Below are 72089 nucleotides of genomic sequence, written 5' to 3'. Positions count from 1 at the left end.
GAGGCTGATGAGTGCAGGGAAAACATCCCTGGGCCAGGAGTATAAATTCAAGTCCTAGTTCTTCTGTAAGTGAAGCCGCAATAGAATCAGAGCTCATTAGACTTGGGAGAAAGCTTGGAGATCATCCAATACAAACCTCTCACCAAAGACAAGGGATTTGAGCCCACAGACAAAGGAACCTCCAATGCCACACATCAGGAAGTAGCAGAGAAAGAGATGGGGGCATCTGACACGATTTCTTTCAAACCTAGCTACCTCCTAGGCTTATCGGGAAAAAGAAATGAGATGCTATTTGTGAACAAATCTCTAAACATGCAATTTCAATGGAAGGATTGTTAAAAGGAGCGGCAGCTGCTGATAATCCTCATTTACAAAGCAACACCGATCAAATTAGAAATAGCTGTCATCATCAAAACAAAGAATTTGATCTACTCCACTCCTCAATAGCTTAGAGAGGACCTAAAAGAGAGCCAGTTAACTGAGGAGCCAGTAGGAGAATACAAATCCAGGAGGAGTAGCTAAGGACACTTATTTTCTCCAGTGGATATTTATAAATCACTTATTAAGGCACTGAGGTAAGTGCTGGGGATACAAAAATGACAGACACAGTCCCACTTGATGAAACTTACAGCCTAGGGGCCGGGGTAAGAAGAAACAAACATGTAACAAATACATTCACTAACACAACAGAATTAGGACAGAAATAACAGAATTATGTTCTGGGTCCAACGGGGGCACTAAGGAAGAAAGGGCAAAGTTTCCCATGAAAGATGAGCTCATGGAAAGTCATCATTAAATCACAAACATGTGCTGCCAAGGAGAGGCTCTCAGTCGTAGACCTGGTGATGCTTAAAATGAGGAGAGAGAATGAGCTTCTGTGGGAGCATCAAAAGAGGTAGATAATAATTAGGAAAAATATCTTTACAATGAGAGTTAATCCCAAAATTATTTGCTATAAATGGTGTGACATCTTTTTTCTTAGAGAAAGGATAGATTAGCAACTGATTGGGTGGTTTAAATAAGTTCACTAAAGTTCTCAAGACTCATTCAGCTCCTAAAATGTTATTTTTACAAAAACAGGATAGCTTTAAAAATAGACTGTAAGCATGACTACTTAAGCACTCTAAACGAAGACAATTACTGCTTATAAAACAGTGACTCATACCCCACGGTGTCTACTGAGACCTCACCATTCTCCAAAGCTTTCTAGTTTATTTATGGAAACTCTCATACTTACAAACTTATAACTTACAAGCTGTCACGGGAGCAAAGCTATTTCCCAGAGCAAAAACGTATCAGCCCTAGCTGCTACCAAGAGATGGCAGCAACAGTTAGTTATGCACCAGTGTCTACTGTTTTGCTTGTGGTGTAGCCATTAGTCTAGTGTGTATTTGCTATGTTTACACTTACTCTTGAGGCACTTTGTGATCATCATTTACTCAAAAATGCAAAAATAATAAAGCTGTTAAAAGTGCTAGGTTGAAGAACCAGACAACTACCATGGAAACAAAAGTAGAAATATGGTCTTAGAAAAATTGTGAGAAAATGATATGCGCATAAGACATTTCTCATTGGCTTATAGGAATCATTCAGTATGACAAAGCAATGTATAACAGGAGTTGCTCTAATAAGTAATAATATTTAGCAAAAGTGAAGAACTACCAAAATGAAAAAAATATTAGGTGTGGCAAATTTAACTAAGAAGCATGGAAGACTATCCAAGGTAGCAAGGCATTATCACTTGATGACAAGCCACAGATGCCCATGCTTTTTCAGATCTGTGCAGTGCAAAATTCAGTGGTAACATGTCCCATACCGATGGAGCAGCTGCTAATCTCCGCTGGTAGACTCAGTCCCACCCGAGGTACAAGGCTCAGTGACTGGGCACAGTGGCTCATGCCTCCATGTGCCACCTCAGTTGCATGACCAATCTGCATGAACAAATTGGTTGCTAGAGCACTCCCCACAACACAGGTGGCACTCATCCTGGAGTAGGGATACCTATACCTGCCCAACAGATTCGCCTTATAGTTAAAACTGATCTGGCTTGGAAACAGATGCCAAATAGAACTTATATTATCAAAGAGGGAAAGATTCTACCTGATTTTAAATCTTAGAAGACCAATTCACTTTCCTACTGGATGAGAATGCATTGGGAGACCACCATCCTAAGCCTCTGTTAGCCATTAAAATTTATGTGAGGGAAAATGGCTTGTTAACTTTTGGGGATGTTGTTGGTCACATGGAAAGATAGTCACCAACAATTCGTTCCATCACTGCTTGCACGTGCTGCTTCTTCCATTAGGAAATGAGTCTATTTTCCCTCCCCTGGAATCTGACCTGACCTTGTAACTTGCTCTACTTGCTTTAATTTCTGCCCCTAATGGAATGTAACAGAAGTGACTGGAACTTCTGTGAAGAAGTGATGAAGCAGTGATGAAGACCCCTCCAGCTGGAACTGGTCTCAATCTGAGCCCTTTCACCTGGTTCTTGAGCCACGTAAGGAAACGTGTGCCTGCTTTATCCAATCAAGGCATAATGAGCTCTCAGCCTCTCTCCCCAGCTTCTTTACCGAGGAGGACACCCTCTGGGCAGCCACGAGACCAGCACTCTTTCCTTCTGCAATCAGCCTGTTCCTCTCTCATTCCTCCTCTTGCTTTAAAGTAACAAATAGAGCTGTTTTGTTATCTTTGTCATATTATCCTCCAAATTTCAGTTTAGGTTGAGTGAACCTTCCCAAAGGAGATAATTTCATTAATGTTAATTTCATTCAATCAAATTCATTAATTTAAATTCAATTTCATTCTGTAAATGCTTAGGCATTGAACATAAATCAATGGATTTACTTTGTAGTCTCTTGGGCTCAAAGTCTCTGAATAGTGGTTTTGTTTGATTAACCTCAGCAGATAAGATTAACTCCAAGCAGCAAATGATCATGCAGTACCTATTTTGTGGAAGGAAGGCACTGGCGTGGGTTTCATATGTTGTATCAGACTTGGTTTCAGCCTTTTACTGAAACAAGTATGGACACTAAATTGCTTTGGGGGTCACTCTAGCTGATGGCATTATTAGCTTCCTAAGCTATTTTTACCAAGGCTGGTCTATCTACATCAGCAGATGTAGTGCCTTGTGATACAAAATGGCTCTGTTGATGGAAATGTGTTTCTCTTCTTCCCTGGCTGCTTGCCAAGGCCAAGGTAGCTTAAGGAGCCATTGGGTGAACAGATGGAAGAAAATGGACCACAATAAATAAGAGAAAGATATTTAGAAAATCCTCAAGTATTTGGAAACTAAATAACACAATTAAAATACCCCAAAAGGATATTCTAAATATTTGAAAGAGAAAATTGGAAAGCAACAACTGATCAAAATTTGTGGGCTGCACTTAAAATAGTGTCAAGGGGAAATGTTATTGCACTACCCACCTATATTAGAAAAGGTCTCACTCCATGACTTCAGTTTTCACAGTAAGAAACAAGTAAAAGAAGAGCAAAGTAAACCCAAAGCAAGGAGAAGAAAACGAATAATAAGGAACATAAATTAATGAAATAGAAAACAGAAAGACAATGAAGACAAATCAATAAAATCAAAAGCTGTTTCACTGAGGAGAAAAATAAAATTGATATTCTATAGCCAGTCTTACCAGGAAAGTAAGAGAAAAGACACAAATTATCAATACCAGGAATAAAAGAAGTAACATCACTATAGAACCTATAAATCTTAAATGGATTCTATGAGAATATTATAAACTTCTTGGCAATAAATTCAACATCTTAGATGAAAGGTGCACATTTTTGGAAAGACATACATGACCAAAACTCACTCAAGAAGAAATAGATAATACAAATAGTCTTACATTATCTATTAAAGACATTGAATTTGTAATTAAAAACCATCCCCCAAAGAAAAGAAAACTCCAGGCCTAGATGGTTTCACTGGTCAATTCTATCAAAGTTTAAGAAGAAATGATACCAATTCTACACAAACTCTCCCAGAAAAGTGAAGAGGTGGGATTACTTCTTAATTCATCCACATTTTAAAGCTCTGCCCAGGTTTGAGGGGAAGGGATGTGTACTCCACTTCTTGATGGAAAGTCCAGGGATTCCTGGTTATGTTTTAGAACCATCAGAGACACTTTTTTCCAAAGACAGTGTGTGCATGTGCCCTTTCCCTCTTCCTTATCTTTTCTTCCATCCTGCTGCCTGGACTATGGCATTTATCAGGCTGGACCATGAGGCTGAGTCCAGGCCCTGCAGAGCAACAAGATGGAAGGGATCTGGGTCATTGTAGAACATCACAGCAGCCCCTTACCACCTACGTAAACTCTCACTTCTAACTTGGTTAAGAAAATGTTATTTTGAGGTTTCTGTCACTCAAAGCCAAACCTAATCCATACTGATTAACAAGATCACCAGCATCAGGACTTGCAAACCCTAAAAAGATGAGTCAGTAAGAGTAATCCTAGGAGCACACAGGGAAAACAATACTCCCCCAGCCTACCACTCTTGAAAAATGTCAAGTTATTTTTATGACTTTGCAGAAAGAAATCCTATATTTGATTTGCTACAGGTGCTCAAGGAGAGGTCTTCAAGCACTGGGGTACCTTTGCTGGATCCGAATTGTACTGTGTCTAACGGATGTGTGGGGTGCTGCGTGTCTCCAGTGAGGTGGAGCTGGCAGTCTGGTGTGTGTGCTCATCTGGCTTATCTCATCAGAGTCTTTGATCAAAAAGCACACAAATTCTCAATCAGAACATTTCCATCAAAGTCGAAATTCACCTCTTCACCCAAAGCTTGGTTTAGCACCATAAATGAGATTTGGGGGCAGATTCCAAGAACTGCTTAAGGCAGGAAATTAGTCAAGTAAGGAAATTATATGATGAGTGGTTATATAAAACACATATATGAGTGACACAAATTAGACCCACTCCCACCAGGATTAATATTTTGCTGTGTAAAATATTCATGCAGTTGCCTTTCTTTGAGAAAAACTTTACAAAGTGCCTGTGAAATTATTTCGTGAATTGTCTATCCTCTTACCATTGATTAATTGGGGTTTTCCTGTGTGTGCTATTCCTGTATGCTTCTCTCTAAATCAAGGATTCTATCAGAATTAATTCTGATGCATTTAATGTCATTCTTAGAAAATTATAAATGCTTCATGTTGGGTATTGCCAAATGTTAGGCATCGTGGTTCCGCATGAATAATCTTTTGCTGATAATTGCTAGTGAGACTTACAGTTTACTGACTTGCTAGGATTCAAGGAAATTTATTGACTTAGAGCTAATTAAATCGTTGCCTGCTGTTTTTGAGATTGTGCCATAGAACCGTGCCTGTCATTAGCACAGCCTTTGTGCAGAAGGCTTGAGTTGGATTGTGACATAGACATTTGTCCTAAGTGCTTTCCTGGGGTGAGGAAAGGGGTAGGACGGGGGGAGTGGAATGACTTCACCAAGGTTAAGGTTGTACATAGAAAAATTTCAATATGGGCACTTATTTTACGTTTGTTTTTTTTTTTTTCCTTCCTCAGCTTGTTTTGTTTTGATTTCTGATTTTCTTAGATTTTGGAACTGTATGCTTAAGCCCCTACATTTCCCTTCCAGGATTTCTCTCTGAATAAGAGCTCTAGTTGGCAGTCATTCTGATTTCTCTTAATATGTAACTTTTAGGAAAAATTTAAAAACCATATATTTTGCTGCAAGGTTGTGAATACATGAGTCATTTGGGATAATTATACAAAAAAATACATAGGTTTTTCAATTTAAGATATGACTGAAGAAGCTATCAGAGTAGAACTAATCATCATTCGTGGTCAAATCTAGTCTAGCATGTTCCTTTGCATTAGGTTTTTTTAGGATAGAGCTGAACAGGAAGCCATGCTGGGACTTAGAGTCAAACTGCCTCACTCTGCCACCCACCAGTGGTATGGTCTCTTTATCAGTGAGTGTCATTTCATCCCTTCTGCCTCAGTTTCCTCCTCTGGAAAATGATATTATCCTATAGGATTGTTGTACTGGGTAATTGTACTACTGTATGGGACCACTGTAAAGATTAAAATATCACATATGCACAGCTTTTAGAAAAATAGGTAAATGTTGTCTGGCATTGGCATAGTTAATTTTATTTTTTTATCATCATAATTAAATGCGTAATAAAACTCACATTTATGCTGATCTTTACAGTTTACAAAGTTTCACAGCTGTCATCTCATTGAACTTCAACCAAACGGAATTAAATTGTGGACTATTTTTACAGTTCTGTTTTAGAGATGAGGAAACTGAGGTTAGAAAAGTCAAGAATCTTTTTCAAACGACTCGTGAGTGATAAAAGCCAAAACTCATAATGAGCTCTGCTGAAGTCAATCTTAACTCTTTATTTAATGCTTCACTCTGTTTTCCCATCATTGAATTTAGAACTGAAGGAGATGTCAGAAAACATTTAATTTGAGCCCTTCATTATACTGATGGGAAAAATGAGATCCAGAAATAATGAAGACCTGCCCAAGATCACATATCTTGGAGAAGACCATAATTCTTGATTACCATCTAGAATCCTTTTTCCACGGCCATATATCAGATAATAAAAGTTCCAGTAAGGCATTGAGGAAGTGCTGATAACATTCCCACACAAAGAATAGTTTCCTTTTAGTAACTTGAGAAGTTTAATATCACTACTTTTCTGCAAGCCAACCATTGTGGAATTGCTACTAAAAGGCAAGTAACATCTTTTCATCAATGAGTTATTATCATACACAAAGGATCCTTTAAATTTCCCCTTTGTAGCAAAGACTTTGCTTTTGATTTTGGTATAATTTCTCTCTTTCTCTTGGAAAACAAAGAATGCCATGGGAGTTGCCCTGCTCTGCTGTGACTATTGTCACATTTGGCACTTCCAAGAGCTACGAGGCATGTTTAAAACACAACAAGGTCAGTTATCACATATGGCTTCTGAAAGCAAAAAGGAACAAGGACATGTGGTAACACACTTTATCTCTCAATATAATAAGTACATACGGTTTTGTGATAGGTTTTCCTCATGCACTTCAGGGCAGAACCCAAACAGCCTATTTGGTACACAGGATGGATGTCAAATTGTGTGTGAAGCCAACTCTTTCCAGCCTGGCCCTGTTATGGAAAACACAGGGAGGAAGTGATGTGTAAGCAAGTGTTTATGATTGCTACAGACAACGTTTTAAAGCAGTGGTCCCCAACTTTTTTGGCACCAGGGACCAGTTTCATGGAAGACTATTTTTCCACGGAGGGTAGAGGGGAGGCAGAGCTCAGGCGGTGATGAGAGCTATGGGGAGTGGCTGTAAATATACATGAAGCTTCGTTCCCTTGCCCCCATCACTCACTTCCTGCTGTGCCCCCTCTGGAAGACATTTTTTTCCCATGGATGGGGTTGCAGGGGGAATGGGGTAGAGCGGTGGAGCACTGAGGCCAGGTCCCTAAGAGGCCACAGACCAGTACCAGTCCACAGCGGGGTTGGGGACCGCAGTTTTAAAGGAAGGAAATATGCCTACCACCATGCGTGAAAGGGTGATCTAGTTGCTCAATGGAATGGAAAAATTTCTGGAAAGGGCTTCATCTCCCAACCCCTCACCAGACCACTTGCTCCCTCTGACTCAAGGGAATGGCATTTCTGAAAGGCTCCCGCTGGCTCTCAAACATCTCAAGACCTTGCCCACCTCAGAGCTTCCACCCATCCTACCTTTCCATCTGCAATGCTACTCCCACACCTGCATTTCATGCTCATCAAAAATGTTTTCCTTGACTATCCAGTCTAAGCTAGATCACCCAGCCCTGTTCTTTTTTTGTACCCACATCCTATTTGATTCTTTTATAGCATTTATCACAATTTGAAATTACTTACTGGGCTGGCATGGTGACTCATGCCTGTAAGTCCCAGCTCCTTGGGAGGCTAAAACAGGAGGATTGCTTGAGCCCAGGAGTTCAAGTCCATAGGGAGCTATGATTGTGCCACTGCACTTCAGCCTGGGCAATGGAGGCCGTGTTTCTAAAAAAGAAAAAAAAATTACTTATTGTTGTTGCAGTAGATATTTTATTTCTCCAGCTAGAGGTTAAAATCCATGAATGTAGACATTCAACATTCAACCTCAAATTCAGTGCCCAAAAGGTGCTTGGTAAACATGTGCTGAATGAATATATATGGTTTTGTCAATTAGATGGATGAGTGAGATAATTGCTAAGGAGTTCAATTTAAGACATTTAGGAAAAAAAATTCAACAAGATGAAATTCAGGTATGACAACAAAGTAACAGCTGTTGTTTTCATACCAGGAAATTTATTTATTTACATTTGTCCTAGAAGTATTAATATAATTCCAACGTCAGAAGTAACCTATCATTTGACATCAAAGTAAAACTGGTTTAAATCTACAGCACATGTGGAAATCATTCCAAATCTCTCCAATTCTCTTCAGGTTTAGGCAGCAGAGGCTGGTTTATAGTGATTTCTGGTCACCTCTGGATCCACCTTTTGTTTTTCTTGCATTGTTTAGCTTGTAGATATCTGTGTGTGACTGTCTCTGTGTGTCTAATATATCTAAGAGCATATATTTTATCCAAATGAGGGAAAAGGCTTTAAGAACACGGAGCTACCTGGATCTACCCAATTCCCTTCTGAAGCTGTGAATGGCAGGGCGGTTCATCTTGTAGGTATTGCAGCACCATCTGGTGGCCGTATGAAGACATAGCGCGAGGGAGTGATTTTTCTCCATTTAATAGCTGACTATTTTCAAGGCTGACAGATTAACTGGGCTTCCAAGGATAGACAGATTAATTGGGCTTCCGATTAAAAATTAAATGACCAAATATGTTTATCTCCTCTACCTCAAAACATTTCACTAAAATGGAGGTCATAAAAGAGAAATCCATAGAGACCAAGAGAACTGGAGATGAATCCATAGGAAACAAAAGACTTCAACAAATATTAATACTTAGAAGACAGAAAGAGGACGGAAGGTGGCGACTGACACAGCAGAGCACAGGAAGTTAGGGCTAGTGTCCCGCAGGAGGGAATGACCGATGGAAGTTGTCCTGTCTTGCTCTGAAGATGGCCTGCGGGGCTCAGAATTGAAGGCATCATAGTCTGTGAGCAGAGGGTTGAGGCAGCAGCTGGAAACAGACCACTGGAAACACACACACATACATATACACATATATTCTCCTATGCTTCTAGATTCAGATGTGGAACTTGTTCTGGTTCCATATCCTGATCCAGATATGGAGCCAAGTACACACAAACACACCAACTGCATTGCCTTCCTGACCTTTAGATTCCTGCTCTTTCCTTTTGCAGTGGTCCAGCTATCTCCTCCCAAGTTATACCTTAGGGATATTACCCTAGCCCCCAAGCTACTTTTCAAGCTATTTTACTCAGGCAAAAATAGTTCCATCCCTAAAAGAAATTCTGGTGCTATTAAAATAATTCCTTAGTTCACTTGGTTGCATTAGTTGAGGTTCATTCAGTTATAAATTAGAGAATCCAAACCAAGCTAAGGTAAGCAGGTTAAGAAATTTATTAGAAGGATACTATGGTTTCTTTTTCTTTCTCTTTTTTTCCACTTCAAGGATACTGGGGTTTCTAATGGAACCCAAGGAGGAAGTGAATTACCAGGCCTAGGGGCAGTGTCTCATAGTGAAAATGCCGATGTTAGAGGCATAGTGTTTGAGGAGCACAGGTAATTCCCACGGAAAGATAATCAGTCTCATTCCTCAAAGAGATCAAGTTCAGGTGAGTCACTGCCTGTAGAACGCTTCACAGAATTCAGAGAATGTTGATATATAACGATTTTCAAATTTTTTTAAAACCATAGTCATGGTTTCACTTAAACAAAAAAAAAAAAAGAAAGAAAGAAAAAGAAACTTTACCATGCAAGTGAGATATGGATGGGAGTGAGAAGAAATAATTAATTTTTAAACTAATGGTGCCAGAAATTATACTGACCTTTGAAGGGATCATCTTGAAAGTCTAATACTTGTTCTAACAATGCTGTCATTCTTAGCATTTTTTGTGCACCCACTCTGTGTTTCCATGAGATATGTAATAAATATTTAGCTCCTACAAAACACAAAATAAAGTTACTATTTTATCTTATCATAGACAAGAGAACTGAGGCTTGGAAAAGTAAAGTAACTCACCCAAGATTTCACATCTAGTAAATACCAATAAGAATATCCATTCACGGGCTCAGGCTCCAAAGCCATGATGAAAAACCGTTCTCCTTCTAACAGTAAGGAAAACAGTTTCTAAAAAACATGATGATCTAATATATCTAAGAGCATATATTTTATCCAAATGAGAGGAAAGTCTTTAAGAACACGGAGCTACCTGGATCTACCCAATTCCCTTCTGAAGCTGTGACTGGCGGGGCGGTTCATCTTGTAGGTATTGCAGCACCATCTGGTGGCCGTGTGAAGACATAGCGCGAGGGAGTGATTTTTCTCCATTTAATAGCAGACTCTATTTTCAAGGATGACAGATTAATTGGGCTTCCAAGGATAGACAGATTAATTGGGCTTCCGATTAAAAATTAAATGACCAAATATGTTTATCTCCTCTACCTCAAAACATTTCACTAAAATGGAGGTCATAAAAGAGAAATCCATAGAGACCAAGAGAACTGGAGATGAATCCATAGGAAACAAAAGACTTCAACAAATATTAATACTTAGAAGACAGAAAGAGGACGGAAGGTGGCGACTGACACAGCAGAGCACAGGAAGTTAGGGCTAGTGTCCCGCAGGAGGGAATGACCGATGGAAGTTGTCCTGTCTTGCTCTGAAGATGGCCTGCGGGGCTCAGAATTGAAGGCATCATAGTCTGTGAGCAGAGGGTTGAGGCAGCGGCTGGAAAGAGGGCTGGAGTCACAGTCTGTTGGCCCAGCTACCCCCATGGGAGTCAGGGGGTTCACTCTCTGGATGGTCTGAGGCACAGGGCTCTGATCCCAGGGCAGGCAATGGTTAGAAATTTATCCCTCATAATAGGCTCTATAGCAGACCCCACTGCAAAAGCTATGGTTGTACAACAGACTACTTTAAATTCTTTCTGCCAAGTTGTACTAGGTAATAGAATTGCTATAGATCACCTACTGGCTGAACAGGGAGGGATCTGTGCAGTTGCTGACACTTCCTCCTGTACATGGGTATTATAGAGACTCAGCGTATTAACAAACAGGCTGCTTGGATAAAACGGGAAGATTCTTCATCTGGTTCATTCTTTGATCTATTTGATTGTACTTGACTTGGTTCATGGGAACTGTGGCTAAGGAGCACACTACAAATTCTTAGTATTTTCCTCCTGATAATCATAATCATAGGATCCTGGTGTATTGTATTCTCTCAAAAGTTTTAAATGTTTGCATGCAGCCATCTGTAGAAGGTCAAATGGTCTCTCTTCTACTAGAATGACAAAAACTCAATGAAACGGGTGGTCATAAGGATACCATAATCTATGAACGTGTTGAGACCAGAAACCCAAAAGGATGGTAACTGAGAGTGGCACTAAAGCCTTTAGCTTTGGACACACTCTCACCTAAGTTAAAACCTGACCAAAAGGGGCGAATTGTTAAACAAAATTATGGGAAGCCATTGTTTTGGACTGATTTCATGCACTAGGTCCCAATAGACCAAATTAAAATGGAGTCACTCGTGCTAAATGCTATGTAATCAAACTAAACCCTAAACCCTAAAGAAGCAAAGAGATCCCAAAACAGACCACTTTTTTTTGTTTTTTGTTTTTTTTTCTCCTGGAAACAGGAGACTCCAGCATAATAAAGTCTCCTCTGCTCTAGCCCTTACAAAAAAGTAAGCTGATATAACCAGACTTTTTTTTATTGTTTGTTTTCTCATTCTCATCTTATGAAACCCACTGTCCTGTTATTTCCCACTGGGATTTGAGTCCAAATAAGGAGTGACATCAATGCCTAAAGTTTTGAAATTTAAAATTTCAAAATTGAGAGGTTAAGCAAAAAGGGGGAATTGTTAAATTAAGCTTATCCTAATGCTAGTTCCTTACATATTTTAAGTGCAGCCTAAAGTTTCTTGATATATAGTGAACTGTAACCTAACTGGATGTGTAAACAAACAGTAATCTACTCTTGTAACAAGTAGCCAAGTCTCAGCCAACCACAGGCAGCCAACTGTTCAAAGCATGTTCAAAAGAGGCAAATGCCGGCCGGGCACGGTGGCTCACGCCTGTAATCCTAGCACTCTGGGAGGCCGAGGTGGGCGGATCGTTTGAGCTCAGGAATTCGAGACAAGCCTGAGCAAGAGCGAGACCCCATCTCTACTAAAAATAGAAAGAAATTATATGGACAGCTAAAAATATATATAGAAAAAATTAGCCGGGCATGGTGGTGCATGCCTGTAGTCCCAGCTACTCGGGAGGCTGAGACAGGAGGATCGAGCTCAGGAGTTTGAGGTTGCTATGTGCTAGGCTGATGCCACGGCACTCACTCTAGCCTGGGCAACAGAGTGAGACTCTGTCTCAAAAAAAAAAAAAAAAAAAAAAAAAAAAAGAGGCAAATGCCAAGCCGTAACCAATCCAGCTGGTACCGTACCTCACTTCCATTTTCTGCACATCACTTTCCTTTTTCTGTCCATATATATCCAACCATGTGGCTGCTCAATTAAACTCTCTTAAAAAATTTTTTTTAAAGTTTATGGCAAGTAGGAGACAAAAGAAAATTAGAAGCAGAGAACAAATCTATGTGGGGAAAATCTCCTATCTAATAGGACACAGAAAGAGAGAAGAGAAAAGAAAACAGGTGTTGTGTGATTTCAAAATGACATACCTTGGTGAAGTCTTTCTCACTTATGATGATGGGTACTTGAGAGTCCTTTTAGTAAAGAGACTTGGGTTATTTCATTTTGGGAAATGTTCTTGGAGAGCTTTCCATGTATCAGAGACAGAGCCCATTCTTTTTAAATGCTTCATAGTACTCTATTGTCTAGAATTAAATAGCATATTTCACTACCCATTTCTCTACTGATGAGCATTTAGGTGTTTTGTGTTTTTTGGCATTATAAACAATATTGCAATAAATATCCTAGAATCCTTCTCCTTGCAGATGTTTGAGTATTTCTCTGAGAAATATACCTCAAAACAGGATTTCTGGATTATAGACATAAGCATTTTTAAAGTTCGATTCCTCATGACACCCCAATCTGCACTCCCAGTAGCAGAGTTTGAAGGCCCATTAACTGTAGCCTACACTAGATGTTAATGATTTTTTTAAATTGTTTTCCAACCTAATAGGTTAAAGAATGACATCTCATCCCAGTTACCTGATTTGATCTTCACACATGATATAAATGTATCAAAATATCACATGCACACCCAAAATATTACATGGGCTCCCAAATTATGTATCAATAAAAAGAGAAAAAAATACTACTTACTTTTATCTTCATTTGTATTTTCCTATTATTGAAAATGAACAAGTTTATTTATTAACCATTTGCAATTTTTGTTCTATGAATTGGCCATTCATATTCTTTGAACATTTTTATTAGATTTGTCTTTTTCTTACTGATTTATCAGAGCTATTTAAATATTGTAGATAGAGACTTTTTAAATCTTACATGTTACCAGTATTTTATTCTAATCAATTTTGTCTTTTAATTTTGTTATAGTAGCTGTGGTCGTACTGAAGTGTTTCATTGTTAAGTAGTCAGAATTACCTGGGGTTTGTGTCTTGCTTAAGTAGGGCTTTCTTATTCCCAAGTTTGCATAGCTGGACCTTTTCTCATTGAGGTTAAAATGATGATATGTAATAACGAATGGGGCGTGTGTGTGTGTGTGTGTGTGTGTGTGTAATGTGGTCCGTTTCACTGATGGAATTATCTACTGAAGTATGGCTAATACCATACTTTTTTTATTCATTATAGTTTTAGGATACATTTTGATATTTGATAGGAAATATCCTCTTTCACTTTTATTTTCTAAAGGTTTTATAAACGGGACAAATTTGTATTTTTTTCCCTTTCTCCTTTGGATGTTGGCAACAATTTCAGTCAGTTTGAACAGTCTCTATGGATTAAGCGACCACCTTTGGCTCTTACCTAATACCCTGGGTGTACGCCAATTGCTACCCTTGGCCCTGGTTTTTAACCACCTGTTTCTCTGTTCATCTTCCCCACTACGGTGAGAGCTCCCCCAGGGCCGGGACTCGGTGTTCTCCATGTTTGTTGCCGAGCAGCTGGCGGGACACATACTGGCTGTCCATCGCGTGACTGGATAGAGAAAGGACACTCACAGGATGCTCTGTAGCCAAAGCACTCAGACTGCATTTTGCAAATACCAGGGCAGAGGAAGAGGGTGGTGGGAAAGGAACGGCTTGAATTTAAGAAGTGACAGATACACAGGTAGAACACAGGGATGGCAATGACGTAAACTCACAGTTGTTAAGGGACATAAGTGGACAATAACATGGTTATGGATCACTGAGGAAGTACCCTCTGGTTATCCTCCTCACCCTAAAACCAGGATATAGTCAGCAGTACTAACAAGTAAAAGTAGGGAATTGTAAAGTTTGACTAGCTGACCGAGAAGCGTATGTCTTCAGGACCAGAGAGCTGTTAAAAGGTTTGACAATCAACTCACCTTGACTTTACATGCTTTAACACCAGTGGCAAGAAAGGCTCCACGAAATACGGGATAAACTGGGAAAAGACTGCAGTGAGGATGAAAAGGTGCCACATATATTATTTAAATGGCACAGTTTTAATACCCTGCATGAAATTTGATATTTAGTTATTTACCCACACATTGGTGTCAATTGTTACAAATTTAGGATCTTTGAAAGCCTGTGGTGGGTATTTTTGGATTTTTTAATTGAGACATTTCTACAAATGAGGAAATGTGGCAGATGGTGTTTCCTGCTGCATTTTTTACCCTATTTTCTACCAATGTGGTATGAAGAAACCTCCAGCAAGCTTCTTCTGTCTAAAATCATGTTCAAACAGTGAAGAGAGGTTTACCATTTACAACGCTGGATAATTGGAATGGTGGCAAGGAATAGTGAGAACACTTGACTTTATGCTTTTTATATGTCTGTATTATTTTTATTTTAAAAGTATGTATTATGTTTTTACTTATATTAAAACAAGCCAACAAAACAGCCATCTAAATCGGTGTGTCTAGGGGCCTGGTGAGGTCTGTGGCGAGAAGTCAGTCTAACCCTCAGCAGTAGCAATAGAACCTAACATTTTTAGGTTTGGAAAGTATTCTTCAGTGAATTTTAAAATCTTTCTGGTCACCAATGGAAGGCAAAAAGTCTTAGTCTAAATATTTACAAGCAAGTCTTCCTATTTTCTCCTTTTTTTGGTCCCTAGGACTGTGCAAGAAAATAGAAAGTTATTTCCAAAAGTTTGACATGTCAGCCTGCAGTTGATCCTCTTGGCCACCAGGTGACATTTGAGTAACTCTACAGGGGAAACCAGATTTGAGCAACATTAATCTAAAGAGAAAATTTTAGAAATTTGGGAAATCTGACAATCACCAAATTAATCTATGGAGAAACGAGGTATAGGTATTTCTTGATACATTTTTATGAGATCAGAAAAAGTTTATCTTGGTAAGAAATTCCATTTTCTCCTCCATTACGAAAAGGTGACATTCTGATTTCTGCCTGAACATCACCATAGCTAAACTCTAAACTCATATTTAAGATTATGGTTATTAGGTTCACTTAATCAAAATGTGCACAGTGTACACATATTCACCTCATTCCAAAGCCCCTGGATGACCCTATGTGGTGAAAAGAAACATCTCAGACTTGCCCTCCCACAGCAAACTGAAAAACATTTGTTTCCTTCCTATGAGTGACAATACATAGCAATCTTCCATTAATTTAATGAAAAATGGCACAAAACCCAGTCCCTTAACCAATTCCTGGGTTTTTCCAATAGTTGAGAGTGATGTCAACACACTGAGACTCAGGGTCTTTTTTCACCTCCCCAATGTGTATAATGTCCTCATAAAGACACGTACACAAGCGCGTTACTCATACTGGCAAAAACATAACAAAAGACCAAACTGGCAATAACCCAAATGTCTATCAACATTAGAAGAAATAAATAAGTTGTGATAGGTTCATAAAATAGAATACTACACATCAAATAAAATGAAAAAACTATATAGACTGCTCATTGACATAAGCCAGACACAAAAGGACACATATCATGTGATTCCATTTATATAAATTCAAAAACAGGCTGAATTAATCAATGGGTTTAGAAGTCAAGGTAATGGCTACATTTAGGGAGGCGATGAAATTTATGTTATGTGGAGTTAGTCAGAGAGACTCAGTCTCTTTAACTCAGTCTTTAACTCAGTCATTCTTATTTTAGTCAGGCCCCCAGTGGATTGGATGAGGTCCACCCACACTGGGGAAGGCAATCCACTTTACACATTCTACCAATCCGAATGTTAGTCTTATCCACAAACACCCTCACAGACCCCCAGAATAATTTTTAACCAAATATCTGGGCAGCCAGTGGCTCAGGCAAATTGATACAAAATTAAGCATCACAGTTATATACATAGTCAAAGCTCAATAACTAGTGGATTGGTTGAATGATTTCATCTACTAGTTAAAGCTATTTTGATATCAAACCATCCCTAAATTTTTTTTTTCTGGCAAAGGATATTTTTTATAAACATTTTAGTGTAGGAATAACATTGGTTAAGTCAAATGCAATGTGGCTTTTTGTGGTTGTCATATATGTAAAAAAATCAAAAATAAGAATGTATCCAATGGAATTAATATAGCAATTTCATTCTTACCAATATTCATTTAAAAAGAAACACAATGTTTTCCTTAATCCTTTTATCCTTTAGTGCTTTCTTTTTGTCTTTTAACTTGTATTTCTAGCCCACTTCCCCTCCAAGAATGTTATGATCATATATCTTACATTTGAAAGTCTTTTATTATTCATATTTCTTTGCAATAAAAGAACATACAAAGAAACTGAAATTTTATTTTCTACACAATAAATCACTAAGAGTGTTAATATTTTCTTCACTGTTGAGTTTTCATAATTATTGGTAACATATAGTTGATCAATATTCTATAAATAATTATACATTTTTAAAATTTACACATAAAAAATAAAAATTTATTGAGAATGTATCTGCTAATGAAATTGGAGTTTTTTTCAAATTATTTCATATATCCAAGGATAAATATTATGATGTATTTATTGGATGATACAGGATTCATTAGCAATTTAGCAATTATATTCTTATTTTTCATTTTTAAAGCATTAAGCACTAAGAACATTTATAAGTAGTTCAAGTATAAGTAGTGTAAGTATATGGAAATGGAAGAAGTTTTATATAACAATGTCACTTAATTCTTTGTACTTTTGAGTTATATGCCAAAAATCACAGTGTAACATCATTAAATATAATTTTAATAATCTATAAGCTGACAACTCAGGTCTGTTTCAATTCTGTGGAAAGCACAGAATTAGAAATAGCCTGACTTGCAAAGGATTTTTAAAATCCAGTTTTTAGAGTCATTCACTTTCTCAACACCAACATTAATATTTCCAGTTGTTCCTTTATGTGATGGCTTTAAAGTTTCATGAGATCATGAATGGATGGAATGAACAAACTTCCCTTGGAAAGTGAGAGAAAGCCCATTTTAAGAGGGAAGTGAGGTTGAGTACCTGTCCCTCCATCAGAAGTTCTCAAGCCGATCAGTTCCAGGAAAAATTACATATGGAAGTTAAAGATATGAAAATGGATTTCCTTAAAACCATCTATGCCTACTTACCCCTTGGAAAGCTTTGCATGCCTCCAGGGTATACCTGTCCGGGTTTCTAGACCATGGACCTACATTAAGACTAGGAAACACATGATGGAAAGAAAATGGCATTCAAGAGATTTAGGAAGAAAACTGACATGATGGTGAGGAAGTGAGAGAAAATGACAAAAACATAACTACAATGTTTCTAGGTGGATGGGGATACTATTATTAATAATCTAGTAAAGTAAACATGTTTTGAGTACATATGTTTTTTAGCTATGTTAGGTTTAAGAGATTTGTGAAACATTCAACTGGACTTATTCAGAAGATTCAGAAGTAAAATAAATATGTGGCTTTGGTCTTTAGGAGAAAGATCTGAGATGGAATTATAGATTTGAAAGTCCTTGTCATTTAGATTTTAATGGAAGACACAGATGTGGTTGAAATCTTCTGAATGAGAATATTAAAAGTGGGAGGAGTTTTACACACATTTTCTCCACCCCTACAATGTAAACAATTTGAGAATCTGGTTCAAATTAATTTCTACCTTTGATTTTCCCAGTGCCCCCAGCAAAGGGCTTGGGAAATGTGAATGAGTAAATGTCCCCTGTATAACCAGTCAAGCAGGGCGGGTGATTACAGCTAAGTCTTACATAAGCACCTGGAATCCACAGATTCCTTCTTTAGGACCCATACAGACCTGGATAAAATTCTTGATAGCTGACAGCAGCTGAAAGCTTCCAGAACAAAGGGAAAGCACAGAGGAACTTGATTTGATCAGGTTATCTGCTTTTATTTTTTAGGGCTAAAATGAACCAACTCCATTGTCCAATCACAATGGGAAGGTACACGATGAAAGTGTCCCAAGGACTTCTGAGGATTTATGCCTCAGCAGCTCTTTATTATCTTTTGAACTCCCCCAAGGAAAAAAAAAGACAAGCAATGAAAAGACTCCCAAGGAGCTTTCTCTGCTGACTCCCCCTACTAGAGGATTGCAAGTCACAGGATTTATCATACCAACTCCTAAAATACTTTTGACCTTGAAAAATCTCACATTCCAGTAAACTGTTACAATGATGAGTTCATCTTCTTTTGCAAACGAACATCATTTTCTTTTTTGTACTATGGTTAACGGTCACTTGGATTTGAAATCTCAGGCTCTTCTATGGAATCCTTATTTCCTTTTCCCTCTATATATCTCAGTAAATCAGGAAGTGCAGTGGATTCTACTTCAGAATCACCACCTTCCCATTTCCATTGCCACGTACTTGCCTGTTTTTCTTAGTTCCTAAACATACACTACAGAGGGTCTGAGTCTCAGTTTGCAAATTCACGTGTGCAAGAAATGTTGTATTTCTTCATTTTCTTTAAATCAAATTCTGATTCAGAACATAAATTCTAGTGGGATGTAAAAAATTCAGTCCCTGTCATTTTTAATAGTTTATCCTCCCCCACAACAGAGTTGTACAAAAGTCCTGGGTTTGTAAAAAAACTAGAGGTCTTTGATTATGGGTGGTTACTCATTATCCCAACATACAGGTGTCCTGCAGGTCTGGGGACTGTGCTGCTTCTATACCATTCTTTGGGCATGGGCAATCTGTGGCAACCTGGAATACTATTGCCCGGGGTCCCTAGTTGCACCAAAAGCCACCCCCCATAAGATCCTTTTGACTAATCAAGGAATGCCACTGAGCAGAAGGGCTCCCCACTTTCTCATAAGACTCACAGACCTCTATCTTAGAAATCTCTTTTCTATCACTAATTCTCAAGGCATTGTTTCTCTCTCACCTTTCTAGAACTCTGTATTAATATAAACTCTTCAATGGTTTAGTTTTTAACTGAAGACAGAAAGAGCATTGAACTTTAAGCTACTTCTGCTTTATGCAAGGCCAAAATCCCTTTAGGGCAGAAATAAAAAATGGAATCTTAATGGTTGAGGGCATATAAGGAGAATACAAACATTTCAATCAATTGTTCTGCCCTATATCCAAATTCTGTAGTGCACTTCTGCATATGACCAAAGTTCATCCTACACAAGATCCTCCACGTAGCAAAAAGCAGTAAATTCAGCTTTATGTTTTAACTCTGAGGAAGGCAAGAATGGCTACTTTACTTCCTGAATAGAGATTTCTAAGACAGCAAGAGTTGTTTCTGAGTCACATAAATGGAAAAGTAAACACGAATTCCAGCCTCACATTTCTCCACTCCTCTTAATTCAACTCATGGGCAAAGCTATTTCATCTGCAAGTCCTTTAATAATTGCTGCAGGCTAAAGAATTGCAGCTAATCCCTGAAAGCAGTGACAATCCCCACAGTTGTCTTATAAAGAAGAGTTGTTTCTGTACTGTGTAGTAACTATTGAATTTTCCATGGGTTTCTTGCTTTCTGTTCTTCTTTGAGGATAAATCAAAGATTTATTAAGTGAATGCCAAATTCAATGGTTGAAGAGAGTAGCGTGTCATTGGGCAACGTCAGGTCAGAATGCTTTTATTCATGCAGAGGTTTTTTTAAAATCCCAGGTTGTACAGCATAGAACTTTCTCCACTCTAGGCACTCAGAGCATCCCTATCCTTCCTGAGTACCCGTTTAATGATTCAACAGAAGTCCATCTTAAGAGTTTCATTGTTACAGACTTTGTCTTAGTAAGAATGGCCATTTCTCACTTGAGTATGTACTGTTCTGCTGCATATTTTATATACACCGTCTGTGATCTCCATTTTCAAGAAGAGGAAACTGAGGCTCAGATATATGAAAAGAGTTACCTAAACCCTAACAGCCATTAGTAAGGGAGCCAGGATTTAAACTTTGTTCTTTTACTACCCCTGCTGTTACTCAGTCACTAAAATACAGCTACGTGGAGTATTAATTTATGATGATAGTTTGGTTATAAAAATGTCAGCCTTATAAAGTCAGTTCATTTTATTTTCTACATTGCACCAATTAATGCAAAAAAATGTTAACCTACTTCAAGAATATTCTGATCCCTGTGGTTTACCATTCTTATCACTATAATAGGTTTTCACATTGACTTCTTTATGGTTCCTATTATTAAACAGTGAAAGGACAATACCAAATACTCTGTGGGTATTTTAAAAGGTATATACCTATTCAATCATTCTTTACTACTTTACGATTTCCAGTTTTAGGCCTTCCAGTTTTTATGTACCTTAAATATAACAGAATTTATCAATTAACCTCGCTGTTCATAAAGGCTGTTAAGTGGTCACAGTCTCGGATGCTAAAGACCGTGTAATGTGATTACAGACTGAGCAGATTACCCTCGATGGCTGGCTTTCCCCTACAGGAAAATACAGGATTTCTAAAGAAAAATACATTACTTGGCAATTTTACCGATTTCATTTTTGCATGGTATCTTACTAATCCTTAATTGTATACAGACGGCATGTAATCATGGTATAGCTACAATTTTGAATTGTGCATGTTCACACAGTCTAGTTATTTCTAATGACTGCACAGTACTCATTTGAGTTTTTTTCTATTTGTCACCTGTAGTAGGCATTAGTTTTTTTCTAAGGTTTTGCTATTCTAGAGACATTGAAAAGGCATGTGGATTTCATTTTTTTTGAATTATTTCCTTAAGGTAATTCCTCCAATATTGGAGTGGGTCAGAGTATGAACATTCGAATGATCCTTGATACATATATGGCGATATTACTTTCTAAAAAGATTAGCAACTTAGCACCACTACCAAAAATATAGGACTGAACGCAATTTGAGCACCTCACAATCTTGGTGGGGTACTTAAAAACAGGTGCTAATTCCACAGCTGTAAAATGCACCCCTCATATGTAAAGCCTGCAATGCAGGGGGCCATCAATCAGCCCGGACCTTTTACTCATCAACCTTCTTAGATGGTCTGTAACTTGACCTGGTAGCAAGGTGCAGCCGACTACCTAGGTCCAACTCAGTTCACCACGTATTAATTAGCTGTGTGATCCTCAACAAACTACTTAACTATTTTGTATTTCAGTTTCCTCACTTAAACGAGAATACCTACTTCGCAGGATTTTTCCAAGGGTTACATGTACTGCCTACTGCATTTTGAAATGAAGCATATATTCTTTTCAATATCCTAAATGGTGACCAAAAAAAAAAAAAAATCTTTAAGGATAGACTTAATTTTGGTGAACAGCCAAAAGCTCTCTGCAAGACAGCTCATTTATTAAAACTTGCGTCATACATATTGTACCTATAAAAAAGGTTAAACTTTTTTTAAATGTTGGCATTTAAACATTGGCTTAGGAAGAAAAGTTATACCCTTGAATTTGTATCAAGCCAGTCATCTCGTTGCTGATCAAGGTCAAACCACCGAGTCACTGCTATTTTATCTGTCCTCTCTCAGTCTACCTGCGGAAGTTTGCCTTATTTTTTCTTTTTAAGTGGATGAATATGATCCCAAAGAAAGCACATAGAATATTTTATTAGTCTTGAGCTCTGGGAAAATTAACTTGTATTATTTACTTCTCTTCTACTCTCCTTAAGAAAATTCTATTAGATGGATATTTAAAAAACAAAAAACTTCGAATCTGTCCTCCAGGTCTCAATTTTTCCCTCATACATTTACTCTTTTGATCTCTCTGCATTGTGTCCTGGGAAGGAACCCAACTTAATTCTCCACCTCATGAATTCGTTTTTTTTTATCTGCATTCATTTTTCTATTATGCTCATCTACCAAGTTCATTTCCATGATTCATTCATTGAATGCTTCTATGGTGACAGGGACTGTCTGAGGAACACTTTAGATCCCAGATCTTTTGGGGGACTGCAACATTCTCAAATCTAAGGATATTGAGTTTGTTGCCTTGTTTAGGGTGTTCATGTTGCTCAAATTTCTACAATTTGATTGACTACTCATTTTTGTCATTGGCGGCTGCGAGTTCAGTGAAAGGCAGCCTGCCTCCGTGGCCCCTGGAGAACACCGGAACATACTGCCACATGAGGGGAGCCAGTAGTCTGCTAAGCACGAGGGCCCCTCATCCTACTGGAGATCTGTAGCTACTGAAGATTTTGTGGGTATTCTCTGGCCCAAGATCTAGATTCAGTTCTTTCGTCTGAGAGCAACTGCTATTGCTGCCTACTGCCCAGCCTCAGTGTGGGAGAAGGCCAAATGATCCAACAGTTTCAACAAAAGCCTCATAAGAGAGATTTCCAAGATCCTCTTCTAGTTTGGGCTGTCCTGTAACTTACTCCCATTTGACCTACAGTTCTCATTTCTGCAAAGCCATGCTTTCCTCTGGTCTTATATATCGGATCCTGTTTCCGTATCTCAGAACTCCACAAAAGCAATGGTTAATTTATGGGATTTTGGTTTCATAATGCCATTAGATTTCATTGCTTAAATCTGTCTAAACTGCTAGACACCAGCCATAATATGCAGGAGAGGATTTATGTATTTCATTCAGTTATCTTTCTTAAGTGCCTAAGTGAAGCACAAGGAAACTGCTATGAAGTTCAGAGATTTTCTAGTCAAGTGAAGGCATCTGTGTGCAACCTTGAAGAACAGGAAGAACCAGACATGTACAGACAGGTGCATAGAAAGAGTAGCAACTAGCTACTTTGGCTTGAAACACTGATTCATGATAGAACTTAGACATTTAAAGTGATAAGGGAAAAATAACTGTCAGGTTTTTTTTTTTTTAACAAACCATATGGAAAGTACAGTAGGAAAAATAAATCCATAGATTTTTAAAAATCTACAAACAGAATAACTATCAAGAGATAATTTATCACAAAATTAGTGTAAAATGATAAATAAGGCCCATACATTTCCATTAGAATAGGTGTGCATGTGTGTTTGGGTATGTATGTAAACTCTTCATTTATACTATGTCACTTTTTAACAAGCATTTAATAGTTTTTAATATAAGAAAGTTTAACACTTTAAAAACTATTGATAGGGAACTTTGGGGAGAATGGCCCATTTAGATGTTTTCTGCAGAACTAACGCATAGACTGTCAATTGACATGATTGTGGTGGTGAGGTGTGTTCCTCTAGGGAGTCATTTCTGAATATATTTTTTATAAAACCATTCAGTATTAAAAGATGATTTATTATATTTGGAAAATCATAGCTGGGGAATTGGGGGCAGCAATGGTCAATTCTATGTAACCAAGAGGAGTCTCAAAAGGTGTAGCATGAATGTAAGAATATTATTTTTATCCTAAAAGGACATGGATTTTTAAAAGGTTGAAAAATAGTGCTTTAGAGATGCAGTTCCCAACCCCTGGGCCACAGACCAGGACCGGTCATTGGCCTGTTAGGGACTAGGCCACAGAGCTCTGCCACCCATCAGTGGAAAAATTGCCTTTCATGATACTTAGGGGGGGCAGGAGGGGACAGCACAGCAGTAGATGAGAGCAGCTCCATCTGTATTTAAAGCTGTTCCCCATTGCTTGCAACACCACCTGAGCTCCACCTGCCCACCCCCCCACCCCCGTCCGTGGAAAAATTGTCTTCCATGAAACCGGTCCCTGGTGCCAAAGGTTGGGGACCGCTGCTTTAGAGGATGGTTTTAGGGCCTCAAGCCTCCTTAAGACACCGCAATTTTTTGCTTATACAATGGACCAAAAGAAGTATTTTGGAAACCATAACTTGTGTTTAACACCAGAAAACAGTAAGCAAAACTCATCTGTTCTTTACCATAGGCAGTGTGGCTCCCCCACGGATCATTTTTTAACATTGACCTAAAATGTAAGAAAAAAGTATTATGAATTTAGCTTTTATTCAAAATTAAATAAGCAAAAGCAAAATTTTTAAGAAACTTTTACAAATTACTTACATAAAAGAAAGTTAATAGGGACAGTCACAAGTTTGCAACAAATAATTACAAAAGTATCTAGGGCAGCATGAGTACAAACCATGTCGCAGCATGGTGATCTAACTGTGATATGAATAAGGCATAACTAACATCTGCACCAAGACCAGAATTAAAAAACAAAACAAACTTTAAAAGCTTAGTTCTACATCTTCTCTTCCCCCAGATCCTTAATGGGCTTATACTATGTAATCTTTTTAAACAAACACATCATGTCAAACTATAAATTACATAGATGGGCAGTTAATGTGAAAAGCCCCCTAAACTGTACAGACTAACTGGTACTGAATTGAGTTCTCCACTTACCTTTATGTACAATTAAATGTAAACCATATTTTCACAGTTTTAAGTGTTTTATGAATAGATGCACAGTACCATGTCAGGTTTACAATTGTTCCTGAAAACTGGCTCTAGGTTCTGCATCCAACGCCTGTCGGCCACTGGGATGCAAGTATTTACATAAATAGGAAATTGTGTCATAGTCAATGGTCAAGACGGTTCAGCAAGAGCAGTATCTCCAACAAAGAATACTCAATACTATATTTTACATACTTGTGCAAATATAAGCATTAGGACAGATAAATCTGAGGCAAATTCAATTTGCAAAAACTTGTATCGCTACTGTTGTAAACTTGGGCAATAAATGACCCTCAGCAAGTTCTGCTCTCTATGGCTTTTTTTTTTCTTTTAAAATTTTAAAGCCAGAGAAAATGCACACATACCACCACCCACCACACACACGCGCACACACACACACTCCACAGACATACACAGAGTTTTCATTTCATTTTAGAATATGGTACATAGTGCAACTTCATCACAATGTAGAGGTTTAACACACATTCGGTGCATGTTTTTCTGTGCAAGTTCTTAGTGGTCTAAATCCTAGTTGAAGGTATTCATTTGCAGAACCATATGATTCAGGAGGTTGAAGGAAAAAAAAAAAAGTTTCATTACATTTCTAAAACCAGCACTGGATGTGCAAAGGCAGCGGACAATCTGGCCATCAACATAGCCAGATTAGGGTAACTTTCAAGGAAGATCCAAGCAGTCAGTTACTTAGATTGGTCTCTAGAAAAGTAGGTCAGTATGTGCTGTATCTTTGTCAATCTCTCTTTCAAAGACTTCATTGACAAAACTGACAGCTGGTATCGGGGATCTACAGGAAGAACTGCAAGAAGCCACCAACACCATGCAGGTCCATTAGGGGTTGCCTAAAAATAACCAATAGTTTATAGTATTAATAAAACAAGTATTTATGTAACAATAACATAACAAACCACCAAAAAGCTACCACTGATTGAGCACTTTACTATGTGCCAGGTCTTATCTCAAGTATCCTTAACAGCCGTGTAAGGTATAAAATGGGAACCTGAAGCTCAGAAATGTTACGCAAATTTTCCAAGATCTCTCAGCTCATATGTGGCAGAGCCAAGATTCAATCTAAACCTGACTCCACAGCCAGCACTCACACTTCCCTCTGCACTGCACAGCCTTAAAGCAGGGTTTCTTAACCTCAGGCTACTGGCATTTTGAGCCAGATAATTCTATCTTGTGTGCTGTAGCATGTTCAGCAGCATCTCTGACTTCTGTCCACTAGATGCCAACAGCACCTCCCCCATTGTGACAGCCAAAAATGTCTCCAGATAAGGCAAAATGTCCTTTGGGGGCAAGACTGCTCCAAACAGAGAACCACTTTCCTAAAATATATATTTAAAGCATTAACAAAAGTTAGTTGCTATTTAAAATTTCTTCAAAGTATTGTGTAATCCTAGGAAAAATATAAGAAGAAGGTCTTGGCTTCCAGGTTTCTTTGAAAAATAAAAAGTTCTCCAACAAAGAAGTCCCTCTGATGTTGTAAGGGCTGACTACTGGCATTAAAAAGACTGGGAATTTACATAAAAGTCTCTATAAACCACCTTTACTGCACATTGGATTGCTTCCTACTGGACGTGAAACATGAGGTTTCGGAATGACAAAAGGAGCTATGACATAAGTGCTGCTCTCAATAAGCTTCCTCCAGAAACAAATTAGATTTCTATACTTGTGCATTGTCTCTTCTCAACTCAGCATCACTACCACCTCTTCCCAATTCCAAAGACCTGAGAAACTACCTTTCCCAGGATCCCCTCCCCCATATGGTTCTGGGTTAGACTTGGCCAATGAGAGGTACTCTCATGAGATGTGCAAGTTGGAACAGAAGAGGCCATTATTCTCTGGAGAGGGTTGAAAACTGTGGGCAGCAGCTTTCCAGAGAATTCTTGAAAAGCATCTGCTCTACTGCTGCAGACTGAGATACTGGTGAAGACCCACTGGAATTCGAAGAATTACAGCAGCTTCCCCACAAGTTCTTGAAAAGCACCTTGTTTGCTGCTCTAGGTGAAGATCTGTGGTGTCAGATTTCCTGACCTCTGCTGGAGATGTCCCTGATCTACACTCCTACAGCTCTCCCAACCACTGCATAAACTCTACATCCTACATTAAACTCTTCCTGGAATATGTAAAGTGGCTGCTTTTGATTTCCTGACTGAATCCTAACTCACATAATATCACTTACAGAAAGCAGTGGTGGAGGAGGAGATAAAAGGTGAGAGTGGTGAAAGTGATAAGAAAGTAATGTTGAATTTTTCTATAAGCTTTTTTTCATACTCAATATTGCTCTTACTAAATCCTATTTCTGTCTTGTTTAATCAGATTCAGGCAGCCACGGTCAAACAAGCATACGGCAACTGATAATATGCTAAACAGAATGAGTACTCAATTTGAAGATGGCCTGATGTTGAAATTTCAAGTTCAGGTGAAGGATTCAATTGGGATTCAGACTTAGACCAACCTTTGAAAACTGGAATGAGAGGCAGTGTGCATCACAGTGGGACCTATTATCTCTCCATCTTCATATATTTATTTACAGCCATGCCTTTATGAAATCGATCACCTTCTGACCACAAACACTTTACTCAATTCAAAACTCTATGTCTAAAAGTTAGTGCTTTAACAAGTCTATAATCAGATTTTCCAGGATAAGGACCCTTCTTTTATCCTTCTTGCAGTGTCTACTACACAGATCTGCTTGCACAGAAAATGCCTGACATACATTAATAAGATTAAGCTTAAACGGAAACCCTAAGTACCTGAGCAAGACCATAACCATAATGCTTCATGAGGAGTAAAGTAGCAAACATGAAGAGACAAAAATGGATTGAAGTGGTGGCGTACGATGTTGGGGATAAAAGGAGAGGTGAGAAAAGATTTTTTAAATGTACAAAAAAATGACAAGTCTCTCCACAGTCAAAGAATAGGAGTACAGCTGATGGGCTTGAAGGCATGGTTGACTCATAGTCACAGTTTACTGCATGGTAACATCGCATTTTAATTCCTTATCCCTTCTAGGAAATCCTCAATGAAGGACTTGCTCTTTCTCTGGAGCACTCGCCTGTAGGCATCTCAGCTGACACCAATTTCAAGCCTCTACCTATTTAAAATGCAGTGAATAATAGGGCTCTAGAGAAGATGGTCAGGATTCTAAAGACAGGGGGTTCAAAAGAAATGTGCAAAAAGGAAAATGAAAAAGAAATTTTAAAATCTACTAATTTGAGTTTACAAAAAAGTGAGACTTTTGGAAGTAATATTAAAGCCACCATACCTGAAGGTTTTCCTCCCTCTCAGGCATCGATCCAAAGTGCTGAAGAATTTGGCTTCGAAATCTGTCTCTTAAGTTCTGAAACCAGCTGCAGGCTTGAGAGTATACCAAATCATGAAGTTCTCTGAGATTCTTAATCTCATCTTCATTCTCAACCTAGAAATACAACAGTCAGTAAGATTTCTATGAATAATCCCCCATCCATATCACCAACCCTACAGAAATCAAAAGAAGCATCAAAAAGCATCAGAAAAATAGGGGAATACCTATTTCAGTGATGAATTATCAGAGAGTGTGATGTAATTCTTATGCTATAATATATATTTCTGTCTTACATAGTGCTAATTGGCCAGACTAAAGACAGACAGCAGGGCCTGCCCTCCACCACCCTGCCGACTTAGCAGTGCAATACTGCAGAACCCTACTGACACCCACTGAGTGGGAGGAGTAAGATTCAGAGTAAGTTCTGGTTCACATGTCCACACAAATTTAGAACTGCTTTTGTCTTTATGGGTCAATGGCTTTTGAAAGCAGTGGAACAAAAGGGTGGAAGAAGACAGTTGCTACAATAAAAGAAAAGATAGTTGGTCAGGGTGCAGACAACTCAACAGAAAGTAGCAACAGGAGTCAAAGCATAATTACATCTTTTACTGGGGAAGTGGGTCAAAACAAAAAAACAAACAAAAAGCCACAACCAATAACTTAGTGTATAAATTCAGTACATCAAAGGATAGGGAATCAGTTCTACAATGATGAACGTCTGTTGTACCCTTTAGACTACTGGATCACCAAACTGCAAATGGAGAATTAAATGCATCCATCTTACAGCCTGAGAGCCAGAAGAATAGTCTCGTAGAACACAGGTGGGAAGATCTGAAGTTAACATACCCATCTTATGTAGATTTCTTTAACACACACCACACACATTTATATCCCACTCGCTGTGTGCAAGGTAGTGCTCTGTCTCATACACATTAACTCATCTGAACAAATACCAGGCCTGACTCAGCCTTTCATACTTCAAGGATGACTAATACAAAAACAACAAAGGGACTCTGAAAACATTCTGAAATATAAAAAAGGTAAGACTATAGTGCACATGAGACAAAAAAAAAAATCCTTTTTACGTTTGAAAGATTTGAAATGAAAATTAAAACTAAAGTTTAAAAACCATCTTCCTTTTGCACAACAATGTGAATGTACTTTAACACCACTGAACTGAACTGTACACTTAAAAATGGTTTAAATGGCAAATTTCATGTTATATACATTTTACTATTATAAAAATAAATTTTTTAAAGAGGTAGATGAGTTATACAGCTGAAGAATTCTGGTCTTGGAATGCCTATATAAGATTCAGTCCCTGAAAACATACATTGAACTTGATATGAGCAAGAAATAAATTTGTGACTTGTTAAATCATTTAAAAAGAAAAAAAGAGCATCTGCTTTGCACTGTAGCAAAATTCAAGGAAACAAACCATGGGCTCTAGAAAACAAGGAATGATAAGAATTGAAAGACTCTGAGATGGAAAAAGAAGTCAGCCAAAAAAGCAGGCAGAAATTTTAAAATCAAGATTTTAAAGTTAAAGAACTTTACTACAATAATATAATAGAACTTATTATTTTGTTAGAAGTCAAAGAAAACAGAATTATTGCAATAGGAAAGAAGACTTTGATATAAAAAACAAATCTGAAAAGCTTTTCCAGAATGGACAAGAAAAGCATTATACAGCTGAAGACACTAAGATGAGGAAAAATTACTAGCCATTCCTAAGACCACAAACACATATAGGACTCAATTTTCTAAACATCAAATCCCATAATACTTTCAATATGCTATTCTATTGTCTATATATTTGCATATATACATATGTATAAATATGTTTAGCCACATACTCAAGGGATTTTGTCATCAAACCCAATACATAAAGGTATAATTTGCATAAAGCTAAAATAGAGTTATTAGTTTTACAAAGAACAATGCCTTTAGCAAATGATTCTATTAACCAAGGATGCCTAAGGCACAGAGTGTATCAATCAGCTCAAAATTTCAACTCAACCAATTCTTTTGGCCTACTTCACAAAGCAAAGTACCCCACAGTGTTTTTATAATAAGAGAGGACAGGCAATATCATTCTAATCAAGTTTATCAGCAGAGGCAATAGAGTATAATAATAAGGGACAGGACCTAGAGTCAGAGTTGGCTTTAAATCATTTTTGTTACACTACCTATAGGATCTTAGGCAAATTAATTAACACTTCTGAATTGTACTTTTCTGATCTGCTATTTCATAGAGTTATGAATATTCAAGGACCTAATGTTTATGAAAATACCTAATGCCAACATTCAACAAACGCTGACTGAAATGAAGGGCCTGAATAGATCAATGAAAACATGATGGTGTAAGATCTATGTTTTTATAACGTCTTTCTACAAGACCTTCAATTTGATATTTATAACATCATAAGTCATTTTTTCTGGTTCCTAAACTCATTGCAATTGGTAAATAAGGTACTGCAAATATCAAAAGGGCCACATTAACCTTATTCAAGAAAGATATAACAGTAACCCTACCCAGGTAAGGTAACACCAATATGTATAATGACAGTGCTTTCTCTGTGATGCCCTAAAATTTTAATACAGCATCCAACTCTATCTATTTTATCATCAAGGTTATCTTAGGCAAAGGAATAATCTTAATATACAGAACAATTCTTTTAGGATTTTGTGTGTCTACCTTTACATCAAATTTTAATGTACTGATTACATTCACTCTGACAACGAATAAATTCAATAAAACAGGACAGTGATTAGCAACCTTTCAAAATCTGGATGGGTTGAAAGTTCAATTTAGTCAACCACAATTGTTAAACACCTACCCGTGTATATACACAGATACACATGTATACACATGCACATTTACATCCTAGACACTGTGTTGCTGGTTGTTAAGTCTATAGAAATGAAGAGGATCTAGGTTTTAGTCTCCCAAGTTCTCTCCCTTAAATCATCCACAATGATTTACGGGTAAAATAAAAAGGTAACTTGGAGCTAATTCTCATAAGTAGCAGTGATAAGGGTGTCTGATAGGAAGAACTAGCTCATGTGCCTAGGAGATATCGGCCTGCATGCCTGTACCAATCCCTAGAACAGAGTAGACCAAAGTATGCTGGAAAAGAACAGTTTTTAATACCTTAACATCCTCCAGATATTCAATGTCTGCAGTGCAATATCCATCTTTCATTCCTCTTTTTAAAACCCTAAACCGCTTTCCTCCAACTGTATCAACCACAGACCTTCCATCAGGTAAGAAATGTACATTTCTAATTTGCAACATACAACCATAATCTGCAAAACTAAAAGAAAGCTCTGATTAGTAATAAAGTTCAAGCACAAGCATGTAAGCTCTCAAACATATTGAAAGTAAGTTCTGATATAAATACAAATATTTAAGTTCACAAAAACCATACCTATTTTGTGTATCACTGACACACATCCCAAACTGTTTGGTTCCAGTTTGTATACTTCTTCGAATCATCAATCTATATCTTGGCTCAAATACATGAAGAGGGCAAGGCACAGTGGGGTAGGCCATAGTGCAAACAAATATTGGAACGCTCTTGGTCAAGCTGAAGGAGAAAAAGTTTTATTATTATAGATCAGAACATACAACCAAAAATGAGTGATGTTTATAATAATAAATTAATGTAAAAAATTAGTTCTAAATAAGGCGATTTTTATTTCTGGTAAGAATAAGAATCAGCACCCCCTTCATTAAGCTCACACTGATGCAATATTAACACTAAAAATCTGTTTGTGATCCTCTTATTTATAAGCGTAAGTTTGAATTTTGAGACACCAGGTTATCATATACACCCAAGTATCTTTATGAATCAAAAGAGAATTATAATATTTTATATTAAAAATGTTTTAAATATTTATAACATGACAGTTAATATCTTTCATCCATAAAATACTTAGTTACTCTTAGATACTAAGAAAAAAATGAGCTTTCACAAGAGATGAAAAGCAAATAATTAAAAATTCTTAGGCATTAAAATATTTTCAAACTCACAATCAAACACCAAACTCTGATAACCTTTTTTCCAGATAATTAAAATAGTATACCATTTTTCATTGCCAGCTTGGCAGAAAGTAAGAGAAGGATAAAGACAATGTGCAGTTGTGTCAAGGTTATGGAAGTAACTGGCAGCGTGGGGCAGTTTAAAACAGCACGGCCATGCTAAAGAAGAATTTGGCTATATACATCAGAAGCCTTATGTTTTTAACTGGAAATGTTCACATCTTTGGAACCAAGAAACTCACTTTTAGAAATAATTCTGTAAGTACCATACAAATGTTCACTGTAGCACTGTGAACAGTAGACAAAAATGAGAAGCACAGAGGAGCTTAGTAAGATCAACTAAGAGAAGAGGAGGCTACAGAATAATATGAATAACACGATCCCATCTTTGTTTAAAACATATTTATATATACTGCATTAAAGCCTGAAAGGATATATGCCAAAATGCCAACAGTGATTCCCTTTGGGTTGCAGATTATAGCTTTTTTTTTTTTTTGTGCTCATTTATATTTTTTAGTTTTTCTTCAAAATGGCTATAAATTACTTATGTAAATGTAATATTTAATAAAAACATGATTACAATATGTGTTAATAAATAAATAAATACATAAAGTGGCCCCATTAGTAAGCAGCTTCCAAGAAGCTTCTCTCCAACATGCTCAGCTCTCGCCATGTTTCTGCCTCATCTGTCATTTGCATATACTACTCTTAGTGGGCAGTCTGTTTGTACCACTGTTTAAGATTTCAAAAATGTAATTGCAGCTTGCTTAAATCCAGATGTTTTGGTATTGATGAAAAATATTCACAATCCTCACATCAGAATATTTTATAGCATAAAATAATACAATAAAATATCAATTCCATGGGAAGACAAGTCCATATTTATTTCTGCACAGAAAAGACTAGAAGTCTTTCTTCTACTGAAGGCCACTGGCCCACTGAATACATATCATGGGCACGTATTGAAAAAGAATAGTCTATAAGCACAATTTATTTTAGAAAGTGAGAAATATAAAATATTCCATTTATATTTCAAAACATAATGGAAACAAAAAGTTGGTTGCTAACTAAAGACAGCACATGAAAGTTCCACTTTTGTTCTTTAGTGTATTCAGTTAAAAGAAAAGGAAAGAAATAGTTAAGAAATTAAACACCTGTGAAAGACATTTAAAGAGACCCAAGTGACAGGTCAAAGAGGAAAAGACATGAAGCAAACAAAGGGAGTAAAGTGAAAGAAAGTTGTCCAGGGCCAGCAGGGCCAGGCCCATCCTACCGAGCTCCAATTAGCCACTATGATCTCTTAATAGTGGTACGTATTACTAAATCCCAAAGTTACCTCTGGGCTTTTCACCTGCCTGACGCTAACTCAATTCTGCTCCCAGTCAGTATCTTTATTAACTGAGGATTTAGCCCCTGAGACACCCCTTCCAATTCTAGTCTTAGGTCTCAAGGTTTGGAGAGCCCCCTTCCATACCTCTCCTTGACTAACACTCCCTGCTGATCTAGGTCCTTTATCCTCACCCTTCCTCCTGCCCTGCCATGACACATGAGAGCTGCTGTTACCATCAATGGCACTGTTACCATTCCCACTTCTCAGTTCCCCATTCCACTGTTGGACGTCACTGCAGGAGACTCCTCCCCTTCCTAAAATACTGCTTCGGCCCAAAGGGCTATGTCAGTAATTCCCTACAGAACATATGGATGCTACCAAATGAACTTTTATAATATTCTGTGTGTTGAGGAGAGGGGAAGCTGACCAATACTTGCTTAAAAATGCCTTTGAATAGACTGAGTTGAACTAAAGACAGGATCGAGCTTGCTTTGAGAAGGTTTCTCCTTATTATTTCAAAGGGTAGTAGTTCATAATTTAATTTTTATGAGAAGAAACTTACTGTGAGAGTTCAGCAGTTTCTTCATCATATATTTTTTTTCTCTCAGACAGTTCATCAGGCAGATACTTCACTATTAATTCTTCCAACAGCTGTGTGACACAGTACCTCCTATCTGCTAGATACTAAAAGACAATATTATTTTACATTCCAGTAGTTGTTTTCCTACATTATAAAACAGGCAAAAGAGTTTAACTGATATATTAAAGCCTTTATTATAAACTTACACAGTCAATTCTGAATTAATTTAATTAGTAAGGGGGAACCTTACAATGGATGATGCTCAACAAGGTAAACTTGCCTGAGGCTTTGCTCCAGAGCATTAAAGATGCATGGCTGCAACTTGAACCAAGCCCTGCAGAACACTTTCCTGCTATGATCACAGACCCTCTATGAGCCACCATCAGCCCAGCCCCTGCCATCTCCCACAACAAAGACCAATTTCCATCTGACAGCTCACGGATACTAAAACTATCATTTTAACTGAGAAACAAAAGGGAGATAAAGGAATAAAGAAAATAATGCATTTGCCTTATTTAAGAAAAGCAAAACTATTCCCTCTTTTGTTCTCAATTTTAAAGGCAAAGTGTATAGATAATTTTTCTTTCAGACTTTCCTTCCATTGTCACTATCACTCAGACCCTTATCAAGATATTGCTTTTCCTATATGATCCATCCACCCAACTCTATATAAAATAGTACATTTGCACTAATTCTAAAAGTACTCTGAGAGAGTACTATACTCACACATTTTTCTGTCATTCTCTATTCCAATTGATCTCACTCCTGCCTATGAAAAACCTATCTATCCTTCAAGGTCTAACTCCAATTTTACCTTTTTCATAAAGTGTTCCTTAATTATTTTTCTGTCTCCCTAGAAACCCCATAATTTGCTGCTTTTACCACCACCTGAAAGGCACTGTATAGTAGTATATGGATCCGGATACCTTATATCTCTGTAATTAAACTAAAAATTGCTTAGGGCCAGGGAACAGGTCAGAGTGTATGCACAGAACTTTGTATAAAGAAAATACCCGATACATATTTATTTAATAAAAGTAGTGAGGAAAAACTCTTGGGAGACAATAATAAGACAAAGAGAAGCCATCCTTTAATCTACAGAGTCAGCAAAAATAAGGGTTTTGTCATTATCCAATGACGATTCAATTAGGAAATGTGAGAGATTGGGAAATTGGTTCCAGTAGTGGTTTCCAAACTTTAGCATGACTCAGGGCTTGTTAAAATACAGATTGCTGAGCCCCAATCCAGACTTTCTGATCTGGTGAATCTGGAGTGGGGTCTGAGAATTTATATTTATAACATGTTCTCAGGTGATACCCTGGGCTATAGACTGGAGAAAGGTACCCTTGAGTAGATAATATGTACACAGATAAGAGTTTATCATAAAATTAATCAAACAACAGACATTATAAAAACAATCATATTATCATTTTCTATTAAATTAATAAAGACATTTGAAAATTTAATACCCATGTAATTGAACTTGGGGAAACATGGCCTCTTTTACATTACTGATAGGAATCTAAATCTGTGTAACATTTCCGAGGGGCTACGCAATCTAGCAAGTGGTTGTAAGAGCTTTATAAATATATGGCCTTAGATCCTGTAATTCACCTCCCAGGAATTTAACCTAAGGAAATGGTCAAAAATGCATATAATCATTAATTTTAAATGTTGACAAAAGCATAGTATATAAAAAGAGAGAAAGCAAAACAACTTATATACTCAGCAACATGGAAATGTTAAATCACTGGACTATTATGCTATAAAATCATGTTTTTAAAACATATTTAAATGGAAAAAATGAGCAAACTAAAAGCACAAGTTGGACAAATGTAAAACTGTAGAACATACCAATATTATTTTCTAAATTATATATTATATATTTAGATTTTACAAATTATATGACACAGTATGTCTTCAAAGCTATACACAAGAGAAACATCAACAGTATGCTAGTTACATTTTCAAATAATACGCTAATATATATTTTTCAAACTCCAGACATTTTTTAAGATGAAGTATTTCTAAATTATAGCAATAAATCAACAGTTAATCTGAAAAAAAGCATACTACACTAGAGAGTACCTAAAAAGCCTGGATAAACAGCATGTTTAGAGTACTTCACCTGAAAACATTAAGCATATTAGCTGAAAATGTAATTTAATAAACCCTTTAAGAATAAGTTTACTTTATGTTTCCTGACTTTGCTAACATTCTATATATGATTTTGTTTTACCTGTCAGTTTGTTATGTATGTAAGAGACATATCGAATATAATAATAAACATATGCTATTACGATATCTATATCTAGTTGTTCTTTCTATGTAGGACATAACTCTATGTATATTCAAAATGGTTGTATTAATTTTTTGTTCATATTTTGAAGACACTGTTTTCTCTTTTCTTTAAACAATCCTGTCAATCACCAGAGACAGCATCACTGTCACCGATCAATGCTACCCTGCAACTACCTCTCAGAATCATTAGCTTTGGCCTCACCTTGGTGTTTCCTCAGTTACTCAAGTATGATCAAGAGGGTGCTGTCTTCCGATCAGTTACAGAAGCTAATGAGATTTAGCTATTTCCTATCACACGTTATTAACACTGATCATTGACTCTAAAAGAAGCGGTGTGGGAAGCTATGCCTCCCTGTCTTCTTTCCAATCTACCACTTCTAGAGCTGCACTGTCCAATGCAGTAGCCACTAGTCACATGTACCTACTTAAATTTAAGTTAATTAAAATTTTAAAGTACAATTCCGCAATCACCCTAGCCACATTCAAGGGCCTAATAGCCAAGTGTGGCTATTGACCACCAATATCGAGCAGCAAAGATATAACATACAGCATTTCCATCAATGCAGAAAATGCTGTTGGACAGAATTGTTCTAGATGTTAAGGGAGCTGGAATAGGCCTCATATCTGGCCTACCATTGAGGCTAAGAGGCAGGGCAATGGGGTTTCCCCAATGCTGTCATCACTAAAATAGAACCTAGATCTGACCAGGTAACTGAACACACCTTCTGTTAAAAAAAAAAAAAAATTAAGTTCAAGGGGCTTGCTCTCCAGGATCTATCTTCTTTCCCTTACCCTCTCCAATCTCACTTTTCTCCAACATTAGCATATGGATGAAACATTATCCTTTTTAGTCACTCAGCATATACAATGTAATTCATTCTGAACATGATAATCACTGTTTCCATAGCTGAACAGAAATCAAACCATGTTGCCAAACTTAACACCAATAAATAGACACAAATGCAAACATTTACCTCTTTTAAGCTTTCTTTACAAAGAGGACAATATGGTGCGTGATCTAAACAACGCTCAAGACAATTCTTACAGAATGAATGTCCACAAGGGGTTGTTACTGGCTCAAAAAACAACCTGAAATCAACCAAAACACGTTAGTTTTATTAATAATGAAAACTTAACATTAATCTCTATTTAAAAAGGAAGGGGGGGCCCAGTGGGCAGGACAGGTGGGAAGGGGCAGTGGTAAGTGTAACTATACTTTCCTGCACCTTTTAAAAGTTTTCCATCAACAAAGGTACCCTGCCAAGGGCCTAGAGCTGTACTAACTAATACAACAGCCACTGGGCACCCGTGGCTATGAAGCACTTGACATGCAGCTAGTCCAAACTGAATACATGCAGTAAATGTGAAATATACCAGATTTCAAAGACTTAGTGCAAAATAAATACTGTGAAATATATCATTAATAATTATTAATTAGCTTTTGTATAGCCTTTATATTCCCATTTTATCATTAACCTAAAAATGGTTCTCTTAATATGTTTCTAAGTCTTACTATATAAAATTCATAAAAAATAATCTAAGGCCGGGCGCGGTGGCTCACGCCTGTAATCCTAGCACTCTGGGAGGCCGAGGCGGGTGGATCGCTCGAGGTCAGGAGTTCGAGACCAGCCTGAGCAAGAGTGAGACCCCGTCTCTACTAAAAATAGAAAGAAATTATATGGACAACTAAAATATATATATACAAAAAATTAGCCGGGCATGGTGGCACATGTCTGTAGTCCCAGCCACTCGGGAGGCTGAGGCAGTAGGATCACTTAAGCCCAGGAGTTTGAGGTTGCTGTGAGCTAGGCTGACGCCACGGCACTCACTCTAGCCCGGGCAACAGAGAGAGACTCTGTCTCAAAAAAAAAAAAAATAATAATCTAATAAATAGTACAATTGAATCCCAAAGAAATATTATCTTAGGCCCAATACTAGATGTAATACTCAAGCAATGCAGAAAAATTGATTTTACTTCATTTACAATTATTTCCTGACACATGATACTTCTGAATTTCCTAGAAATAGTGTTAAATTTAGAGGTACTTTAGAAATTGTCTAGTTTAACCCCTTCACCTCACAGATGAAAAAACCAAGGCTGTGAATTAAGAGACTTGCTCAAGAATCTGGTTGCTACAAGCCAAGCGTGACCAGCACACAGGTTTCCTGATTGTTCATGAATCCTTTGACTCTACCACAATTCATGTAAATGAGAAATGGTCTTTCAAAACATTCAGTCTTTTAGAATTATAAGCATGTTTCATTAATAAAATCTATAACTTTCATAGTACTTTACAATTTACATAGTACAATTGGCTTTCTGGAACTAATCCCCAGGGATACTGAGTGACAACTGTATTTATATAGCCCTAGACATCAAATAGCCTCCACACGAGGTACTAATAGTTGCCTCCATCCAATAGCTAACAGACGTCAAGCTGACTTACGATGAAGTTTAAAAGCAGTTATGCTATTATAGTTGTTCCTACCCTGAGAAAACTAAAATAAATATAAAGACCTATATATTCTAAGAAACTAAAAGTTTTCTGACATTCAGGTAACCTAAAATTGTAAGTCATTTGTTTCTCACAACACTGTGATACAGGTTATGCAAATATTAACCCGTTTCTAAATAAGAAAAACCAAGGTTCACAGATTCAGTTACTTGCCCAAGATATGAACAGTGAACCCAAGACTATAATTCATGTCTTCTGATTTTTAGTCCAGCATTTTGTACTTTACATTGCCTGTTATAACTTTTATCTACACAGCATTTTATTTACATTAATATAAAATATTCATCTTATATAAAATTTTATATACTTACCTCATGCAGAGAGAACACTCAAAATCTGAGACATCTATTAATTCTTCAGGAATATCGCCATAAGCTAATGAAAACATACAGACTTCATTGGGAGTTTCTATTAAAACAAACAGGGTTTTCTTCTTTAGGAAATGGCTTAAAGGCCTTTCCACATAAATAAATTTATTTTATATAAAAGTAGAGTGAAATTTTTACCTCCTTGTTTTTTAAGCTTATTTCTTCCATCTTCATTTACAATCACATCCTGTTCTAAAAGAGACAACTTTCTTTTCAGCAGAACACCTTTTTCTTGAATAGACAATAAAGGTTCTGAGGACACCCTTTTTAAACAATCCTCTCTGGCAGGCATTTCTGTTGAATTTATAGACTGTGCTGACTGAGCACGGTTTAAGCTTCCTTTGACAGGCTCTGAAGTGACCTCTGCTATTTCTTCACTCTACAAAAATACAATAAACAAAGGTAACTGTATTTCTTTATTATCCTTTATTCCTTTCACCAAGAACCAAAGTGAAATGAAATTTTAGTGCCTTATAATGCTCATTTTAATGTTCATTTAACAGCACAAACTTTTAATTCCAAAATCATGACAAATAAATGATTTTATAGAACCATCCTCATATAGTCACCTAATTTTTGACAAAGCAGGAAAGATTTTTTTTTTAGTACAGTCAGCCCTCTGCATCTACGGGTTCTGTATCTGTGAATTCAACCAACCAGGGATAAAAGATACATACATATAAAAAGTCTGAACATGTACAGATGTTTTTATTGTCATTACCCCCTAACCAATACAGTATAATAATTATTTATATAGCATTTACATTGTATTAGGTATTACAAGTAATACAGAGATGATTTAAAGTATATAAAGGATGTGCATAGGTTATATGCAAATTCTATGCCATTTTGTATCATGGACTTGAGCATGTGCAGATTTTAATATTGGCAGGAGGTCCTGGAACCAATCCCCATGAATACTGGGGGACAACTGTACTTATATAGCCCTAGACATCAAGCTGACTTATGATGAAGTTTAAAAGTAGTTATGCTATTATAGTTGTTCCTACCCTGAGAAAACTAAAATAAACATAAATATCTACATATTCTAAGAAACAAAAAGTTTTCTGACATTCAGGTAACCTAGAATTATGATTAATAAGCAAATATTTCACATAAAAGGTTTTAGTGTAAAATAAAAGGCTACAAAGTCCTATTCAGATAACTAAACAGGTTAAAAATATTTAAATAGGTTCTAGTACTTAAAACTAGAAAAGTGAAGATCTTTTTTTTTTTCTTTTTTAAGAAATGGTGTCTTGCTGTGTCACCTAGGCTAGAATACAGTGGTGTGATCATAGCTCACTGCAGCCTTGAACTTCTGGACTCAAGCAACCCTCTTGTCTCAGCCTCCTAAGTAGCTGGGACCACAGGCATATGCCACTACACTCAGCTAATTTTTTTTTTTTTTTTTTAATTTTTTGTAGAGATGGGGTCTTGTTATGCTCCCCAGACTGATCTAAAACTTCTGAGCTCAAGCCACCCTCCCACCTAGGCCTCCCAAAATGCTAGGATTATAGGCATGAGCCACCATGCCTGGCTGAAAGTGAAGATCTTTACTTGTAAAGAAATAGATATGCTAAACCCATGATAATCTCTTCTCATTCTTTACCTGCTTTGTGCTAAGCTCAATGGGAGAGTGAGACTCTTCCATTACTGAAGGAAAACCAAAAGGTTTATTCTTAACGCATGGTAATGAACTCCAGGAGGATTCCTTCAGGCCTTCTTTTAAGTTTTCAGGTGATAATAAATCACATAAAATCTGTAAGAGAAATATTAAAAGTAATAGAAAATATAACATATTTGGTTAAGGATAATTTAGTATAAATTTACCTAGTATTTAAGAATTTTTAGAAAGTTTGTAGTAGACATTATTTCTTAACAATCAGGAGAGGAACAAGTTGAGCAATACAGTAAATACAGTTAATTTAAAAAGTCTTGCAAAACCAAGGTGTGCTTCATGAGGTCAAATCACCTCAAAAAAAGAATTGAAAACTTTAAAAGGCAGGCATGGGAGTGGTTAGACTCAGGGTAAAGACTGACCTTTTAATATGAGGATTATAAAAAGATTTTAAAACAAGGATAAAAAAATTACCCCTGAATATTAATGAGCCCTATCCTGTCAAAACAGTTCATAGTTCACCCCAATGCATATTTTAAGGTTAGACTTAAAGTCTTTATGTGAACTACAGAATTTGGACCTCTAACTACAGAAATCGAAAACTCCCTGTGTTTACACTGAATTTAGCCTCTTATCGAACACCTAACCTTTGAGGGTAATCACCAATGCCCAGCACTTGGTTGGGAGCAGCAAATGGCAGTGTCCCTATAACAGCTAGGAGTTAAACTGGGAGACAACTGGAGGATAAAGTTTCTAGAGGCTATATTGGGAATACACCTAAAACTCTGAAACAAACAGGGTAGGTTAAGATAGGGGAAGAAGAATGTTCTTCTGGCTAAAAGAAAATTCCACTCCTAGGTGTTCGCCAAAAGGATGTAAAAACATGTCCACAAAATGACTTGCACAAAACTGTTCCTTAAAAAAAAAAAAAAAGGATGTTCATAGCAGCTTTATTCATAACAGTAAAAAAAAAAAAAAAAAATTGGAAACAATCCAAATGAAAATCACTAAGTGAACACTACAAATTGCTGTATGTTCATATGACAGAATACTTAGTCAACAATAAAAAAAGAAAAAATTACCAGATGTATCACAAAAATATTACATTGAACAACGACAAAAAAACAGACACAAAGGAGTACACACTGAGTCCATACGAAGTTCTAGAACAAGCAACACTACTCTATGGTGATAGAAATCTGAGCAGTAATTGTCTCTAGGAGCAGGGATGGAGGATTTACTGGAAAGGAGATGAAGGAACTTTCCAGGGTGATGGAAGTATATTCTGTTTTAATTGGCTTGCCATTATATGGGTATATACTTTTTTCAAAACTCACCGAACTGTAAAATCCATGCATTTTATTTTATGTAAATTATACTACAATTTACAAAGAGGATGTTGGGGAAAAATAAAATATTTTAAAGCATCATTTGTTTTGCATTTATCTGACCAAAGAATTACAGAAATATAAGACTGTACAGCAGTATGAAAAATGCAAAAACAGATGTACTTAAAAAGTTTACAGTCTCACCAGAGAGATAACACTAACAAAGAATAGTCAAAAAACAGACAACAGCAATTTTTTGTTACCAGTGGCTAGAATATATATGTAAATAAACCTCATAAAGGATATAACAATGTTAGCTGGATTGTTAAGGGAGTTGAGATCTATGAAAAATTTCACTGTTCTCTTACTTCAGGGCACACAAACATCTCCTGAGATGCTTGAAAAACTACTGCCTCAATTTCAGGGATTGTGATTCCAAAGGCCTACCATCGGTGGGGCCCAGAATCTTTATATTTAACATGTACCCCATGTGAAACACTACAGCAGTGATAAATAATGTGGCATGCTTTGAAGATGCAGAGAGCACCATGACTGGGACCCTAAATTTGTACTAGGGTAGATTTTTTCAAAGAACTTTTCAAAGACCCTATTCTTTCCAGATACTCTGTGAATAGGTTTGACAAGAACTGAATGCTATTGTTTTTTCATGCTGGCATATCAAATACTCTGAGAAGTTCTGAAGAAACCTGTTTAACTTGTTTTAACCCAATGTTTCCCAAAGTCATTTGATCAGAAAACTCCCTTCCTTTTTTTTTTTTTTTTTTTGTAATTAACACCTAACATACCATAGATACAACAAACTTTGGAAAGTGATACATGGAGTATCAAGAAAAATAAGGCAAAACAAGTTGACTGGGGCTACACTATTGGCAATCATGGGAAGTAAGTAAAATTTAGACCTGAAGTAAAAGGCAAAGGCAGTCAGTACTATCCCAGAGCAGGAACACCATGACTGCAATGTTTCATAAGGACCATCAGTCTGGCTTGGATTGAACAAACTATTAAGGAACTAAATTAACTGAGCAAAAATTTTGCACTGAAATATCTGTGAACGAAATGTTTTGATTTCACTAAGAACTCAATACATGAACCTGAAAACCATTTGTCAAATTGCTTTTAAGTTAGATTGATTCACTTCTTATGTTGTTATTCCAACTTTCTACTTCTCATTGTTTAAAAAACATGTGTCTTTGTCCTGCCTATAACCAAATAGTTGGTAAACTGATTACCTTTTCTACTTGTAGCTTTGCAGGTGCAAAATCTTCATCAAGGGCTAAGCACTGAAGAAAGAGTTGTAAGGCATCACCTAAAAATCCAGCATCATGGAGTACTTTTCCTTTCCTATAGTAGACCTTCAATAAAAAAAAGCACACATACAAAACCTTTATGGATAAAATTGTTTTTTTAAAAAAAATCATTATCAAGAAAAAAAAACCAGTCTACTCAGAAATGCCAATTTTGAAACTCTGAATGACTCTGAGGAAGCCAAGGCATTTTAAAGGCATATCCATACACTATCCTGGAGAAGCACTAAATGGGAAATTGAGGCCCAGACAACGACTTGACCAAAGCTCCACAGCAAGTCAGAGTGTGGCAAGACCAGAAATACCATGTTCCTTCACTTTTAAGAAATTATTGATTTAAATATTATTGATATAATAACAGCTATTTAAGGACAAAAGGAAATAATATATAAAATTATACTGACTTTAAGATGCATCAATATAAAGAAACATTAAAATGTGAAAAAAACATTCATCTTAGATTTAGGGCAATGTGGCAAATGTCTTTCAAGTTATTAAGAATGCATACTTGCCAATGCTATTTCTTAAGAAAGTACTTATAGATATGATACTTTTCATAAGTCTTTATTTTGCCTTTTATTTTTCTCCTTCATGATATGAGTTCAGCAAGCTCTATAACAATAATTGGAACCCTACTAATCATCATTGATAAACCAAAAATTCAATCTGTGGGTCAATCTACCAACACAGTGTCAAGAACATAGTATTAAATAACATCAGAGGAGCCTAAAGAATGTTCTAGTCAAACAGCTTTTTAGCTACCATTTCAATGGCTGAAGAAAACCACATTTCTCATTACATCACTTCAGTGAAGAGTTTGGAGGGTTCTTTCCTTTTTAAATTTTAAAGTTATTCATACTGACCACTGTCCGCTTATTTTTAATATATATTTGCTTTGTATTAACCGGTCATGTCATCACAGAATTTTGTATCATTTCCCTAATTAACTTATAATTTTTAGTGCATCCTTACCTACACTCTCCTCAAAGGCATGGTTTTGAATGGAGGGAAGAAAGTCACATAAAAGAGCAACTTCTATCTTAAAAAACATATGTAAGAGACAGACCAGTTTGCCTTGGCAATTTGATAAAAAGGAGAATTAGTAAACTGATTGTATGTTATACACATTCTTCAAGTCTTTCTTTTTTTTTTTAGAGACAAGGTCTTGCTCTGTCACCCAGGCTAGAGTGCAGTGGCATAATCATAACTCACTGCAACCTCCAACTCCCGGGCCCAAGTGATCCTTTTGCCTCAGCCTCCTGAGCAGCTGGGACTACAGGAACTTGACTCCACATCCAGCTAATTTTTCTCTTTTTTTGTAGAGACAGGGTCTTACTATGGTGCTCAGGCTGGCCTTACCTCAAGTCTTCTTTAAAACCATATGGGTAAGGCAACCTCCTGTGCCCCTATCTTCTGTGTTGAATCACTGCCTCATCACCTAGTTGCCATTATAATGCTTCAAACAATCTTCCAACCTCAAGGACCTATTTTGTTTCTATTAATAAACCTCCTTCAGTGAAGTCCGGTTTGAATCCACCTTCACAATAGATGGCAAGTTGTATTTCTTTGTAGAAACTTTATACAATGTTTTTTTTCTGTGCCATGAATTGTTTGTTCCTTATTTACAAAACAAAGGTTTCCTATAATTTAAAAACCTGTCAGATAATATTCATCCACCCAAAATATTGAACCTAGATTTCTAGGACACTATGTCTTTTATTTGGAGTCAATCATCCATTTTGTTAAAACTTGTAACCATAATTGAATGGAAGCTCCCTACAGTTGAAATTTTTAAATTTATGCAAATATAACACAGTAATTTTACCTCAGGCCAATCTGGAAGTTGAAAGAGAACTGCATTTAAATCTTCTATGGCTGCTTTAAACTCTTGGAGACCAGCATATGATTCTGCTCTGTAAATCTTCAGAATCAAGTCACTGGGCTCTGAAATAAATATTTTATAAGGATATGATTATTTTTAAAAGATTATTATATAATCCACAAAATATTATCACACTAGATTAAGAAATGACTTAGTGAGTCCAAAGTCAATAACCACCAAACTAAAGTATGAAGCAGGAACAGTATAGGTACAATTCATTTTACATGTTGAATCTTATCTAGAAGTTACATCAAATCATTCTAAGTAGATCATTCTAGTGGAGTAAATTATTGTTTTTAAGAATACGGGAAATATTTTTGTAATATGAATAATCATTCCTAAGAAAACTAACATTTTTTTAAAAAGGCAGTCTATAGAGATTTTAAAGATCTATATCTTAGATGTCTAGAGACTTTGCTCTTTATAGTAAATCTTATTTTTTGTGACCTAATTTCTAAATCTTCATTTATAAAAACGGCCATATGTGTAACTACTGCACATGGAATTCCCATAGTGACAAAAGACTGACCAAGGATCAATCTTACAAGAGTATACAGTGGTACTGATTCTGGAGGAAATGGGTTGATAAGAGTCAGATTTTAACAGGTCAAAATTGTAATTACTGCCACTAGCAAGAATGGTGTTTGCCCAATTCAAAATATATTTAATTTCAAATCCTCCTGATAAAAAAAGGCTTTGTGGTTAATTTCACTATCCTCTACATCTATACTTGAGAACCAAATTATTAACCTATGGTATTCAGAATTTCAGACACTTAGCTGGCTCACCTATATTAATGTAATCAATTACTACAGGTACACAGATTCTAAAACTAAAGTCTAAGCAAGCAATTAATTTTCAGTATATCAACAGATGACATTAACTTGACTTTTCTGTAAGTATTCATCTTTGAAGCCTTCAAAAACATAAAATAAGGCACTCATTGTGAGAAGGGTATAAAGACCTCAATGCCTCTAAATAAAATCTAATAAAATTCATCAATAGCTCCCTGGTTTACTCTAGCTTCTAAATGATTGCTTTTTTACAGATAACTTTCACTTGAACGATTAAATTAGGCCTCTTTTAGTTGCTGGTGCTTAAGAACTGGAATTATGTTGTTCCCACAATTTTATTTCAATGAAAATTTTTGAAGAAGAATGAAATCAGTATTTTATAAAAAATTTTTACTTCCCAAAAAAAGATACATCTAGAATATTTTGTCTTGTGTTTCTTGAAGGAATAAAATTGAAAATCATTATCTCTGAACAAAAACACATAGAAATTAAAAGCTCAATATGATTAATCAATCAAGAATTAAGAGTTCCTAGCACAAAGCTAGACCCTCTAAGTGTTCAAACACGTTTTACATTATTCCTGCCTTTGAGGAGCTTACAATTTAGTTAGAAAATTTTATTGTGCAACAGCATTGTGTAATACTGATTTGACAAGTATAGCTGGAGTTCAGAAAACGAGTAGTGCATGCCAAAATAGTCTGAGAATGAATAGTAAAGGCATCAGCATCAGAAACTTTGGGCGGTAAAGGACTGGGCCCAGGGAGTGCAGTTTTCCGCCCACAGCTGGGATGCTTCCAATAGCATGCTTGAGACAGACTCTGCTTTAACACCTCCAGCAAGGAGGAGTTCACTATTGCAGCAAGCAGCCCATTCCATTCTTGGATCCTTATGGGGCTTTCCCCCCCCCTTTTTTAACTTCAATTTTTTTATACCCCAAGTTCTCACTGCTTTACAACTGATGCAATGCACATGCAGAACTATCTACCCTTTTATCCCTGCCTTCCCTGCTCAATCACCTGTATACAGCTTCTTTTGGGCAGCACAGAAAGGAATGACCTAGAAGACTTATCTTTTAAAAAAATCCAGTCAATCTATAAAATTTCTCCACTCTGATCAAAGCAAGAAAAGGCTGTGTCCCTTCTCCTCTCCACACAGAAAGTCTCAGGCTACTGAGATCCCCCTCCAGGGGGTCCTAAAATGCTAATATATATTGGGGTAAGGAGAGAAGATGTACATCCTAAGAAGAGATGAAAAGAGAGCCAGATTTTAAGACTCTTATTCCCCAACTCCTCGTAGGTAATGTTCTTATCGAGAATTTCAGTTAATGGAAAAATTATTTTAAATGACTCTATTGGAAGAAAAGAAACAACTTCATCAGGCGAATTCAAACTTTCAATACTTTTTAAAAAAGATTAGGGCCGTTCCACTTACTTACTTCAAATCCTTCTTAATTCTGAAAAAGAGCCAAATGCACTAATTAAGGCCCTTTGAATTAATCAAAGCATACAGAATGTCTGCCCTCCATGTAAACTTTCCAGAAAGAGGACTGGAAAACAGCAGTCAGACCTGGCTGTGTCATTAACTTAAGTTTGAAAGAGTCAACAAATATTTACTGTATGTTCTCTACCTGACCTCGAGGACAGTGGAGTGAACAAGTCACCTCACTGCACACACCATCAGGAAGATCCTGCCTCTCACTCCATACACACTTTCTATTTGTTGAAAAGTGATGAAATACAAAGACCACATGGTGGTTTGGGTTAATTGTACTGAATATGATTACGGTACTTAACTCTGTGGTCTTATTCTAAATCACTTAATATCTCTAGTCTTGTTTCCACGTCTACCAGAATGAGGGACAGATCTGCTAGTTCTGAGTCATGATTTAACTCCCTGATCTTTATCTTCAATCCTGATTTTCACCTTAACCTCACATTCATCAAATTTCCAACTGCCTGCTATACTTTTCCTCAAACTCAGCACGTTCTTCACCAAAAAAAAGTGTTTTCGCTGTATTCTCTATCAGTGACACCACTGACTTCCCAAAGCGGAGTCATTCTTAACTTTGTCAATATCACCTTCTATGACAGTTTTCTAATCCATCCCTGTTTTCCAATTCTAGTGCTAGTAGCCCTAGGTTAGGCTCCCAAAATAGTACTTTAGTACTAGTGAAATAGCTTGCTAACTGATCCCCCTGCCTCCAGCTCTACCATACCTACATCCTCACCATCCCCAAGATAAAATAGTATTATTTAGTGCAACATACAAGTTCCTCCACACCAGGCTCCTGCTGGTCTCTACAGCCTTACTTCTTATCATTACCAACCTCTCTCCCAATTATACCCAACTACTCACGCTACCCGACACATACTGTTCTATTTTGTGCCTCCTTCCTTTGCTCACAGAGCTCCTCCCTTATCATACCATTCCTTACACACCCTCCTCCTCTTTGCCCAGATAACTATTTATCACCCAGCAGCCCTCAGCTCACCAAACTCCTTCCAAGATGCTTTCCTTTGGCTCCACCTCCACACAGATCATAAGGATCACAAGCATGATCTGGCTCTGCCACTTATGGTGACCTGGGGCAAATTACAAATCATCTCTTGTATTCTGGTTTGCTTCAATATAAAATTGAGGGGTTTTTCAAAATTAAATATTTTTGAGAAATACCACTTACTATGTACTGTTCTAAATGATTTATAATGTTCAGAACAATTCTATGTGGATCTAGTAGTGTCCACATTTTTATAGATAAGACGACAGAGCACAGAAAGTTTAAGTAGCTTGCCCAAGATCATAAAGCTGGTAAGTGGAGGGTTCAAGATTCTAACTCAGGCAGTCTGGCTCCAGCCTTCTTGCAGTTCACCTCTGTGCTATGCTACTAACAGTATCTACCTCACAGGGTTACTCAAGAGAGTAAGTTAATGCATGCAAGGTACTTAGAACAGGGATTGTATATCGAAAGCGTGATTTGTCTGCCATTATGATTATGTTCCTTCACTGTATATGTATAGTATTTATTAGAGGAATTTAATTTTAAAATCTATTTTTGAGCTCCATTATTTCCTGTCTTTGTATCCTCAGATCCTGGCTTTGATAAATGTTTCCGGAACCTAGGGGAAATTAATTAAAATCTGATCCCTTAAGTTCAATTCATGCTCCCATTTTCTCTTCTCTGAGATCCAGTATTATTTGTAAGTCATTAGGCAAATAAGATTGAACTAAAACTCTGATACACCCCTGAGAGAACTAATCTTCAGCTGTCCCAAGCATTTCATGGACTGAAAAGTTTTCTATTCTGGAGTCACAGTTCTCTATCTTTGTTCCAATCCTTAGGGACCCATGATTAGTAACAGGAATCTTAAAGTTGTTTCTTTAGTCCATCTTCAAGAAACTTTTTTTCAAATCACAGAAGTGATAAAATGTTTACTCATAAAATCTGAAAAATGTAGAAAATTAAAAATTAAAAGCTATCTTTTTCCCATCACAAAGAAATAATCAGTGTTGACACTGTCAAAAGACAAAAGGACCACAAATGTAAAGATATAATTGGCTTTTATCTGTGATTCTAGAAGTGGGCAACACTTCGTTCTATAAAATGGGTATTCTGATGAGCTGAGCACAGGAGGTTGCTTTATAGGCAGAAAAGGGCTGAAGAAAACAGAAACAACAAAAAATGGATTGGTTGTTTTAAAGTTGGAAACTTCCCATACAGGGTTAAAACAGAGGACACTTCCTTATATCACTGTCTCAGAGGCTGACTGGAATCTCTCATTTTTGGAAAACTGGCCATTTCAAAGTTCAGTTTGATCAAGTGGCACTTAGCACATATATTCTGGTTTGGTCTGGTCTGCTGGGGCCTAGTGCTGAAGGCCAGTCCAAAACAATGGCCTCCCATGAAGCTTTTTTTCCTATGTGTGTAGATTTCATTTTTAATGTATACTTTCATAAAATTTACCACATACCTATTTATAATTTGCTTTTTTCCCTGTAATTAAATACCAGTCCATATGATTTTTAATGGCTGCAAAGTATTTTACTACATACGCAATCTATTTAAAAATTTCCTACTCTGCAATTAAGTTACTTCCAGTTTTTTAGTATAAGAAGTACAACAAACACCTATATGTTTATGTATCTGCTTATTTTCTCAGAGTAATTTGCTATAAAGTTGCATGGGTATGCAGAAAGTTTATACATACACAAAGTTTTCAATACATTTTACTAACCCTCCTTTTATAAGAACTTTTACGTTCCCAACAAGCTATGTTTTTCTGTTTACTAGAAAAATACAAATGAAGAATAGCCTCATTGTATTAATGTGCATTCCTTCAATGGTTTGATTTTTAAAACTATATTATCTATTGGATATTTGGATTGTATATAAAAGTTCCTGTTCATATCCTTTTTCTCATTCTTCTGAGTGTCTTTTTCTTAGACTTATGTATCAAGCTATCAAAATTTTCATTGGCTAACCAAAATACCGAAATTTTTTTGCTTCCAATACTTTAAGTTCAGTATGGTAGGACTTGATTACCACAGTTAAGCTAAAAGCTACCAATTGGTAAGTTTCTGATGACTGATTACTAATGTCCAGGAATAGTAGTCTGGTATAGTATTTAAGATCATAAATGCTGCATTCAGAAGACTGAGTTCAAATCCCCTTCGGGCAATTTATCTCTTTGAATCTGAGTTTCCTCACCTATAAAATACTTATATCTTATAACTATTGTGACGCTTGAGTAAGATAATGCATGCTAGACAGTTAACACACTGCCTGGCACACAAATGCTCAATCAACAATAATTGTTGTTGAGAACATTATGAAATATCTCAAAACAAGTTGATGAAGAAATTAAATTAGTTCTTGATACAGGGTATAGAAGAGTATTTCATACCTTGTCTTTTACCCACATAAACTTTAGCCTAGATGAGAAACAGACAAAAATGGGCCAAGGAAGAAAGGGAAGCAAAAGACTGATACTATCTTACCAAAGAAAAAGAAAAAAACTGAACAGAACCTTCTGTCCTTTTAGAGTTCTCTTAAGTCATTCACTTTCTATAATAAAACATAATTCAAATTTTGAAAAAAACTTTTGTAATAAAAGAGGCAGAATATTATACAAATTCATCTAAAATTTTACTTGAGTTTTTCTAAGCCTCTTAGAAATATTCCACTAAATAGAAAAAATCTGAATGAACAAAAAGTTAACATACAAATAACTGAAAATCTAAGATAACTCAGTTGTGGTAAGCTTTACATTATTTCATGAATAAAAAACAGGTGAAAACACAGAAATTGTTCATTTAAAATGGCATTTTACAGTCATTTATACAACCAGGTTTTTTCATCTTCTACATAAATAAGAATATGCCATTATAACTGATCTTTTTAGTAATCCAGAGCCACAGCAAAAATCCTTAAAGTACCTGAATTAAAGAAAAAAATCAGAGATATATTGCATATAGTCTCAATTAGAAGTCAATTAGGTAATAAATGCCATTTTCTGGAGATTTTCAACAAAGCAATTTGCTGCAATTACAAAAGAAACAAAAAAATACAAACATTATAAAGGACAGGGACTTCATTTTGCTCACTTCTGTATTTCCACCACCTAATATAATTCCTGGTATACAGAAGGTACTCAATAAATATTTATTACATGAATAGTAAGAATACTTAAAAATGTATGCTTTATATACTAAGTTTTTAATCAACTTTATGTTTAGAAGCAATATTCACCTACCTGGTTTCTGCTTTCAGTTCTAACTTGGTTACTTACTTGCCTTAAGAAAGTCACCTAAAATTCTTGGGGATTTTTTTCTTAAACCTGTGAGTTAGGGATATAATATGTGCCCTCCTATCTCACCTGAGCTTTTATAAGGATTAAGATAATGGAAGGGAAAATATTTTGTGAACTATAAAGCACCATATAAATGTCAATGTTTACCATTTCAAGTCCTTTGAACAATAAGGACAGAAATAAGTTAAAGTGGTCCCCCTTTATCTGAGAGGGGTACATTCTAAGACCCTGTGGATGCCTGAAGCTGAGGATAGTACCAAACCCTATATATATATATTTTTTCTATACATACATACCTATGATAAAGTTTTATTTATAAATTAGGCCCAGTGAGAGATTGATAATAAAATAGAAAAATTATAACAACACACTATAATAAAAGTTATGTGACTGTCATTTCTCTCAAAATATCTTATTGTGGGTAACTGAAATCGTGGAAAGGAAACCACAGGTAAGGGGAAATTACTTTTTGATTAAATTTGAATATCCTCATTTTAACCTAGAGTTGCTAAAGATAGTAAAAACCCTTTAGAGTTTCTTTAAATATATTCAGTATTTACCTATAATTTGACTAATCTTTTTATAACTGAAGCTTTGCAGTATCTATATTTTATTGATGTATGCTAAAATGTCACTACTAATTAACATGTGTAACCTAGAATCAGGATTTAACCTTTACTCTGGCAATATTATTCAGGTAGTAGAGAGAACAGAACAGGACCTAAAACCACAAGGTTTAGATTTCAATTTCAGCTAAATCATTTTCTGGCCAGAAAACAACTTTTACATTTTAAAAATATTTTAATTAATATTTACTGGGCATTTACTCCGTGTCAGGCACCATTTAAAGCACTTAGCAAATGTTTTGAATCTCACAACAGCTCTATGAAGTAGAGACATTCTCATTTTTCAGGTAAGGAAACCAAAACACAGAAAGGTTAGACAACATGCCCAAGGTCAGAGAGTAAGCAGACGACTGCATCGGGATTCAAACTCAGGTGTTCAGCTTCCAGCAAGCAGAGTTTTAACCACTATGCCATACTGCATCTCCATATTTAGGTGCCTCAATTTCCTTCTGAGGATAATATTGCTCCATGGGATTCTCTGGGAAGATGAAATGATATCAAGAATGTAAAAGTACTGGGTAACAGTCAAGGATTATGTAATTAACATTAAAGAAAAAATTTTCCTTCTGCAACTGTTTTAAATAAAATGTCCTCCCCCTTATGACCTTTATTTTTTTTAACCCAGCTCAAACGGGAAATTATACTGTGCTGTTGTCTTCTTTGTGGGAGGGGTGAACACAGAAAGAAGGCAAGTCAATCAATGTAAAAATCATTAAAAACAAAAGGAGGACAGCATAGCATAGTGGGATCATTTCAACAGACTCAAGTATAAAGATTCAATGCACAAAAGACTTTTATATAATAGCCTTGAATACTAAAAAGAAAGTTATGAAACATCTGAGAGTTAATACCAAAAGATCAATGGATTAAATGTTATCTAAATATATTTCAATTCAACAGAAACTTATGTAATCTCAATGGGAAACTTCTCAGTTTGGCAAAGGTTTTCAAGCTTTCTTTTGCTGGCAAGGATAAGTTTGGATGTGTGTGGGCTAACTGCAGACTAGATTATTTTTTGTAGTTAATAGTATTTACTTGTTTCATTATAAGAATTATATGAAGAAATTATAGTGGCGATCTTCTTCATTATCAACAATGACAGTATCATTAGTAATTACAACTGTACAGTTATATAAATACATTTCAAATGTCTAACTAGCCAACTCCAAAGAAGTTAAAGCCTAACAACTGTACAAATAGATGGACTCTACTGGTGAACATTTTTATTTATGCCTACAAATTGTGAAACACTTATAATCTGCCCTTTACCAATTTAATATTTGTTAGCTCTAAGATCTTTTTCCTCCTACTTCACACTAAGATAAACACTCATTCTCATTAGTGCCATTCATACATTTTCAAGTATGAAATACATGATTTTTGAAAGACCTAAACATGGGAAGAAATAAGCTAATTAGGTAAAATTCAGGAGACTTGGGTTCTAGTCCTACAAAAGTAGGATTAAGTAGCTAAGTGGGCAAAATCCCCATGTGCAGTCTATGCAACTTGAAAAAAAAGGAGAAAGAGTAGATCTTTCAGAGTCTTTTTCTGTTAAAAATAATATATTCTATCCAAGGTCCAGATTCTCCTCCCTTAATGAAAATATTATTGGCCACAGAATGTTAAGTTAGACCTTAATTAGTAAATGTGCTCACTGATCTTCCCTGGACTAGGAGCTGAATTCTTAAGAGCATCTAGTTTAAGAAGGTCAAATCACTAAATCAGCAGCAGTAATACTGAACAGTGCTGTTGATTAGTGTCATCCTCTATTTTATACTAGGGACAAAAAAACTTTGTTGGAAAATGTGTCTTAAACATTTTCGTTGGATGAGCTTTTTAAGGCAGGATGAACCCTAGACCAACATCTAGGAGAAGTGAAGGATACAGTGCAGCCTCTACAACCAGCTAGCTGTGTGTGTGACTGTGGACAAGTCATTTAACTGCCTGGCTTCTGCTTCTTCATTTTTAAAATGAGAGCACTTTCCCCTCGCTTAACTTTACTCCTTAGAGACAGAGTCATTTGTATCAGAGTTCTGTATTCCACACAGTTTTCTTTTGTTCTGGGTCTAGCACTCTGTTTTACAACTGCCTACTCAAAAGGATACTGAAGGAATACAAAAATATGCCGGGTTTGTGCTTTGAACTCTAATGGCATTAAAATAACTCCAGATATTGTCACTAGTTCAATATGACTAAGCACTTAGGGTAAAAGCCCCACAAGATGATACTTTTTCAGTTACATAATTTATAAATTTACCTAATACTTAAACCAGTTTTTATTTTAGATGTCTATTTATTTTCTTGGGGATTATTCCCCCAACTATTATTTCATGCCAACATATAGACACTAAAATCTTGAAATGTGCTTAACACGAGGTGTATCAACAGTGACACTACTGACATCTGGACCCTGATAATTCTTTGTTGTGGGAGGCCGTCCTGAGCCTTGTAGGATGTTTAGCAGCATCCCTGTCCTCTCCCACTAGATGTCGGTACCAGCACCACCCCCAGGAGGGACGGCAACCAACAATGTCTCCAGATACTGCCAGATTTGCTCTAGATAATGTCCCTTAAGAGAGGAGAGGTAAAATCCCCCGGTAGAGAACTACCAATTTAAAGAACAACTTTCCATCTTATGTAAGAAAAGTCTGACATTGCCGTTTAACGGCCTAAAATCACCTTAAGAAAGTGCTAACCTAGCTTAAGAGGCCGAAGCTGCTGAGAGAAAAAACTGACAGAAGACCTACCAAGGCCTTTCAAGTTGATCATGAGCGGAAAGGCAAAGAGAAGGGTGACAAGGAACTCTCGATCAGAGACTGCCCCGACAGCTTTACCATAAACTAGGTGTATTCGAAATTAAGTACATATGTATACAAGAAGTGAGTATGATTTGAAATAGGCAGGCTGAAACTTTCAAGAGGAACCAATTCCGCAGGTAAGAGTTGACCACCCCTGGGCAGCTCCGCCACTCGCCCAAAGCTGGCAGCTGCGGGGCCCCCGGGTGCTGGGTGCCGGACCGGCTACCGCCACGCCCACCGGACGTCACCCGTTACACAACGCCCCCCACCCCCAGCTTATGCAATTCCGCCCTCCCGCGGCTTCCAATTGTCCCGGTGACTTTTGGGGCAGAGGAAGGTAAACGTCGCCCGGCTGGCCTCGGCTGGGGATCCACTCCCCACCCAACCGTCGTTTCCCCGCAGCGGCCTGGCCCGAGAGCTAAGTACCGGAAAGAGCGCGGCAAGAAGCAACGGCCGCCCGGGCTCGCCGGACTCCCACCCCCTCCTCCCACCCAACCCTCGCCCCGGCAGCCTGGGTCCCGGTCACCCGCTCCGCGCCCGACGCGCGCGCGCGCCCGCCCGCCAGGCCTCGGCCGAGGAAACCCCGCGCCCGTGCGCCCCTCCCCGCGCCGCGTCACAGTCAGCTCCCAGGGCGATCCCCATTGTGACCGAAGCACCCCGGGGCGCCGCCCCCTCCCACACCCCCGAGCACCCCGACACCCGACACACCGAGGGCTAAGGGGCCCCAGGGAAACAGAGAAGCCTCCCCGGGCGCACCAGGCTCTGTGTACCCGGCCCGCCGGGGAGAGGAGGGTGGGGTCGGCCCGGCCCGCGCCGCATCCCCGCGCCGTCACCTGCTCGCAGCGCCTCACAGGCGGCGGCCAGGGCCTCCCGGTAGCGCCCCTGGTGCAGCAGCTCCCCGAGTCGCCCGGCCGCCCGAGCCCGCTCACGCTGGCCCGGGAACCACTTCTCGGCCAGGTGGTTGAGCACGACGCTGGTTCGGAACTCTGAGGCGGCGATGGCGGCGGCCAGAGGCGGCGGCCGCGGGGCGGTCCCCTCAGCATCAGTGGCACTGGCGGCGGCGGGCGGCAGCCGGTCCCGGCACAGGCGGCAGCGGGCGCGGAGCTCTCTCCGCAGGCAGCGGCGGCAGTAGCTGTGGCCACAGGGCACGGTCACCGGCTCGCTCAGGAAGCCCCGGCAGCCCAGGCAGCTGAGGAGCCCGCCGGCGCCCGCAGCCGGGGCGGCGCTCCAGCCCAGCCCGTGGCGGAGCCGGTAGTTGAACACCAGGCAATCCACCAGGGTGCCGAGGCACTCGGGCCTGACCGGGGCCCCCCGGCGCAGCGCCGCCGCGTACGTCTCCAGCGCTCCCTTCAGGTGGCCGCCCAGCGCCAACACCTCGCCGCGGCGGAGCAGCAGCTCCCAGCGCTCCGACTCCGCGGCCGCGCGCTCCAGCCGGTGGCCGCTGCCGCCGCCCACTTCCCAGAACCGGCCGCGGCTCTGTGGCCTGGGGGCCACCTCCCCACTCCCTCCCGGGGAGCTCCTCGCCACGGCCGGAAAAGACATGGCCCGCGGAGGGCTGCTCCGCCGCCACCACCGCCGCCCGCCGCCACGGTCCCGGAGCCTCCGGGGCGCGCGGCTCCGCACGCGGCCCGCGAGCAGGGGGGCGTGGCGCGCGGACACGGCGGGGCGGCGCGCGCTCGGGAAGCCCCGGGGACGGGGGCTGGAGGGGCGGGGCCTGGCGGCGCGGGGCGGGGCTGGCCTTGGCCGCCGCGCCCGGGACTCCCCCACGCCGCCCGCGGCCGCGTTCCCGCACAGCCGACCGCCCGGCCCCGCCCCTTCCGAGCCCCTCCTGGCGGGGGACGCGAGGTCAGATGATTCCCCCAGCAGGGATTTAATTGGCTTCTCAGGAAAGGAGGGCCTGGCTTGTTACGGAACAAAGCCCGGAGGAGCCCGGCACGTCGTCCGCCTCTCGGCTCCCCGCCTGGCGCCCCCACCTGCGGTGGCCTCTCCCTTAGCCCCTGCTTGGCGGGGGCTGTTCTGTGGAGCGACCCGCCTCGCGACACTGAGGCTCAAGTCGCCCAGGCTCCCCCGACGTGCCAGCCCACCTGGGTGGGGACCTGCCCCCTCCTCCCGGCTGTGGGAGCCTCCCGGTGCCGCGTCTCCGCTGTCAGGTGCGGGTTTGCATTTTCTTTAGTTTATGCCCCTGGTTACGGATGGACACGCCCAAGCTGAGGGCCTAGGAAAGCGCAGTCAGCCTGATTACTGTGACTTTTAAGGTCTGGGGTCGGTCCACTTAAGACACAAACAAAAATCCCAGGGTCCCCAGGTGCCTCCTTCCACAGGACAAGACAGTTTTTCCTGGGGTCAGGTTAATGCTGCTTGTCCTGTTTAAAACTCACCGCACCCCCACTCCTTGGGGGAAGCCCACAGGTTTCCCAGGTGCCAGCTGTACTCTCCACACCGCAAGCACTGCCCCACAGCTGGCTGAAGTCTACATCTGGTATTTTTAAAGAGAAGACACCAGGAAAAATGCTTTTCACGTGGCAGTCATCATATAACTACAACCCAAGCAGTGTCTGCAGTTTTGCTGGCAAAAGAAAATGATCTGGTTTATATATAATGGGTTATATTGCCTTTAAACTTGAAAGCGAGTTTAAAGTTCTCAGTGAAAATATTTATAGATCTGATTATAGGGTACTAGACTGTTAATGTTAGCAGTGACTTCGAACTTATAGTTCTTTTTTAAATGGTAGGAAACAGAGACGGAAAGTTATCTGTCCAAAATCACACAGCTAATGTAGAGGTTTTAAGATCGCCTAACTCCCATTTCACTATTATGTTACTATGTTAGAATAATATGTAATAATAAAATAATGTGTAGTATTTCTTAGAAATATTTTACATGAGCTTTTCAAAGTAAAGGAAGTTGCTAAATGGAGTGTTAACCTTATCATATTATGTCTGAAATTGGCTAACATTTAGTTAATATCCCTCTTTATACAGAACAGGCAATTAAAGCTCAAAAATGTTTTGAGTTACGTATGTTTTTACTACACAATGAGCAAATCATGTAACTTCATAAAAGATATAAACATATTACCCCAAAGGGAATGGAAAAAAAAAAAGAGTTGACTGAGAAAAAGCCAAGGATCCTGTTCCAACAGGGTGCAGAGACAAACAAGTTCATTTATCACGTACATCGCATCTGAAGCAAATTGCAACTAGATCCAAGAAGCAACTCCTAATCATTTGGTGTGGGAAGTATTGGGTTTAATTTATGAGCACAACTTTAAATCTAACCCTAATCCCCTAAATTATTACCTTCCTGCAACAAGGAGAATAATGACTTTAGTTGGATGCCCACATAATCACTTGAGACCCGAAAATCATAAGGAGTATAACAATATTCATATGCACATGCACATTCGCTTTTGTGATGCATTCTTGCCTTTAACAGCAGCTTGCAAAATGTATAATAGTAAATATTTAATGTGTTCATGATTATACAAGGAGTATAATAAATTGATAGACACTCATAAATTTCTTTTCAAATATAGTTTTAATCAGATTTTTATTATGGAATTTCCACTAAAAGTAAAATATGTGGTTCAGAAAATAATGTGAAGTATCATTTGTCCTTTGGAGTTTCTTTCCCCAATAAATGTAAGTAACCACATCTCATTCTGATGGGAGATAAAGTGGCACAATTATGATAATGTGAGGGGAGAAAAAAATGGGACTGTAGGAGGAATCTTGCCGTGTTCTCCTTGGCATTTGTGAATGGTTATAATTCATGTTTGCTGGTTTATACATTTACATAACATGTTCTCATTTATGTAACTTATTTATGTAAGAGGCTGTACTGCCGCTGTGGCCTTTTGTATGCTGCACAACTTCCCTCTGAATCAGGAAGTCTAAGCAAAGCAGTTACTGGCACTATAATAGGTCACTCATCAGACATTCCATGCCACCAAAAAGTTGCACTTGGATGTAACTGCTTTTTAAATTCAAAGGGAAGAAAAATTTGTATCCTTCTTCATTCACTTTCTGAAATTTAGACTTTGCTCCCTGACTCACCCAGCAGAGAAGGTGAAGAGGGGGCAAAACAGCCCCTCCTGGGCCAGGAGGAATATGAGGAGGTGAAGGGCTCTTTTCTTTCTTCCTTCCAGCATTACTTGCTTTTGTCATTCTTTGTTAACAAAGTAGTAAAATCATGAGATTTGTATTCCATTTCAATTTTTTTTAGTGTTGTCTTCTAAAATAGATCAGTTATGTAAGAGAGTAAGAAGAAAAGCATATCTGTTTCCTAATTTGGAAAATGCTTATCACCATCACTGCCTGCTATCTCTCTCACTGCCACGCCATAAGACTTTTCCTGATATAGTTAGGTAAACTCCTTTTTAAGAATAACACAACATAGGGCTTTTCTTGTACACAAGTCAGCTGAAGATGTGTATTTGAGCCTCTTTTTTTTTTTTTTTTTTGTGGTGGGTGAATTTCCCATTTGTTTCTTCACATTCTTATCATTAAGAGAGACTGAATTTAAGCTGGAAAGAGCCAAGCAAAATTATGTCCCCTTCCTGATTCATTTTAGATGATAACCTTCTATTCAACGCCTTGAAAACAGTAAACTAGAAAGTTTCATAGAAACAGTACATACCAAATTGCATGTCTATACACCATACATGGATGGAAGGGGCTCCGGAGACCCCCCTTTTCATACCTCTTATTTTATATATATGAAAAAACAGAGATCTGAGAAGCTGCTGGTTTAAGGAAATCCGGACACCTGTATTGTAACTATTTATGGGAAGAAATTTGCCATCTGTAAAAAGAGGGAACTGGAACTATTTCTAAGGTCCCTTCTGCTTCTGGAGCCAAGCACTAGGGGTTTGTTTGAACACAAGGAGAGGAGGCAGAGAATCTCCCAGACTCAGAAACACAGCAATGTGTCACCTGATGAAAATGCAACAGCAGAAGGTGAAGGCTGAGAATAGAAGAGGAGGGTATCAAGAAACACACTTTGTTGGTGCGCACCCAGCCCTGTTCCCCGGGGAGGGAATGGCTCTCTGGGACATGAGCATTTGCAGTCACTGGATAGGGATACCCCACCACACACACATGTCCTCACCCTACTGTAAAGCTGTGAGAGGCTGGAAGAAAGCCCGCCGGGGTGGGGGTGGGGGTTGGGGAGATGGTTATATAACTTGGGCATTTGTGGGGAAGTTTATATAAGATGCTAAAAATACAGTATATGATTGCTATAATAGCGTTCTAAGTGAGAAGCCCTAATGAGGACAACCTGAGTAGGTTAAACAGAGGTGATACTAAGGAGATGTCTAAACCCAAATGCCTGCAATGACTACTGTCTAACCAAGGACAGTTTACTACTCATTTCTAAAGTATTCTTTGTTATCCCTACTGGGCACACTGTTAAAGTCCTCAAGGGCCACCACCTTTACTAATGGCACTATTAATTCTTGTTTTCTGATACTCTGAAGAATCTAGAACTACTAAGTGTATAACCCATAGTCTATCTTGTTGGTAGTCAAATTTATAAAATGAAGGTATTTCCCAGTATCAAGCTGTTTAAAAACATGGATGTAGGAATAAACCCCATATATTATTTAATAAATTCTAAGAATTAACTATATATTAATTTTCCTGATATTTTCCATCCTCCTTCCTTGCCACTCCCAGCCTTTAGTACTTATAATCTGACATACTATATGTGTGTGTGTGTGTGTGTGTGTGTGTATAAATAAAATTTGTCTCCACCCTCTAGACTGTAAGCTAGATGTGAGGTTGAGATGTGAGATTTCTGTCTTGTTCACTGATGTGTTTCTAGCACCCAGGCACCAAGAAGACACTAGATAATTATTGCTGAATGAGCCCACCCACAAATTAAAGATATTATATCTAATATTCTGTATTTTTGTTAGTGACAAAAACCCACTTATTAACATACTAGGACAATTCATTTTCTCCGTTTCTTCTCTGTTAGGGACTGAATGTTTGTGTCCCCCCAAAATTCATGTTGAAATTTAATCCCCGATGTGATGGTATTAGGAGGTGGAGCCTTTGGGAGGTAATTAGGTCATTACGGGGCAGCCCACATGAACGGGATAGTGTCCTCAGAAGAAGAGGCCAGAGAGATAGCTCAGTCTTTTCCATCATGTGAGGAGACAACAAGAAGTTAGCAGTCTGCAATCCAGAAGGGAGCTTTTGGCAGAACCCAACCATGCTTGCACGCTGATCTCAACTTCTTAACTTCAGAACTATAAGGAATAAATTTCTATTGTTTATAACTCATCCAATCTATGGTACTTTGTTACAGCAGCCTGAGCTAAGACATCCTTTCTTTCTGTTTTACTTACCATCTGGTCTTACAGACAATCCTTTTGGTTCTACATTCAGAATTTATCCAGATTCTGACTCTATCCCACTGATGTGTCCCTCATCACCACCCTGGCCCAAGGCATTAGCATCTCTCGTCTTAAAATTAAGACAACCAGTTTTGGTATTCTTTAGGAAAAGAAACAATCTTACAAGTGGAAACAGATATAAAGAAAGTTATATTTACTAAAATATATATATGTATATAGTATTTGTATATGTACGTATATATAAATCAAGAAAACAAAGAAATAAAGCATTAATAATTAGAATATATACTCTGGCCTTGTGATTAGCATTATTGTTTTGAAATGCTTCCTAAACTCCTGGGAATATCAGCAAAGACTTTGGAGATATGGGAAAGTTTGGTGGGATGCCTATATGGGTAAAAAAATCTTGGAGTCATTCACAACTCCACTCTTTCTCTCTCTTCCCATCTGATCTTCCAGAAAATTCCTTCTAATTCTACCTTCAGAGAATATCCAGAATTTGACCGCTTCTCATCCTTCCTGTGCCACCACCCTGGCCCAAGCCACTGGTATCTCTCACTTGGATCACTGCAACAGCCTTCTCACCAGCCTCCACCTTGTCATGACACCCTTTATTCCCTTATTAACACAGCAGCCAGAGTAGTTGTCTCAAAACATCAACTGGATACTCCTCAAAACACAGCATTTGCTTCCCATTTCACTCAGAAGAAAATCCTAAGTCCTGACTATGACTTATAAGTCAACACTTGACTCGTCCCCTGGTCTACCTGTCTCCCTTTCTAGCATTTTTATTTTTAGCATCTCTCCCTAATATAACTGTATATTTGATTTATCCTATTTATACTTTACCCCAAATAATATAAATTCCACAGGGATTTAAACTTCTTTGTTCTCTGCTGAATATTCAGTGCTTAGAACATATAATTGGTCCTCAATAAAAACAACTGTTGAAAGAAAGAATGAGAAAGGGGCACTGGTGTCACACACAGAAATATGTTTGCTTGGATGTTCAGCTCCCACTTACGATGGCTGGTAAATGCTCCATGCACCATCAGATATACAGGAGCCCCTGCCACTGTCCTCCTACCACATGGTTTTGTTTCATTTATACATTCCCAAGTTTATACAGCTTGGTTGGGCAGTCCCTTAGAGGATGAAGGCATGCAGTGCACGGTGCCTGGCACATTTCAGTGCCTGTGTTATTTTTTTTAGAATCTGAGTTATTAGGTAAATCATAAAGGATTGTAGTTCATAAAATGAGTGACGTTTCTAAGGTGATACATCTATAGTTTTGTATAAAATACTGGGGTAAGTTAGCTGGGTGGGAAGAGTGTTTGGTAAAGGGGAAGGTCAAGCATGTTAAGTAGAAAAAACATTTGTGACTAAGTTAGATTAGATGATCTGCATCCCAAGATGGTCCACAAGTTCAGTGCCAAACAAGGAGAGATGATGACTTAAGATGATGGGAGAGTTCATAAGGAGGAGATGAAAATGTGTAGATCAAAATGTCAAGACAAGGGCATATGGTAGAATAAACAACCAGGTCAGTGGTTGAGAAAGTCAAGAGAAACAAGAAGCAAGATATGGAATACATAAAGTTGATGTGCATTACAGTTAATTTTCAGTCAGTGTGCAGGGCATACTTTAGACCAGGCTCGTTTAGAAAACAAGGATGCCTATCTCTTTTCCAATTTTGAAGTAGTTAGATGAGGAGACATTTTTTAAAACTTAAGTGAAATTAATTATTAATAGTAAGCAATATGAAGGACTATTTCATCTGGCATAGAACACTGACATCTCAGTCTGTTTGGGCTGCTATAACAAAAACACCTTCAACTAATACCTTAGAGTAATTTATAAATAGAAATCTATTGCTCACAGTTCTGGAGGCTGGGAAGTCCAAGATCAAGGCGCCAGCAGACTGGACATCTGGTGAGGGCTCACTACTTCGTAGATGGTGCCTTGTTGCTGTGTCCTCACATAACTGAAGGAAAGGAGAGGTTTCCTCAAGTCTCTTTTATAAGGGCACTAATCCCGTTCATTAGGGCTCCACCCTCATGACCTAATCCTCCTGAGGTCCCACCTCCTAATACAGAATATGTAGGTTACAACATATGAATTTTGGGAGGACACTGACATTCAGATCATAGCAAGTAAATATCACAAAAATTCACAAAATATATTAAAGGATTTTGAACAAATTTAAGAATGATGGAGACATTAAAATACTACTAAGGGAGGCCAGACTCTACTGAACTTTAGGTTAGTCAAAAAAAGACAATGATGCTCTTCCATGATCTGTCCTTTGATATTTCTGTTGATAAGAAAACACCGGGCCAGATAGTGCAGAGGGACTAACCCAGCAGGATGGTTCCTGTGTTTTTATGTCCCTACTTAATTAGTCCCATCGATTCCCTCCTGAAACCAAACAACTTTGAATAAAATGTCTTGTAATCAGAAATATCTTGACCAGAGAGGTCTAAGTAAAATGTGAGGTGAGGCACAGGAATATGTTCCAGTGTCAGTTTATGGTGACCCTTCCCACTCCTGGGTGGCTGGTTCACATGAGCTTTTAGAATTCTGATCCAGTTGAATCTAACTTTGGCTTTGTCTGTCTTTGGCCTAAAAATAATTAAGACCTCTCCCATAGAAAGTGCTTTTCCAGATTTTGATCAAACCTTTCTGACAGCACAGGGCATTCCGAAACAACTCCATTTTGTTTGCCCTAAATTTGATGTATCCAAGTTATCTGATTCCAAATATGAGTAGATAGCTCAAATACAGCTGGCAATAGCTGAGTGTACTAAACTTTCACCTATATCTGTTTACATAAACAACTTGCTTAAAAGAATGCTTTGGAATTGTTTATATGATAAATCCAGCTTCTTTTGTGTTTATATATATAAAAAAAGAATCCCATATATGCATAGGAAAAGTTGGCGACCGCCCAGATGGTGTGATTGGACACTATGTCCGCTGCAGTAATGTCAAAAACTGTATTACCAGAGGGCAAGCCGCCTTGATTCTGTACACCCACGGGCGAAATTTCTCCGACTCTATTTATGATGCGGGGATTGTAATAGATCACTTCTATAGTCCCTTCCAGTGCAGAGAGACTGGCATCTCTGAAGATATACATCCCTGCCTTTTAGTAACTTTCCAGTGGAAATGAAGCCTTTGGGGCCCATAGGTGATAACTTTTTATTTTGCAATTGAAAACAAAACCACCCTTGGGTCCACCCTCAGAAAGCTGGGCCATTCTCTGCGGAGTTGCTGTCTGTGCCTAGCTTTCGTCCAGGCCCTAGATAGGCAGGGTCACCGTTTGCGGGGTGGGGGAGGGGCATCGCTGCGTTGAGTGGCCAGTGAGGACAGAGGGCGGTGTGACGACGGTGACAGATCACAATGGGCAGGAGAAGGGTGGTTGGTTTAGGCGTCGAGTCCAGAGGAAGGTGAGCAGTCGCGGATTGTGGTTCAGACTGAGCAGGTGTCCCACGGCTCCTCCCCAGGGCGTCCCCACATCCCCGCAGCCTTCATGGAAACAATCTGGATCCAGGCGCCAGGGTGGTCCTCGCCTGGCACCAAAGCCTGAGTAGCCGGTGAGTAGTGCCCTGGTCCCCTCCCAGGCGCCCCCTTTGGGGTGTTCTGGAGCAAAGTGGGGGCCACAGCCATGAACCAGGAATCTGTTATTACATTACAAGAATCTGTGTTATCACATTACAGGAATCTGTTATGGTACTACAGGAATCTATGTGATCCTAAGACAGCGAACAGAATCATGTTTAATACCTCCATGAGGAAACTACAGAGACGACTGTACAGGGGAGAGTATGTTGAAAGAAATACTTCAGACAATTTAAATTTAACAGGGTTTAATTGTGCAAAGAATGATTCACGAATCAGGCAACACCCAGAACAAGTAGAGGTTCAGAGAGCTCTCTGGGCAGGGAGTATTTATAGACAGAAAACTGGAAGTGAACCAGAAATAGCTTGATTGGTTACAACTCTGGCATTTGAGGGTCTGACCAGCGAGCAGCTTGTCATTAGCTGAAGCTGGGTTGCTATGACTGGCTGTAACACAGCTATTTGTTACAAAAACATACTCCTAGTTAGGCTTTCAGTTTATTTACATACTAAGTTAGGCTGCAGTTACTTACATAGGGATTCAAGGTATGGAGGCAGCCTCAGGCCAAATTTAATTTGATTTAACAGATTTTTTTTTTTTTTTAAGAACCTTTTCCCAGATCAGTAAAAGAGAAACCGTGGTCAGTGTATACACCATGGGAATGGTGATTGTGGACCTCGTATCCACCAGCTCCAGCCTGGCAACACCTGATGCCATGCTGCTGACCTGAGCGGAGGTGGCTGACACACCCCGGGAAGAGGCCTTAGCCCTCTAAAGACCTTGGAGGTAACTGGGTTGCTTCTAATCGTGAGAACAATAGCTGCCCTGAAGCCTGCCACTGGCCATTCTCCACTTTCAGCTGTGTTCCCATTGGATAAAAAACAAGATCTTTTTGCTCACTGGGAAAACCTTGTTTAGCCCCTAAGACCACCAATGGAAGCTTGCATCTGTTCCTAGGCCATCCCAGCTGAGGACACAATGGACATATCTGTGTTTGAGGCAGAGCCCAGTGGCCATGGAGCTCCATGGAGAAGGGGACCATCACCAGGTCACCATCAGGAGCCTTTTCATGGTCCCTCAGGTGTTTGGGGCCACCTCATCTTATTACATTGAGAGAATGCAACATGCCTCCTGCACATGGTATGTTCATGAAAGCACACTCTCTCTCCTCTGTTCTAATCAAAACACCTTCAGTGCCCAAAAAAGGGCCAGTAGCAGTGGTAACAATAGGTATGACAGCTGGTGCTATGGACATAGAAGCCACCAAAGGCACAGATTCAGGGCACATAAATGCAGAAGCAGCCTTCATGGATCGAGGAGGAAGTAGAACTAGCATGTCCATAGCAGATGGACTCAGAAGGTCATCATGTAGTTGGAGCAAGTGCTTGCAGGCATGTCCTTATCCTCAGGGGGTACGTCCAGCATGTCAGCAGAAGCTACTGGTCTCTCCCCAGAGGGCAGCAAGTGTGATGTTTGCAGGAGCAGATGCAACCGGCAAGCCTGTTGTAGAAACAGGCTCAATAGCAGGACCCCTTGTCTCAGCCTTGCAAATAAAGGCTACATGAGTGAATGGGATGGAAGCCAGGAAGACTCCCAACCTAAGGTTGCAGCCCAGAGGGAGAGAACGGAAAAGGACAAAACTACCATAGAAGTCACTGCCATCATCACAGGATTGGAGGGAATGAGTCAACCCTAAAATCATTCATCTTCTGGTCCTTAGCCTGCCATAGGACCACTAGGGGTGAAAAAAAGGAGAAAGCTAGAGGAACCAAGGAAGCCGAGGACACAGGTTCTCCCCTTAGGAAAACGCCAGCCCCAGCCTCACTGCAAAGGGAAGTCTAGGTTATCTCAACAATTGGGGAGGAACCAAACTATGGCAAGTTTAGGGACTTCAAGCAGAAATGGCTCTTTATGAAGTTCACAGCCTGCCTTGCTGCACATGGTGGAGAGGTGGGATGAAGTCTAAGGCAGTGGAAAAGGGCGGCAAGGAGGCCACTACATCGTCAGCAGCGTGTGCCAGGAGCTGGGGATCCCTGGGACCATATCTGAGACCAAGAGGACAATAACTTTCAAACCCATCAAAAAAGGAATCACAGCATGGAGGCTGAGGTGTTTCTAGTTTAGCTGGCCTTCGTTTAAGTAAATACACATAAATAAATAAAATACATTCTAAGAATGAAAAAAGAAAGCATAAAGCACAATCCAAAGGCACGTCTTTTTCATCATGAAATTCGCACCTATGCATTGGTGAGAAGGTTTGTCCCATGGAGGTGGAGGAAGAATCGAAAGCACCTGAGTGAAAGGCTGACTCAATGGACCTGTGCGGGCCAGCAGAAGAGTGTCTTAGCATCCTTCCTTTTCTCCAAAATGCACACATTTCATTCTTGAGCCTAGTGGGTCTAAGAATCACCCGGGTGCTTGTCGGCAATGCCAATTCCTGCCCTGGACAAACTGAACCAGGATCTCACAGAGTGGGACCATCTTAGGTGATTCTGATGGAGGTGACCCAAGATCTGGACTCAAGCCTAACACTGGTACATGGTCCAATTTCAGAATGGGCCTCAAGAGTCAGCAAGTAGGCCCTGCACACTGTCATGTAAATGTCCTATTTTTTTGGACTCTGCACTAGTTCATTTTAATCACACCTACTGTAGACATTTATTCATTAACCAATATTACAGTAAGAGTTTACTATGTGCCAGGCACTGCTTTAGGTGCTCTACAAGTCGAGCCTTTCAATTTCTTGAAGATCTGGCTTTTATAGTGCTACATACAGACTTGTCTTATCCTTTTTAGCTGCTGCCTAGACTGCCATTGTATGGGTGAGTGACATATGAATGTTCCTCCTAACGGGGAGGGCATGGGAAGAAAAAGAGGGACAATGGCCCTCTTTATCCTTATCCTTCCGATAATATCCTCTGCAAGTATAGGACATTCACTGGCTTTCCAAAGCTTTATAATGTTGCTGAAAATATAAATAAGGATGCCATGAAATATGTAATGGGGTAGAGGCTGTGAAGCAGGGAATACATAGTACATTAAAAAATTACAAATCTATTTTGAGAAAATATCTAAATTGAGAAACAGATAAATCTATCTTTCTCCCACCCCTTAATCAGTAATCATATCCACAGTGACATATTGCAAGCCTGGAAAACTAGGTTGTAGGAGTAGAACAGCATACATATTTCAGGAAAAGAAATGAAATGCTGTATTGCCTTAAGATACCAAATAATTGCTTCTTTCTCAGTATTTATCTAGTCTCAGCCTTTTGTAGTACATAGAAGTGGGAAAAAAAGTCTTTTAGCAAATTATACTCACCTTTGGAATATTCTTTTGCTCTGGTTTTGAATACCAAGGGAATGGGAGGTCCACCACGTTGACATGTGTGTTTTAGGCCTAGATTTAAGGCTTGGCATTTATGTGCTGACTTGACATCTGGTGAAATCAGGAGGGCCTTGAATGTTCTAACCACTATTTCCCCTCCCAGCTGTGCTCCTATGGATAAGGTTCCCTAGCTGAATAGCCTTCGTTATCAAAGGAAGGAAGCACTTCCTGCTTTTCCTGGAGTATGGGGTTTCAGTTCCCTGCTAACTTTCAGAATTGTTCAAACAAGCCAATCACGTCCTCCTGGGAACCAGCAGACATCCCACCCTCTTGATACTACAGAGCCTGCCTCTCACAGCCCCTGGTTGTTGAGTGCAACCCTGTTTGGCATACTGTGTCCCTCTCCCCTGGGCAGTGAGTATTTCTGACTAAAAACTGCTGTTGATCTCATGTGTCAGTGTCGGTAGTCTGTCTTCAGCCATCCTCATAACTGTAGGGAAGGAATCTGGCCTTTACCAGTGGAATGACTGGGAGATGATTAAAACAACATGTTTTATCCACTGAAATAGGATCTTTATTAAAATAAAATAAACTATATGTTTAAATAAAATGTTCTCATATAACTTTAGAAAGCATTAAAAATCAAATATTTTTCACCAATACTAAGACAGCCAGCAAAAGCAATCTACTTGGATATTTTTTTTTTTATTGTAGCTGCTCTTGCAATGGATTGAAAGTAAAGATATGAATGGCAGGCCAGTTGCGTGGTGTCTGTGACGGCCACAGGTTATCATGACCACTAGTAAGTCCAGAAATTAGTCAATACTGGGTAAAGAAGGGAGTCCTCATTTCTCAGGAAGCAAATTAGGCAAATACATGAAATAAGAACTCCCAAAAATTTATTTATGTATGAGTCAAGAGTTTGATAACACCTATGGTTGACCCAACAAAAACTAAGAGCTCTGCTCCCAAGGGTCCTATATATCACAGCTCTGGAAAAAAGGCCTGAATGGGAAAGACGGGAAGAGAGAGGAGGTAATTATCATCTAGTCACTGCTTGGACTCAACTGTATATACATGCCAAGCAGGCAGTACAGGAACCCTTCATGATTTCTACCCAGGGATGATTTCCATGCCCTAGCGTCAGGTACTGAGGCCATGAAGGCCCATGCAGGCTCAGCAAAGATTACGTTATGAAGAGCATGACCTGGGAGGTGAGTCCAGAAGGTCACAGGGAAGAGGGCTTTGCCATACTTAAGGCAGCACTTGGTTTGGGGTTGCCTCCACTCCTGTTTGTAACAAACTACCTTCAGAGTGCAACACTGAAGTGGACCACAAAGGCCTGTGTGCACAACATTAAATGCAACTGGGTGTTCTAGTATCAAAGTAGCTACTATTTATTAGCAACTATGTGTGTTGCTAACCACACACTGGTTCATTGTCTTCTTTACTTAGCAATTTTTTGAGCTAGGTACTCTTACCTACATTTTACAAATGAGGAAACTGGGCAGGGCGCGACGGCTCACACCTGTAATCCTAGCACTCCAAGACGCCAAGGCAGGAGGATTGCTTGAGGTCAGTTCAAGACCAGCCTGAGCAAGAGCAAGACCCCATTTCTACTGAAAATAGAAAAAATTATCTGGGTGTGGTAGCACACGCCTGTGGTCCCAGCTACTTGGGAGGCTGAGGCAGGACAATCACTTGCACCCAGGAGTATGAGGTTGCTGTGAGCTAGGCTGATGCCATGGCACTCTGGCCTGGGTGACAGAGCAAGACCCTGTCTCAAAAAACACAAACAAAAAAAACCCCCAAAACCAAAAAAATACAAATGAGGAAACTGCATTAAGTAACTTATTCAAAGTTGCATAGCTAATAAGTAGAGCCTGGATTCAAACCCAGAGCCAGGGTTCATTCTTTCTCTTTATAAATCAATGTTATATGTATATTTGAGGTTTACAACATGATGTTATAAGATACATGGAGATAGTAAAATGATTACTATGATGAAGGAATTTAACATATCTATCATCTCACATCATTACTTTCTGTGACAAGAGCAGCTAAAATCCACTTATTTAACAAAAATCCCTAATATAATTTTATTAACCATAGTTCTCATGTTGTGCATTAGATCCCTAGGCTTGTTCATCCTACATGTCTGCTACTTTGTATCTGTTGACCTACACCTTCCCATTCCCCGCCTCCCTGGACCCTGGTAACCACTGTTTTATTCTTTGTCTCTGTCTATATATTTGATTTTTGTTTGTTTTGCATTCCACATATAAGTGAGATCATACAATATTTTTTTGATGTGGCTGGCTTATTTCATTTAGCATAATGAAAATGTGATGTGATATATATATATTTTATATATTATATTACATATATATTATTTGGCCTTAAGAAAGGAAATCCTGCCATTTGCCACAACATGGATGGAGCTTCAGGGTTCATTCTTAATAGCAACCAGGATATGCCTGGGAATTTCTGGGGAAAAAAGACTAGAGAAAGAGGGCTACGTAGGACAATCAACTCCAAGTACAATGCCAATAAGGAAATAGGTCATGTCTTTAAAACAAGTATAGACAATTTTGTTTTAGAGAGAGAAAACAAAAAACTCAACCAGGCATCCCACAAGCATTTATCATTAAGGCCTACTCATAGTACAGATGGATCCATGTAGTAGAAAGTGGAAATGCAATTAAAGAACATGAAATAAATACGTATTTACACCATGTGTTTTGATGCCACCTTCCAAATAGCTTGCAATTTATTGTACAAACTTACTGAAGCAGCATTTTGTGTTGTATAGAAAGCAAAGGCAAAAACATGCATGCTCTGAAGGGCGTTGATCCGCAGCCAGCAGTGTTCAGCATTGGTTGTGTGTTTATCTCTCCTTCTGTTACGTAAGCGTGTTTATGTTACATAACATCAATACCCAGAGCGGTAGCCAAATGATGTTATGCTAACTGATGGGAACACAAAAGTACTGCAGAGCTCAGCACTTCACAACAGCACTTCCTTCTGATGGTATCTAGTAATAAGAAACGACTCACCTTGCAAACGCACCTGCTGTAGACATGTAATCAGTTCATTTCCTTTTACTGCTTCTTTAGCATTGATTGTAGCCTGTCTTTAATTCCCATTTATTACTTAGGTTT

At 38.5% G+C, this 72089-nt stretch overlaps 1 protein-coding gene across 2 annotated transcripts; it reads right to left on the bottom strand.

Moving 5' to 3' along the window:
- Positions 1 to 24502: 24502 nt before the first annotated feature.
- LONRF1 (LON peptidase N-terminal domain and ring finger 1) lies at positions 24503 to 57271 on the bottom strand. 2 transcript variants are annotated; one of them, XM_069485220.1, is made up of 12 exons: positions 56448 to 57271; positions 45533 to 45651; positions 43633 to 43755; positions 41046 to 41195; positions 39575 to 39815; positions 39380 to 39476; positions 37527 to 37641; positions 34234 to 34355; positions 31728 to 31886; positions 31451 to 31613; positions 28258 to 28410; positions 24503 to 25828 (listed from the first exon to the last, which is right to left on the bottom strand). In XM_069485220.1, the coding sequence occupies exons 1-12, from the start codon at positions 57154 to 57156 to the stop codon at positions 25670 to 25672; spliced, it is 2310 nt and encodes a 769-aa protein (XP_069341321.1). In that variant the 5' UTR covers positions 57157 to 57271; the 3' UTR covers positions 24503 to 25669. The 2 variants fall into 2 exon arrangements, with proteins under 2 accessions (XP_069341321.1, XP_069341322.1); XM_069485221.1 differs by having other exon boundaries at positions 39380 to 39443.
- Between the last annotated feature and the right edge of the window lie 14818 nt (positions 57272 to 72089).

Source organism: Eulemur rufifrons, chromosome 12, assembly GCF_041146395.1.
Source record: "Eulemur rufifrons isolate Redbay chromosome 12, OSU_ERuf_1, whole genome shotgun sequence".
Classification (NCBI taxonomy): domain Eukaryota; kingdom Metazoa; phylum Chordata; class Mammalia; order Primates; family Lemuridae; genus Eulemur; species Eulemur rufifrons.
Note: the sequence above shows the minus strand (reverse complement) of the source record. Positions and strands in the feature narration are given on the sequence as shown.

Coding starts and splice junctions, on each gene's coding strand:
- LONRF1 (XM_069485220.1), bottom strand. CDS start 57,156: ATGTCTTTTCCGGCCGTGGCGAGGAGCTCCCCGGGAGGGAGTGGGGAG. Junction 31,887..34,233: donor GAAACTGCTGAACTCTCACA/GTAAGTTTCTTC, acceptor TTTCTCCTTCAG/CTTGACCAAGAGCGTTCCAA. Junction 31,614..31,727: donor GTCAGTGATACACAAAATAG/GTATGGTTTTTG, acceptor GCTTTCTTTTAG/TTTTGCAGATTATGGTTGTA.